Here is a 72,089-nt window from a genome sequence, read left to right on the forward strand (position 1 = left end):
GCTTCTCCGACACAGTTATGGGCGCGCATTTTGTGTCGAAAGTGTTAACATAACGGATATATGAAACGGCGGATATACGAAGGCCTTTTCCTCACACTAATGTTATACGTTTGCATCCGCGTTAGTTGTTCCACGCACAATGGATACGCGGCTTTTAAGTACCATCCACAAAAAAAATTAAAACTTTAGATAAATTTGACGTTTACTCAAGTCTATATATAACAATAGATACAAAGATCGGTCCAGTTTGTCCTAATTTTATATGTTGTACATTGTTTGTCCTAATGAAAATTTTAGATCTAAATGATGGCAATTTAGTTCTAACCAGATTTCCGGTCTATATTGTATGTGGCCTGGCCTTCTTACGCTGCGTACCTAAGATAAACCAAATATCATAATTAAAAAAAAGCTTAAATACAATATAGTATTTGCATACACACGTTACGCTTGAGACTAAGTGATGTATTAATTATAAAAAAGAAAAATTTGGCACAATATTTATTCGTATTAAATTTGCATGACGAAGTGGATAAGAAACACGATCACGCGGTCAAACTACTTTTCTTGTTGCTTAGTACATGATGATGGTACGATAATAAAAATTCAAATTTGTTATCCAAAAGGCTTGTACTTTGTCAACCGTGTTCATTCTTTACATTTAAATATTTGTATAGTAAAGTATTGTTTTAATGCAATTATATAAAAATAAAAACAAATTATTATTATTATTAACCGATATCCAAGACAAATTCCAGAAGCGAATATTCGTAACTCGAAAGTATGAGTTTTTGTCTGAGCTTACAACTCTGAACTTTGAACATTTGCTTAGACAACAGATAATAAATACAATCAACTTATCAAGAAATTGTTTCTTTTCTAATTTTAAATTGTTTACAAAAAAAAATATTCTTTAATATATCGTCGATTCAATGTCGAAATTGCTTGGATACAACTTTTATTATGAATATTTTTTAAATGTAACAACTTAGGATAATTACGCAAAATACCTATTATCATAAATTATAAAATGTTAATTATTGTAATACAACTGCTTCTATCCGTTATGCAAATATTTTTTTTTTGCAAAAATACGGTTTCAGTTAAATTTTTCGTTAAGTTCGCATGTTCTTTTGTTTTCACGAACTTCTTATGCCATATAAATTCTTGTGGTATGATCCATTTTGTTTTTTTAAGGTTGTTCGTGTTGTTCATGTGTGATGGAAATTTTTATTTAAAAGATAGAGATGAGCGGAATTTCAAGAGAACCATATCTATTATTTTTAATTGATTTTTATTATGATTGCGTTATGATTTTTAATAGTTGCCTTGGATGTAAACGTTATATAGAAATTTTCCATAAAATAATTTGTGATTGTTGAATCGTAAAAAGGTTTATAAAAGTATTAATAAACGAAAGGACGTTTACCCTTTGGGATTTCCGGCTGATTGAATTTTTCCCTGACGTCAGTACTTAGGACCAGTTTTACTTAAAGCATGAAATGAAGCATAAAGAGTGAGCTCCTAAATTACTAAATCGATTTGAAAAATTCTTTCACTGTTGGGAAGCTACATAATCTTTTTGTGATATAGGCATATTACTACATTTTTTTTATTCCGTGCGAACGAAGTCGAGCATAACTACTAGTTATGGAACATTCAGGGCGAGCGAAAAGTGCCCTATACTACAAACTATACAGTTTTGTTATATTTTACTTAGAAACTGTTTACTTTTGCAGATTCAAGCTTTGGTATAGCAATTTCAATTTATGCCTGGCTGTATTTTCTGTCATAAAATTTCTATTTTACACTTTAAAAATAGAAAATTTTATTTTATAAGATTTTGCTTCAAATGCCATTTGTTACAAAATTTTAAAACGAAAAACATGTATACTTTATGTTAATAATGTAAACATGAAATAATTCTATACTTCCTTGTTATATATATTATACATTTATGTTTAACTATTGTTAAATTTTACTTTTATTAAGTTTCGTACCTACGAGTATTTTTATATATAATAAATAAAAGGAACGAAAAAATATTTTGCATTTCACATTCAACTATTATACAAAAAGCTATAGAAATAGAAAATTTTAACATCGCACAGTGAATAACAAAGATAATTTTTCTTATAAATTTATCACAATGATTAAGGAGTTACTCAGACCAATAAAAGCGCGGACGAATCCGCACGGAACATCTAGTGAAATACATTAATATAAAACTCACGACCATCCAAAGTAACAAAAAAACAAAGAACAAAAGACGTTCCTAATGTTCAAAATATGTTAGATTACGTTTTTATTGACCATGAGTCATAATTAAGAACATAGGCTAACAGTAACTCTAGTAACAGGTGCGTAGGTTATTAAGTGACATATTAAGCAAATAACTCTACGATGAATGAAAGAATTAATTAAAATGTCTGCTTATTTAATGGACTCCATTAGTAAAGTCTTTGAATTTATTTTCTATTTCTTGGATTTATTTTCTAGAAACACTTTATCTAAGTTAATAAATTTGAACGTCTACCGTTAAGCCTTTTCACACTGGACCTTTTTTTTGGAGCAAACCAGCTAGCCGTCACCTGATTTCGCTATAATAGCGAAGCGATCGTTGTTCATAGATAACTCCGACGTCTTGTCGATACGTTGCCACCTTTAAATATTAATTACTTAAACATTAGTTGAACAGAAATAAAGTTGTTAACTTTTAAACACAAAAAGTATGTTTTTAATTGGACAATTGTTATTTTAAAACCTTTACAACGTCATAACAACTTTTCCGATTTGTTTTAAAAAGTTGTTTTACATTAATTACCTTCATATTTTATTATTGTCAATATTGTTGTAAATACGTATTCGATTGCTAATTTTACTATTTGTCTACTTATTATTACAATATTACTAGAGTTCGCCCGCGACTTCATCAGCACAGATTGACAGAATAATATGCCAGCATTCTTAAGGTACCAAAGTTTAAAGTCCCGTCAAAATCAGTCTAACCGTTCCGGAGATTACCCGGAACAAACGCGGCCTTATGAAAATACAGACAGACAGTCGGACAGTCAGCAATGTAAATAATTATTTTTTCATTAAGAAACGCAAATCATGTGCACGAAATGTCATTTCTTGGATATTGTCTTAAACAAAAGGTTAGTTGAACAACTTATGAATATCAAGTTTTATTGATGAAATCGTTCAAAATCAAATTACAAAACTAATGCTTGTATTAATTAAATATCGACATAGAAACATGTTAAGATTAGTAAATAAAATATATTTAAATCAATGAATCCGTAAACAGATACAAAGTTGAATAAAATCTATCTCATTTCTTGTTTCCCTTGAAATAGAATTTATGCGCGACCTTAAAAATGAGTATTATTTTATTTAAAGTAGTTAAATGGTCTGTAAACTCAACTTATTCACGCAATAGTTTTGTCAATTATAAAATATTAGCTTTTGCCCTGACTCCACACGCGCGGAATGAAAAAAAAACTAATAAGTAGTCTATGTGTTCTTCCAGACAATGTTCTTCGTATGCCAAATTTCATCGAGATCCGTTCAGCCGTTCTGGAGATACATCCATCCAACCATCTGGTTGGATGGATATCTACATTCGCATTTATAATATTAAAGTAAAAAAATACTCTAAAGTTCTCAAGAAGCGAGCCTCTGCCTTAAACTCCGATTACGTATCAGTGGTTCCTCTGGTGTTGCGGACGTCCATGGGCGTCTTTGATCCCTTTTTATTAAAAGTTCCACTGCTCGTTTGCCTCCTATTCATATAAAAAATTACAGCTTCTCTATAAAAATTAGTACAATATGGTTGTACTACGTCATCATGACACACTCGACAGAAGTTTGCGTCGCAAATAATAAGTGATCGCTGACCTTAGTTTTACGAGGTCATCGTACCCACAATAGGTAATTAATAATAATTTCCATTATTTATTGCAAAATCGAATTTGTGACAGACCTCAAGTTGATGACAATGATTGCTTAAACATCAGTTAAGATTCGTTTTTAAGCGTATGTTTTTTTATTATTTCCAATTAACTATGTGAGAGAGAAGATTAAACTTTACAAATCTAAATATTGCCAATAAGTTTCGGCAGAAAATATTCTCGAATTATGTATTTGACAGGGTTTTAACCAAAAACCTCATCATCAGCTCACTATACGTCCCCACCGAGGGGCCTACCCTAAATTAGGGGTGACGAGGCCATAGTCAACCACGGTGGCCAAGTGCGGGTTGGTTGACTTCACAAATATCTTGAATTTCTTCTCAGATATGTGCAGGTTGCATCACGATGTTTTCCTTCACCGTAAGAAAGTCGGATAAATGTACATATGTATATCGGAAATCGAATAACACATTGGTACATGGCGGGATTCGAACCCAGGAGCTGCAGATTACAAGTCAAGTGCTTGATCCTGAGCCACCGACGCTCTACCAAAAACCTACCATATATAAAAACTAGATCTCAAAAGTTCTGTGTGAAGAGCATAAGCATGTAACATTATCTTTAAAAATAGCGTAATTTTTAGATAGGAAAAAAATGTCTAAAATGAAAAAAAATAATCTTTAAACTAAAAAATAACATGATTGCACCGAATTCTAGCAAATTCTGAACAACAATTTAGTAACTTAATACTGAGTTATATAACAAATGATCTCTAGAGTTAGGTGATAAGTGCCGATAAGGATTTTATTAATTTCATACAAAAATAAGTTTTCAATTCGAACGTTTAATTTATAGATATTTTTTTCATTGTAACATAAAAATCACATTATTAGCTAATGGACAGTGAATAAATAAAAATGTACTATGACGTCTGAGAACGTAATAGGAACTTAAATTTCATACGGTATTCTTAAGGTACCAGAAAGGGTTGTGCCTTTAAGAATAGAATAAAAAAAAACAATAAATAAAACAATATTTTACTAACCCAGACTCTTGACCTGGTGTTATATTGTAACAGTATTTATATGCATTTGTATACAGGTAATTAGTGTAAAGATTTGGTTCATCCACATCATGAGATGAAAATAGTTGAAAAGTGTTTATCTATATAATATATAAAAGAAAGTCATGTTAGTTACACTATTTATAAGTCAAGAACGGCTTTACCAATATGGCTGAAAATTGGTGAGGAGGTAGCTTAGAGCCCAGGAGACGGTCATAGGATACTATTTATTATTTTTTTTAATTTTTAGTTTTTTTATATATCCACGCGGACGGAGTCGCGGGCGACAGCTAGTATTTTATAAATATCACTTATCTTACTAATATTATAAATGTGAAATTTTAAATGGATGCATGCATGGATATTTGTAAGATGTCTCCGGAAAGGATCAAAAAATCTTGATGTAATTTGGCATAGATGTAGAAAATTGTCTGGAAGAACACAAAAGCTACTAATTAAGATTTTTTTTATTCTTCGCGAACGTAGTCATAGTCAACAGTTATTTTATAGCAAAAAAAAGCGAAAGATAGAATCGTCGTAATTCTCTAAAGTCTTAATTATTAGCTTCAACAAAAAAGTCTTATAATGTCTATGTGGTTAAACAATTTTTGTCATTGTATATAACCGTACTGATGCGTCATCGGACATAGACGGATACAAGCTCTAGAATAATCTTGGTGACGTTAATATTTGAAGTTCGTTAGCGATTATCCGCAATAAGAAATGTTACTTCAAGTAGTTATGTACAACACAATAATGTTTAAGACCAATACACTTTGTAGACACACGAGTATATAATTACATTAACAATGTATATAAGACATATGTATATTATTAAACATTTGTAATTATTTCTCTATTGAATTGATGGTAATATATATCAAAGGTATGGAGTAGCTTTCGCCCGCGACATCATCTGTGCGGTATTAAAAAAACTTAATTAGTAGCCTATGTGTTCTTCCAGTCTATGTTCTACATCTATGCCAAGTTTCATCCAGATTCATACAGCCGTTCTGGAGATACCTTCAAACATCCATCATTCCATCCATCTAAACATTCGCATTTATAATATTAGTATGGTGTATATCTATGAGTATATAAGGTCGTTCCATTTCGTAATGTAAGGTATTAAAATTCTAATAATTTTTCTTGTTCAAGTAAAATGGAAAATTGACATTCATATATCGACGAACCTCGGCGTTTTCTTTATAAAAAATTTAAACACATCACGAAATGCAGTTACCACATGCCAAATTATTTATCTATGTTTTTTTATAAAATTAAATGGCAATGACATTTCATACAAATAATTCGGTAATATAAATTAATATAGTAAGAATTTTAATTATTTTAAAAATTCTTTTATTTCCCACGTGCAAGAAAAATAACGTTAAAATAATTTTAATTTTATTAAATTAATTCATCTAGCTGGCACAAAGTTCGGCTTTTAATTAATATTTAATGATTAACATTGTATAAATAAATGAATGGATATACATAAAGTGACAAAGCGAATGTTATTTTTCATTATGTTAATTAATACATAAGTTAAATTAATTAAACTTTAGCATTATTTGAAATATAATGCAAATTATAACACGCGGTCACATAGATCAGTGCAAAGTTAATCATACTATACTATATACTATATCGTATATACTTACACTACGTTGTATATAATACATGTTGTGATTACTATTTACAACGTGGTAGTAATAAAAAATACGAAACATTTTAATATTCATTATTAGGAGAGGAGAACGTCTGTTGGGTAAGCTAGTCTTATTTCTTACTAATATTGTAAATATTTGGACGTTTGTATGGATGTTTGTTAGAAGGTATCTCTAGAACGGCTACATCTCGCTGAAATTTGGCATAAATGTAGAACATAATCTGGAAGAACACATAAGTTGAGTTTTTTTTCGCGCGAATGGAGTCGCGAGCGATAGCTAGTTTTATTATAAATATTAACCCTTCCGCTCTTTTACAACTATAAAGAATTTTTCATAGAATTCTACGTAGTATGGAAAATAAATTAATGGAAAAAAACCTTCCCATACAACGACTTTGTACTTTAAAAGCAACGGATAAACGTTACATTATGTATAATTAATTTAACCGCAATATAATATAAACGATTGATTATCGCGTTTGTAAGACATAATCGTATTATTCCAATTTAAATATTTTGCCTTTAAAACACGTTACAATGACGATAACGATCATTTAATATATACGAATGCGGATAATCTGACTAATATTGTACATGAGAATGATTGGATGGATGTTTGTAAAAATATATCTCCAGAACAGCTGGATCTCTTTGAAATTTGACATCGATGTAGAATCTGAAAGAACTACTTATTAAAAATAGTCGCAGGCGACAGCTAGTATTGTACATTTATTTTCTTACATTCAGTTCTTTTTTTAGAAAACGTTATGTCGATTGAAAGATTAAAATGGTATTATTTTATTAATATAATTCCTTAATTTATGTGTTAAGATAAAATAAATACTTGTTATGACCAAGTCACGCTTGATTTTTTTCCATCACGATACAGTACTTAATTTTTTATTTAGAAAAATGCATAAATACAGAACTCACGTATTAAATTATATCAATTCTCGCACCACAGAGTTAAGTATCATGATCTTAATCAGGAGATTTACATATGAAATCTTAAAAAGCATATGAAAATTTGACAACAAAAAACTAGCAATCATACATAATTTTTAAATAATATATTTTTCGTAAAATTTTGTTTCAAACAAACTTTTCAGTTTTGTTTGTTTTCCATCCATTATTTCAATGACAAATGATTCAAATAACTGGTTAAGTAAGTCACCAAAAAACCTTCTATAACATCTCAACCCTTATTGCGTAAAAAGAAATGGAGAAAAATTCTATTTTACACTAACATCTATAAATGGACTGGCTATAAGATGTGGCATTTTGTGCCTATTTGATTTTCGCCATTTTAGCGTTGACAGTTGCGGTTCGCAGTGGTAGTGTGAAATCAACATATAATATTGATAGATTTTTTTGTAGATCGCTCTTTGACCTGTAATTATATATATATATATAAATATTGTATTGTATTGTATTTAATTAACTCTCAGGAAACATCGAAACGCGCGGTTAAATCGAAACGAAAGAAAAATTTCATTTCAAGCAATCGCCTATCAATCTATAGTGATCAGTGCTATTGTATTATAAATAGAAATTATTACTAACCTCATTGGTGTTGTGCAAGGTAAGATAGTCAATAATTGGTGTGTTTACCTTAATATACCCTTGATAAAATGGATGTCGATGTTTTATAGTCTACAAACTAAAGTACAGCTTGACACTTACAATGGTGTTCTCTGTCTTACCAAATCTGGTATCTTTAAAACAATTGCCAATTTAAGTCGAAATAAACATGTTTATGCACAAAAAATAATTCACATAGTCAATTTTATCTTTGTTCTTATTACGTTTTTCTTAGCAATTATTCTTTTCGTTTTGCTACTGGGGTTTCCCTGCAATTATAATTTTAATATTTTCTCGAAATTATCAAAGAGTTTTGCTTTTAGAAGCAGTGATTTTACAAAACGATATGCTTATCATACCGTATTTTTTAGCATTGTACTAATCTGCAAAAAAACTGTTTGCCACTACAGAAAAAAAAAGGAATATATTTGTTTTTTTGCCGCTTGTAAAGTTCTTAAGAAAAGGGCAATAGGTCATTGTTATTCAAATGCGGAAAAAACAAGTAGATGAAGGTACATTTTACAATAATTTTAAGCCTTTGAAACTACTATTAGAACTCAAATAGATGCTGCATACACATAATTAGCATGATTCAAACCAATAACGAATCTTCAAGGTTAATGAATAAAGCCAAGGTTCATTTCAAAAGAAAACTAGTATACTAAAATACGAATCTTTATACGGAAGAACAAAGACCTTTTATAGTAATCTAAGCTAACTAGCTGTCGCCCGCGACTCCGTCCGCGCGGGTTTAAAATATATAATAGCCGATTCTCAGAGCTATCGAATATATATATATATAAAATTTCATAAAAGTCAAGCCGTTTCGAAGGAGTATGGTAAATAACATTGTGACATGAGAATTTTGTAGATATTGAAAACCAATAGAAACGTATACTAAAGAGAAGGAGCGACTTTATACATCGTTCATTTATAAGACTCTAAAAATGCTGTATAAATTCCAATAAGGGTCCGTTCACACAGACCCAGGCGGAGAGCAGAGCAGTTTTTATCTCAGACAAAATTTATTCTTCGTGCGATTGATACAAGATTTAATTTTCTTTGCACATTTTTTATTACAAGCAATTGTATTTGTTTTCGATATAGAAAGGAATTTACAATATCCGAGACATAAATGTCAGATATATGGTTAAACCTATTCATTTCCTGCAAGGGATAAACGTAGTTATCAGTATTTTAAGACTAATTGTGGATTTTGAATCACAGTTTGTAATAAAGTGGGATCTTGCAGCAGTTAAATGCAGTTTTACGTTTAATTTGGTAACATAATTCAAGTGTTTCGTCGATAAAGACAAGGCGTTAAGCAGATACACGTTTCGTCGTTGAACACCTCGGTGTTCCCGCTGCTCGTTTGCCCTCTTCTGTTATAAAAAAAGACAATTTGTTTATACTAAGTTTGGCTTTAAATGTTTTAAATTTATACATTATTGATTTATTTTTTCAAGGTTGCAATCATTAATTAGCAATACCTAACAATCGAAATGACTCGGTAAAATAATCCTCATTGAAATTTAAATACGATGCCACGGAACGTTCAGTGAACTTAGTGCTTGTCAAATAATTCCCGTAAATATTTGTTTTGGACTTTTCGTTCACGGCAATCGATAATATTAGTAATGATAGGTATAAAAGAATTGAATATACTTAACAAAACTTTTTCTTTTGTTTCAGGTAATACAAAAGTTTTATTCTTTGGTTCACTTGTTTATTCACAAGACTTCTCTTCAAGCAGAGTATTGTTGCCAGTCTCTAACAAGTTTAAACAGAACCATAAACACTTGACATTGGCCCAATCCGATGAGGGAGAGCCATAAACAAGAAACAGAACAGAACAGTTTCTTTGCATGTTGATATTAATAATAAACTAGTAATTCTAAGCGTATATTTATTAAATATTATTTCTCTACTTAGAATCGAATCCGTAATCTAATATTATAAATGTGAATGTTTGGATGGATGTTTGTTAGAAGGTATCTCCAGAACGGCTGCAGGGATCTCGCTGAAATTGGCATAGAAGAATACATAGGCTACATTTTAAATTAATTTCTATTCCGCGCGGATGAAGTCGCGGGCGACAGCTAGTACAAGTTACCTTTTAATATTAAATGTTTATGATATTCTTTATTATTTGTTTACTATGTTCTTTATTTAATTCGATTTAGGTTTTGTTTACATAAAAGGTAGATGGCGCGCGATTTACTACTAGTCTTTATTGGTACTTTGAATATTAATTAAATTGTCCCCAAACAATCAGACAGGTGTGATAATTAATATGACAGCTGCAGGAAACATAGTGCATTTCTATAGTTCTTTCATATTATTTCTCATATTGTAAATATTTTCTTTATCTTTGCGAGCTTTAAGGATTATAGTACTAATTATTTTTAATATATGTTTATCTAAATCCGTTAATATATTCTATTTAAATTAGAATTAAAGCACTGTAATTAAATTGCAAAACAACTACTTCAAAGTACGAAAAAACCTTTTTTTTACCAATGTACAAAAGTTTATAAAAACATAATTTGTTTAACGAGCAGAACGAATTCGCAGGATTTAAGTGTACCCGCTAGTCGCTTAGTTTTAGTAATTCATATACATATAGTTATATGTTTCTATGCAAGAGTTGACAAATAAATAAATTTAGAGCAAAAGTGCTTACCTGATGACAGAGCATGGTGAAGGTGATTTATGATGATGAATAGGCATTATTGTATTTATGGCTGACACTAAAATGAAAGGTAAACACGCTGACATACACACACACGTATTCGAACACTAGCTGTCGCCCGAAACTGTAGGAGGGTTCTCCAAGACTATGTTCTACATGCCGAATTTTAGCGAAATACTAGCAGCCGTTTTGAAGATACCTTCAAACAAACATTCGCATATATAATATTAAGTAAGACATATGAAGGTACTTGAAAATAACTTAAACGATCACTCTATATCATAAACTTTTTATTAATTTTTTCTTGATCATTATTGGCTTATACATATATCCATATTTAATTACTTTAATACATCGCCAAACGCCTAATGTGATGTTTTCTCAATATTTCATTTCAATATCAATATTATATAACGTTTCATGTAAAAAAAACGTAAAAAAAAAGTCTAAAAAATTATACATTAACTAGCGGACCCGACAGACGTTGTCCTGTCTACACGTCTTTAATTTGAATAAATTAATATGAAGTTAATATTTGATGAAAATTGTGAATCTAAACCATTCCCAGATCCCCTTGAACACACACAAAAAATTTCATCAAAATCGGTTCAGTCGTTTGAGAGAAGTTCAGTGACATACACACTCACAGAAGAATTATATATATCAAGATAATCATCACTTATAAACAACTTAACCTAACTTAATCCTATTGACGACGTATACACTAGAGACAGTAGATACGGATAAAGCAAAACAATAAACAAATATTCTCTTAAAGCTGCGCTCCTACTGACAATTGACTTCTTCTGTGGCGCGGCAAACTTGCAGACAGTCATCGGGTAGAGGCAATGAACAGACACCTGTGCAGGCGCACGAGGAGTCAAGTTGAAGACGCGTGAAGCGATGTGATAAAAGAGCGCGATCTTGGCGCGCGCCGCCAGTACCGAGCCGACCGCACGCCGCGCAGGCGCATTCCGCGATCGAAACCCGCACGCCGCGACTTGCACTCGCAACCCCAGCGCCCCCACTAAGTTTACACGGACCGCTCGGGACACTAGATGTCCACTGTCGGGTAGTGACTGTGCTCAACAGCCGGTGCCCATCGCCGCGAGAGGAACGCACGACAACCAAAACATACAACCACAGGTGAGACAATGATGATTCCAACTATAATTATGAAATCACGGTGCGTTGTATGAATCATGTGATGAAGGGAACGACGGCTAGTAAAATTTTTCACGTTTCGTTACATTTAAATTATTTAGTAATAGTTGCATTTGTGCAATCGTGGTAATATTGAAGGTCTAAAATTATTTATTTGATTATAAATAAATGTGGAATCATATGAATGAAAATTGCAATTAATTTACTGAAATTACTTATTACATTATCTCAAACGTTTTAACTAGATTGTACCGATAACGTAAGCTACGTATTCCGTACCAGAAATACATGTTACGCAAACTCTTCTAGCAAATATATAAGAGAACACAAAATTAAGTTATGTACTAAAAAAAATATTAACCAAAAATTTTGTTAAAACTATACAAAGTATTATAACACGAACTCGTTCAAAAAACTATGAAAATGGAATATAAATAATTTACATATTCACAAGATAAATATCCTTTTGACTAATGACGATGATGAAATTACTTAAAAGGCCTTTTCATAGAGCATTGAATACATAGAACTCCGATCAAAGGTCAGTCGGCACGGCGCTCGCGCAAATCCAAACGTAGGAAACGTGAGTTTATACTTTACGATCGCAAATATACAGGTAATGTTGTTTTACCTGGTACGACAGTATTTATAAATTTGAAATGCTCGCGAACGTGCGCGGAACGTCGGTCACCAAACACCACGAGCGATTGTATCTCACCATTCAGCTGGTGCTTGCGACACTTCGCTTCACATGCAACTTCCTTCATAGGTGGAATGATAGTTACCGATGGGTAATAGTAGAAAACGTGCAATAAACGCAACCGTCTAAGAAAGGAGCTCGGTTTTGAAGCCAAGGATTCACCAAGGCGTTCCGAAGACGTTAGTATTCTGTGCGCGTGTGGCGGCGCAAAGCGGTGGACGTGTGACGTAAGGTCACCTCGAGTGGCCACTGACATGTCATGAGATTAACTCGCTTCTACTATCGCCGCGCCGTACTCACTATCGCAATACCTTTTTTCTGTATGATATTCAAATATCAACAAACTTATAGAAAAAGTAAAGTCTCGACAGAGAAATAATTATTTGAAAAATATAAAACTAAATATTTTTTTTTGTTAAATTAGATTGAAATTGTAACCTTGTTTAGTCGTTAGCATTGATACAAAGAGCATACATATAAGAACATTGTTAGCGTTTTCTGACAAGATGTACGCTTTAATTCTTTTTCTATCACAGTCTAAGCTAAAAGTCAAATACCGGTGATATGTTAATTTGAAATTCAATCTGAAACTTACTATGTATTTAGAAGGGTACGACAAATATTTGAGTATAATGTAAATATGCGCAATGTTTACATTTTATGTATATATAATATCTTTCGCTTATCGCAATGTAATAAATCAAAAGCATCTTTTCAACACAAATGGTTTTTTTTTATCATATAATCTTGCAACACAAGAAACATTGAAATTAATTAAATTTATTTGTGACCGTGATCTTTGTAATTTGAAGGTTTTTCTCCCTTTAACGTTTTATTCTAAAACAATCAATTTTGATGTGTAATCATATTATGTAATATGAAAACATATCAATAACCATGACCTTCTAAAAATACAGTAAACATCTTCGCAGTTTTTAATCAAAATATAATAAAAAATCCTATAAATGTAAATTGGAATGAACTTTATTAAGCTAATAGAGAGTAGCTAAAATCGGAAATCCTTGGAAATTAAAATCAAGTTAATATTACAATAATTAAGACGCCAAATCTGAGTTCGAATACAATTTCGTAAACGTCGTCCAACACGCGTCAGGAAATTATCTATATTCAGTAAGAAGTTGATATTGATTCGCCGGTTTTCGGTATAAACAACCGGTTATGTCAATGCCAGTAAAATTTGAATTATTATACCATATCGTATATCCGTTTGCTCATATCTGCCTGAGATAGAGTAAAATTACGTTAATTTTACAATTTAAAGGCCGATGGTCATTCGATAGCGCTCGGACCACAGCGTGTTTATACTGACGCTTAGTTCTATCTTTATTTAAAATCAGTACATGAAATATTTACAAATAATACATATTTCAATATATAACTAAAAACACAAAAAGTTGAAATAAATTCTTTCAACTATGTATATACTCGTATGTTATGTTACAACTATGTATATAAATTATTTGAACAAAAACTTATCTTAAGGCTAATTTACATGACATATAGACAAGAGTGGAAGATGTTAGAGAAGAACAAGAAGAATTGCATGTGACTAGGAGAATTATATGTATGATATAGGAATGGTACACCGGTAGGGGTGTGCCTAGGAAGAAAAAGTGATGATTGAGATGACGGAAGTTAGATCGATCTGAACAAGCAAAACCTAGTGCGCCTACCCTACATGGGATGGGCAGAGAGATTAGTGATGAGTGGAAGATTTATCTAATTCATCCGAATTTGAGCTATGATTTAGTTAAGTGAATTCTAAATATTTTTACCATGTATAATATGGCTATGTATATGTTATATGGATGGCATCTACATAAAGGTGCAATTGTCTTCACATCTATGTGAAAATAATAAAAACAAACATAATCAGACTCCGTGAATTTTCGATATTAGATGATTATCTCTAGGAAGTAATACGTATGTTCACAAAACATTTATTCTATTTAACACGCTACAAATTGTATTTGCATAGAAATTGAGAACATAAAAATATTGCTTATGAATAAAAATACTGTACATAGCTCAATAGAAGACGTAAACTTTCTATATATGTCAATGTCGTACAATAAAATCTAAATAATTTGCCGAAGTATTTGTTAACAGTGTGTTGAATACATAAAGAATCTCTGCGGCTATATGGCGACATCGCAATGGAGGCTATCAATAGCCATTTACTGCATACTAGACCTTCAATTTGATAAATGTGAGGTGACAAATTAGGAGACCCGAGACGAGGATAGTCATTTGATGGTGGACGATGTGAGGGAGCACGTCCGAGTTGACCTCGCGGGTTCGACCTACGCCTGTAAATGTTTACATTTGTGCCGGGCACAGCGCGCGTCGTCCACTGCGGCGCAACGACCAGCCATCAGTTGCAAAATGATCGCGCCCGAATCGAGTTCAGGGTCGTGCGCGTCGCCTCCGGGTGTTGCGCAAACGCCGCGGGTCTGCAGCCGCGCCGACAAGAACGTTCCTCCGCCGCCTACGCCCCTGCAGTCCCGCCACTAACCCCTGAGCACAGTCCAGCTGTCTTACATCAAATCTGAAGTAATGGAACACACCCCACACACCTGATACGTCAATGAAACGAGAAATGCATAGAATTTTAATGAACCTTACGAACGACTTATGGTTCATAACGACCTGTTTATTAAATTTTCAACCTTTATAACGATACAAATCTACTTAATTGACGACGATTAAATATGTGTATAGTAGACGAAAGCTTTCATCAAGATTTAAAGTTTCATTTTTTGTAAATTGGAAAAAAGTAAAAAAAAATTGTAAAAAAGTAAAGCATTTAATGTAAATATTTTTAGTGAGTATCTACATGATCTGTTAATTAAAAAAGACAGCAAATTATACAAATAGACTATGCTAAATAAAACATGTAACAAGTACTTAACTTATTTTATGGCTTGTCCTAAAAATAATGTCGATAACAAGAAAAAGTAAATTCTATTATATTATCGACTTTAATGCGATGAATAAGTAATGCGAAAAAAACCGCTTGTCAGTAATTTTCCAGTTCCGTCAAAAAATTAGCTAAGTTATCGATAAACTCATAAAGAGTTACCTTGTTTTAGCAAATATTGCGAGCCTCGCCTTATTTGTTTATATTCAACTCTGATTTCAATAAAATATATTAAAACAATATCGTAACATTAACGTAATATTATTACGAAAATAGGTAACTGGGTATGTTTAACAATGTTACATTTTAGCAATATTACGAATCGAATAAATTCCATATGAATATAAATTTGCACGTTTAAAGTTTTGTCATATCTTTCTCATATAATAAATTAGTAAGAAGGATGGATTATTGAATGAATGTTTATTAGAAGGTATCTACGGAACGGCTGTACGTATCTGGATGAAGTTAAACACAGATTTAGAACACAGGCTGGAAGAAGACAGACTACGAATTAAGGTTTTTAATCGCGCAGTGAGAGAGACGTGCCCATAGCTAGTTATTCCATAAATTTTATTAGCGTACTTTTTAAAAAAATAGCAGAACGCAACATGCAAATAAAATATCCATTATATTACATACCAATAAATATTAATAAAAATGTATATTTATATAAAAATGATACTTATATCGGTGTATACTCGGTAATATTTACTAAAACATTATTTTATTCATTACTGTATCCAAAATATTATATGCCTGTAACGTAAATTTTGTTTCGCTTAAACAAACATACTAAACGCGCTGTATAATCTAAGAGCAAACATGAACTAAATATTAATCATAGCATGATACGTTGAATGATATGAACTCGGTTGCAATAAACGTTTCACGCCCACAAAGATATCACACTATTTAAAGTGATTAATAGCGTCTCACTGAATTACGGAATCGAGACTACCGTACCCATTGTCTTTGAATACGAGCCTATTCTAAGAGGAATACATTATTCTTTTATTCTGAAAATACATACCTGTCATTGTTTCCATAAACCTTTCAGCGCCCGTTGATGGAGTTTCTTTTATAATGAAAGAATGGGATACTAAGAGACGATCCACCTCATTAATTACTACATCAACGACTCAGTTGCACCTTTCTTAAACTTATAAATGCTTAGATGGATGGATGGATGTTTGTTTGAAGGTATCTCCAGAACGGCTGAACGGATCTCGAGGAAATTTGGCATACATATAGAATATAGTCTGAAAGAACACATAGGCTACGGACGGCGGATTCGGGGGCGACCGCTAGTATCTTACTATTTTGAAGGGATGTTTGTTAGAATATATCAACGGAACGGCTACATGGATCTCTGAAATTGTGCCTAGATGTAAAACATATTCTGGAAGAAAACATAAAATACTAATTTAGTTTCTATTTTATATTCGCGCCGAACACGTCGCGGGCGACAGCTGATTTTGTTATTTTTCTTGTCTAGTCTCTCTTTTGTTTATTTCTTTATTTCTTGACTAAACAGTAGCTAACTACACGTCAGTACACTGTAATTGTGCTTAGTCCTTATCTGAGATTAACACATAATGGCTTTACTATCATTAGTTAAAGAATAACTGCAACATTACAAATTAGGTCGTACATTTTGGACATAACGATTGATCTCGCTCATTCGATAAGTAGAGTACACAGCTGATAACGCACGATTAATGTCGTAGTCGAAATATATAATCCGTCACTGCCAGCTAATGTTCTGATCTATACCGATAAAATTAACCTCAAATTACTTGTACGCTATAACTGGAAATGTTCTATACAATTATATAGTGTAGAGTATACAAACAAATTTATCTCAGCTAGATAAGTAATATTAAAGGATAAATGAAAGAAAATTAAAACAGATCAAAGCCCACCTTGATTGCGTCGCGCATATAAGATCCTAGTCGGACAGTAGCTTTCTTGTCATGTCTGTTATTTTATACGAGTATGCATAAGTAGGTTTGACATAATATTTTATCACAGAATATACTAATAGCCTTTGTCATCGTGTTACAATTTTGTCCAACTATTAATAGTGAGTTTCTGAAATCCCTGTATAAAACACATCGTCAACCTTCTGATTATCTTTGACAACACAGAGTTAAAATTATGTTTTATACAGGGATTTAAGTCTCAGAAATCAACTATAAGTTGTTTGAAACAAAACCGGTGAATGTGGACTCGTCGGCCGTGATGTATTTGGACGTTGGTATTGCGTTGCCAGTGCTCTGACCATTTCCGCGATACTCACGGATCCGCAAGCTATTAATTTACACGGCTTGTGTAATGTTTGCGAACGAATCACAGCTACTTGACAACACAAAGCAAAACATAATCTTGTCAACTACAATATAACGTAACGTAAAGTGGATTTTAAAATCAGATTCATTAGCTTTAAAACAATAATCAGATTGACCTTAAATGCTCTATCTAAGGTAAAAGTCCGAAATGTTGACTGGTAATCGACATCCAGGACATAAACTGCTGATGTCATGTAGGTAAATGACAGAATAATTATGCAAAAAAGCTTAATTTATTTAAATGTGGTACAATTGTGTGGATTTTAACAATTGCTAATTAGAAATGTGATGACCCTGAAAATATTAATGTCTTTTTTTTAGTAACAACTTGTATTATAACATTCATTTTCTACCTTGTTACGCCGAGCATGAAGGGCTGTTTTATTTAAATAGCAGTTAGGGTAAGTAATAACTAAAAAGTGGACTATGGTGGTGGTTATTTTATACGTGTACTCCACTCCATTTAAATACACCGCGACCGTGTACTCGGTTTATTTAATTACAGTGCAAAATGAATGTAAAAACTTATGCATGTGAACTGTAACCACAACAAACGACATTGTTATGTAATGATTTTATAAATCGCGATCAAAATCCAAGGACTCAATTTTAGGTTTTTTTTCGATCAGGTTAATTTAAATCGTTACATAAGTACAATTATTACAATATTTATCTTTATACTTGTGTAACATATAACATGTGACTACAGTCAAAGAATTTTATTCGCTTCCCACTTAACTGTAACAACAACGTTTGTACTTAATTCCATCGAAATGGGTAGGAAATAAATGTCCTCCACTGTGAAGTACTTTCTCGACGTCGCTCGCCCCGCTATGTCTTATCCATTGAAAGTTATTTTCAATTACAAAACGGAATTTTTCGTCGTTGAATAGCGTGCAAGCATGCGTTCTTTCATTGCCAATGCCGGTGCGTGAATAACACACATCGTCGGACACGTTAGCTAATACTATGTGAGCTCGAATTTTATCTGACCTTGTAACATTGAAAAAATGAGATCACGTCCTTCAACCTTCCTGGGGTGGACATAGAAAGCTATCTTCCGATTAATTAACTAATCAAAACGAAAATATTACAGTTGAACGTTCAAAACATCCTGTATATCTACTTTAATATTGAAATAATAATCATTAGGAACGATTCGTGCTATAAAAATACTTACATATCTCACGTCCAATGATTCTTTCAACTCTTGATAACGGTCACCAACACGTTTTATTTGTAATCACTTATTATTATTCAATTCACGTATTATCTGTACATACTAAGGACGTATAGGAAGGTCTATTTTAAAACAACTCTATTTTTTTGGGCTATCTTACGATTGTCTGTTTATCAATAAATGAGAAAGTAAAAATCACTCTCAACAGTTATTTTTACCAGAGTCCACTTTCGTATTTATCTTGCCTTTTTTTCTAATTATTAATTCCGAAACATTTTAACAAAAATATATTAGTAGATCCATTAACTTTTAAAAAAAAAACAAATAATCCACTAGACCCGGAAGTAATTTTGAATATTATTCTTATTTGTAACATTTTGTTTGTTGTTGAGAAACTTCCGCATGTTTATTTTTTATTTCCAATATACATGTATTTGTATACATATGTATATTATTTACATTTATAGTTACAACCTTGTTATTACCGGTAGATGTTAAGGTATTCTTATACAGGAAAGAAGTAATAAACATATTCCACTTAAAGTGATATTAAAAGCTTCAATTTAACCACTTTAATTTAGAAAGGTTTTTTGCACTAAGAGAAATAAGAAGCTATAAGGTTGAGTGTAGGCTACATTTAATAGTGGTCGCCGATTGGTTGAAATTCGACCATAATTAGTTATAATTTTTTTTTTAATTAAAAATTGCTTTTGTATTCTTTTTTTACACTGTGCCCAAGTTATTAAAATATTATATTTACTTGTGGCCAGTCTTAACTACGCACGAAATTTATAACAATATTAAATATGTTATTTCTTAATTAATGTTGCATTGTTCAAGTAATTATACTAAAATCTGTTTTAGTTCCAAAGTATAACTATACAGACACTACAAAAAATATCGGTTTCTTCCTTATTATATTAGTATAATCCATATTAGTACATGAAAATATTTCAATAACGTTGTGATAATTAGCTAATTAAAACATTGAAACCCGTATAATTCCAAGTCTTAATTATCACCTATAAGGAAAAACTTGTTTTGAGTTGAGCATAGTTGAAGTTTCTCACTAAGCTACGAGTTTGATCTTGATATTTTATTTATAAACTCCGGGCGAGTTGGAGTTAGGCCTCAGGGACGTCACTAGAATGTCAATGGCAGTCGGGCTTCCCCTACAACTATCTATAAACATTCAAAAGGTATTACTCACTACAACTGGCATAAATTATGATATATCGCCATAAAATACATGATAAACAGCCAGAAACAAAGCTATTACCATAAAAATATTAACTTGAGGGATATATTACTACTATTTTATTATTATGTTTACATAAAAAACTCAAGTATGCGGATAAAAAGTTTGCAATTTTTCAAAAAAGGATTTAATGGGTTGTCAATAAATTAAATAGTTAATGTAATTTTTTTCTATGTAAGAAATTGCATTCACTAAAAACGTACGAATGACTAGTTATTAAAAATGTTTTGACGTCTGGAAATGTTGCCAGTTTTTTATTTGTTTTTTTTTTTATAAAATTTTCCAATCACGCATTTATAATGCTACGGGTTTCTCCGCCACTTGTTCGTGGCGTAATGGAAAAATTTATTGTAAACTAATTATTTTTTTTATGTATCATGTGTTTCCAATTACCAGACACTAGTCCTTTCAAATATTAAATGTCAAGCCAATTTTAATATACACAAGTTAATATATTTTTTACAATATTGTGAACGTGTAATCTGTACATCGTAACTCTTCTTCACAATTACTATTAGAAATATTTACAAAGATGCTTGTATAGAGAAATTCTAATTGACTAAGTTTCTCTCATTCGCAGCAACTGACCTTGAAAAAAAGGCATTGAATATGCATTGTCCATTGTCAATCAGTGAATTCCAATTGCTATTTCTACTAAAAGTACTTATGATTTTTTTCTTGTCATAACTATGAGTTTCCACTAAGGAAACACCGGTACAAAAAACTTATTTATCTATGATTTCCATAGAGATTGACACCCTGACAAGTTCATCTCAAGCACATAATGTCACATATAAGAGGATTATTAACAGCACAGTTGTCTTTATGCGGAAATACACCTTATTCAAAATCAACGTCGTAAAATAGCTTTAGTGTAAGTAAGCTTCATTGAAATCATTAAAAGTTGTCGAAATTTCAAGATCATAAACATTAATATGATATCTGCTTATTGCTTAGTATTCAGGGAAAGATTATTTAAAAATAAAACGTGACAAACTAGTCTCAAACGAATGTATCTCAAGTAGTCGCGAATTTTAATTGAGGAAACAATATTAGCATAACATGTATATTCTTTCAGACTATGTTCTATATTGTGGTGGACGAAAGCGCAAGCGTGCCATGATGCGTAGGAGGAACAGAGGGGTTTAGTGGGTATGCTTCCCATCCGGAAGAGAATCCCACATAACTACCGCGTCCCCACCCGGGGCGCGGAGCATGCATAAAGCATACCCCTCTGAAAAAAAGGACTATGTACTATATAATGCCAAATTTTATCGAGATCCATGCAGTCGTTCTGGAGATAACTTTTTACAAACACCCATCCATCCATCTAAACATTTGTATTTATAATATAAGTATGACTAACTGTCGCCCGCGACTCCGTCCGCGCGGTATTAATAAGAAACTTATAATTAGTAGCCTATGTGTTCTTCCAGACTATGTTCTACACCATTATAATATTAGTATGATATAAGATGTGGGCAGATAATTTTAGTACCGCTACATAATTAAAACCGTTAATTTAAAAACAATGGGATGCTTGAATCGCTTAAGCGCAACCACATCGCAATCGGTCAAATATGTGTCGTGTCATTACTTCAGACTTCGAATTCCTCTACTCTATCATATTTAAAAAAAAACATATTATAGAAATGTTATCATATGCAAGAAGACAATGGATATATTAACGAATGGTCGTTATTACACTTTGCTAGACAAAGACAATGGTTAAAAGTATGTTCAAATATAAATGTTTTAAAAACATTACCGGTTAAAGATTTTTCCACTACGACCTCATAAAGTTATGATTTCCTGACGTATACAATCAATACATATTCATCAATACATTTTGCAAGGCTCTTAGAATGAAAATATGAATGAATAATTATCTCACCAATAGTTAATTAAGCAACACAAAACATTGTATCATGTAACAAAGTTGTGCGTAATATTTTAAATTAAAATTAAATTATTATGATTGACTACCAAATGCTACAAATACAAAAAACCTTTTATTAACTCGATCTTTGAGTATATTTATCAATACTCGTATTACTATTTATCTAATTTCAAAATTTCCAACACGATTTCATACTTGCGAAAACATTACTTTTTTTTCAATACCGTAATGAATTTTGTCTATTATAATTGCATAGTTTCACGTAGACGCAAGGTCAATGACCTTGATTGGCTTACAGTGATATTCGTTAGTTATCTATCAGCCAGTACGTGCGGAATACGAAATCTAATATTAAGCGACAGCTGCATAAAATTATCATAGCTCTAGGCGTTGGCCCAATTTCCGTAATAATCATGCAAGCTATTTAAAATCGCAAATCAGTTGAAACTCTCAAACGTATCATTAAACTTTTGTTTAAATACAACTTGACTAGAGTTTAGTAGTCAGCCAGCATCTATTTTTTTTATAAATACTAGGAACTCTTCCACAACAAGCCAGGGTCTTGTATCATTTCCATATATCCACTTCCACTTCTTTTTCCCTTCCTTTGTTTCCAAATTCAATCTTGCTTGATAATGATGTTAAAATATTCTCGCGAAAGTTTTTAGATGAAGTATTAAATAAGAGCGAAAAGCTACGTTCAACTCACGGACGTTGCGTTAAATCTATTTTACTGTGGCATATTTACACAGAGTAATTATAACCACATGTCCCGGCCTTTGTATGCGACTAACAAGGCGTCCAGGTGTCGTTGTCTGTTTACATAATCCGATGACAACATAAACATTTTAAACTACTAAGAGCCCATTAAATTTTCGCAAAATTCTCAAATCAAAAACAATCTAATTTTATAAATATCTCGGTCGGTAAACACTTAACAATTTGCGTGGGTAAAAGAGATTAACTTTCAAAAAGGGTCCACACTTTCACTTTACAGCGATATTTGTATCAGTGCATTTAGTGTTACTAAAGGATAAAGTTTTCGTAAATAAAAACATTAGTTCTTAGTATGCTTTCATAACAACAGTTCTAGGACTATGAGCTCAATAACAAACAGTACCTAGATTTTGTAAATGTCGCATGACGAAGTACCTCTTTAGGTAAAAGCTTAAGGAATAAGGAAATAACTTTTAATGATGTGAGCTGATAGCATAACTTAATACAAATTAATCACCTTTACACTTGCATTCTTCATACTTTTTATTACCTCGATTTCGACGGTCATACCGCAATAAAAGATAAGAGAGTTTCACGAGTAGTTATATTCATAGTGCGAGGACAGCGACAATGACTCGGTTGAATTTCAAAATGTTTACATGATGTTCTAAATTCCGTAACTGGTTTAATATAGAATTTGCAATAGTCGCGAAAATGTCCCCGCCTGTGGTAACGTGAGGCTGCATCGAAAGAGTCGCGCCATCGAAGTCGCGCTCGTCACCCGCCGCACCGCCCGTCGGTGCGCCACACCATTACATAACTCGACGTGCAGCCAATGACCCACTTAGTGAATTGCTGCATCTAAAGACAACAGAAGTGTAATAACGTAGCACTTATATTACACTCTCTCACATGCACAAGTCGTATGAACCCTTCATCGTCATCTAAAGGTATTCCTACTGCGTAAACCATCTCAATCAATGGTGGTATAGTTTTCTCGTGCTAACCTGTGTTTTGCAATACGTACGCATTCTGATTACGTCACGACCTACTTACGGTACGCGTACAACGAATGATATCACCTTATCAGTGAAAAAAAACACGTGATATTATTGAACGGCCGTTAAATTGAAATGAACACCTTTCTTCTCATCTCATGATAGAGCCGGTAAGGCTTCCTTACCTTACCTGTTTAATGTCAGCACAAATAACCTTTCGTAATTATTTATTTTCCCCGTCTTTTCCTGTTTTTATTAGCATAACGGAAATGTTGTAATTATAACTGTGAGATCATCTTAATAAAATGTACTGTAATTATTAGTTCTTGACTGAATGGAAAAAATGCATCCAATAGACGCTAATAACGCTCAACTATTTTACAATAGCAATAAATTCATTTCGTCATTGTCTTTCTAGTCAATAGATATAAAAAGAATATTGTATTTATACATATTTTATACGTTGATCTTACTTCTACCTATCTTCCTAATATTATAAATGAGCATGTTTAGATGGATGGATGTTTGAAGTTATCTCCGGAACGGCTCAACGGATCTTGCTGAAATTTCTCATACATGGAGAACATAGTCTGGAAGAGCATATAGGCTACTTATTATTTTTCTTTTTAAATTGCGGCGGATTTGTAGGCCACGGCTAGTTTAGATATAAAACGCATATTAGCTCTAAGTTTTATTAATGTCTATGCCATAGGAAAACGGAATTACAATATTAGTGATATAAGTTATTATCTGTGGTATTAAAGCATACTTTAGATTTTACCGACATATAATCTCAAATTGAATCTATTCGATCAGATATCAATGGGTGTGATGTGACTAATCTCTAATGATTCATAAACAAAACCGATAAGATACGATAACGATTAATGTTTTTTTCTTGCTGACAAGCGAGACGTGTGAAATTTTATTCTTATAAACGCATTCAATAAAATGTTAAAAAGCACGTAGTGTTATAGAGATTGAACAAGATAATATGGAATATCTTATTAATATTATAAACGCAAATGTTCACATAGATTGATGTTTGTTAGAAAATATCACCAGAACAACAGCATGGATCTTTGAAATTTGACATATTTGGAGAACATAGCCTGGAAGAACACATAGACTACTTACTTAATATTTTTTTTAATTTCGCATAGAAGAGTCGACAGCTTGAAAGGAAATAAAGTTTATAGTTTACTTCGTGTTAATAATTTTTAACATAAACTATCAAGAAAATAAAGATACCCACTGATAAGAATATCGAAGATAGTATCGTGCTTATATCTAGAGATAACGATTCAAATACAGTGTAAACATATAACAACTCTCGATGTTACGTTGAACTCCTCAAAACGTCAAAACTGCATGACTTTTGTCGGTTTACCTTGTTTTCCATACATTAATACACTCCATTTAACGTCTCGCACTCTATTTAACGTCGTAAATACGGCATCATAAACCAGCAGTACTTTTCCAATTTTTAAGTTTATGTTAAAATCTTGGAAATGCGTCATTATACGTTCTTATGTTTGTCGTTTTATTATCCAACACGTGTTTACGATAGTGAAAACCATATTTCGAATTTTATCAAAGTTTAGCTCTTTGACTATAACAGAGGTCACAAACTTTCATTTAAGATTTAACGGTGTGGATAGTGGAAGGTATTATTCTACTTACAGTAATTGTATTCATTACATTGCCGACAACTGAAACCTGTTAAAACTATAGTTTCTTTTTATCTATTCACCTTATCTTAAATCATCTATTTATCGCAGCAATAATGGTTTATTGCAACTTATTTAGATTACACTTATCACCATATTCGATTATTGAAAATAGGTCAATCCAATTGCCATTTTTACCTTCCAATCAGGTTATTTAAATAGAACGGCAAAATATTGTAAAACATAACTGAACTAGCTGTCGCGAGCGAATCCATCTGCGCGTAATTGAAAAAAAAAACTTTATTAGTAGCTTATGTGTCCTTCCAGACTATGCTCTACCTCTATGCAAATATTATCGAGATCCATGTAGCTGTTTTGGGAATAACTTCAAAGAAACGTCTATACATCCATCCATCTAAACATTCGCATTTACAACATTAGTAAGATTATTAAAGTGTGGGACTAATAGCATGTTCTTCTATTATGAAAATTATAACGCTGGCATATGTTTACAACCATCCAAAAAAATTCTACTAATTATATTTAAATTATAAATTAAAATATTTTGCGATACAATTCAAGTAATCACTATTAAACGATTATTTAAAAATATAAGTTCTTATAAAACATTTTAATTCCTTGGCAATTCCGCTAATCGCCGTGGGATCCTTGGAAACTTGGTTAACAATCAGTAATTAAGTAAATGACCAATGAGAAATGCTACGAACTTGCAAACAATTCTTTAGAATCTACACTTTACATTTTACAATTACTTCAAGCATCACATTATCCTTTTTCTCATGCATATACATCCAAAAGTAATAATATATACGACAAATGGGTGCCATTACGCTTCGAAATTTGTTTTAGAAAATACCACGCTTTATCCCAGAAAACCTACAGAACTTATTTCAACTAACGACAAAACAATTTTATAAAAAAAAGTTCGTTACCACGGCATCGACATTGTTGATTGATGTCGAATTTAAGAATACCTGATAATTTGTTGTGTTAATATGGTTAAAAATCTTATTGCCGCGGAGCAAAAACGAAGAAGTCAATTATCGTAGGATAAGTTTAAAGTACTGGATTTAATTTTAAAGGACATTAGTTCGTTAATGTAGTATTGACATAGATATAAAGTGTTGCAATATCAATTGATATTGTAGCGCCCTCATGACAGGATGGTTAATTTTTTGATACGCTACACTTTTTGTATTTTATATCTCTTAAAATACTATCTAATATAAATATACGTAACTATTCTACATTCATTCTTAATTCGGTTCGACCATTTATTAAGGCCTGCATATTATGTTACCACAACTAGGTCAAAGTCGATTTTTAGCTCATCGCCTGACATTGCGCTACTACAATATTGCGCCATCTACCGTAGTATCAGACACCGACCCTATGATATGTAGTCTGTGGTTAAAATAATAAGTTTTTTTTGTTGTAAGATGACATTTAGGATGATGACATATATTCACTAGTCACCCGATATTTTTCATTTTATGACCAATATTTCATGAATAAAATTAGATGACATTAGTTATTTTTGTCAGTAATAGAAAAGTAATGATAATTAACGAAACATGTATTAAAATATTTTTAGAACCCATACATTATTCCTGTACCATTCAGTAAAGACGGTGCCGTATCTCTGTTATCTCATCCCGCCTTGAACGGATATATTCAGAAGGATTTTCATATTGAAGAATATACTTTCTTTTTCAGATATCGTCATAATGGCGCTAATACTACAATATATAAATGATATGCAAGGCTTTATGGATAAATATGGAGGTGAGTTTAAATAAAATAACAACCTATTATTAATTGATTATTAAAGCAAAATCAATAAGTGCGACTGAAACAGTGTCAATTTTACCAAACCATACTACTATCTATTAGTTACATTAGGTTTGTTATGGTCATCACTTAACATAAAGTTTAAATTTTAAAAATTGCTACCTCTTTTAGCTATAACCTTTGATTAAATTTTTTAAATAAGTTATAAACCTAAAATACCTTTTATATTTAATATGAAATTAAATTTTATAAAAACTTTCTTCACAGACCCTCGGACAAATCCATGGTTCCTGATGAGCTCTCCATTCCCCACATTATTAATATGTCTAAGTTATGTTTATCTAGTCAAGGTAAAAATTTTTTTGTTTTTTTCTTACTTAAATATATATTGGCTGTCATATTCTCTTTATATTCATATAAATGTTATTTTGTGGTATCTTTACATATTAAAACAAATAAATATAATTGTTGTCTATTAAATTTCAGGTTTTAGGGCCCCGATTTATGGAAAATAGAAAACCATTTGAATTAAAAAATGTTTTAATAGCATACAACTTTCTACAAGTACTCTTCAGTGCATGGTTATTCTATGAGGTAAGTCAGTTTACTTATACCACTAATACATTAGTTAATAATTAAAATAATAATTATTTTTTAGAATACACCAAAAATTTACCAAGTTGGTAAATATAGTTATAAATATTAATATAATTTTTAGTTATCTTAGATTTCAGTTAGTTAGTAGAATATTCTCTAATTAATTAAATAAACAATAGTACCAACATTATGGAATTTTGTATCTTTTTCTGAATTCACTTTATATTTTTTCAATTTAATAATTTTTTTATTTCACAAAATACAATCTTAGTTAACTAAATTTAAATTATTAACTAAAAAAACTACTGTAAATCTATTGTTTTGTAATGACTTACAATACTTTGAATTTCTAATTGGAAAAATAATGATATACGTAAATATTTAACATTTTTAATTTTTAATACAGTACATCCATTGTTGTTTGTGCATATTTTATAACTTATTACGATTAATTTGTACTTTGTCTATATTATGGAAATTTTGCAAAACCATTGAAAAATTTTCATGCTTAATAAACATAGCTCGTCCTTGATATTTTTATGTAAAAGCTAATATAGTTATGTAAAAAAAATGTTTACCGTATTTTTTTGAATTTACGGGTTTTAGTACAAATGTGAAATTATTTAGGTTTTTTATTGAAACAAAATATACATCAATATTTCATAAAGGTTTGTATGTGGATTGTTTTTATAAAGGAGTATACATACATCATTTTATATAAATATTAATGGATTGACTTTGAAGTAACCAACATAACAATTAAGAAAAAAAAAGAAATTAAGAGTTATAAATAATAAATATTTTTATGCAAAAAATATCTTAAATCTTACTTTTTACTATGTTGCGAAAATTTGGATGGATATGAATATCTTCACTGGTGCATAAATCTGGAAATTATGTATAGATGTAGAACACTGTCTGAAAGAACACATAGGCTACTTAATTTCTATTTTATTTAATCACGGAAAAATCCTACACTAGTAATAAAATAAAAGTTATAAAGTTAAGTATATTAACATAAAATATACGCATATAATGTTTTATATAATTACATTGTAATATGTAAATATAATTGACTATAAAATCAATATTTACATTTGCTAATATTCATAAATGTTACCAGTAACAAAATAATTAATCCTTATTAGTGTCAGCTATAAAACCCAGGGTTTTATAGAGCAAATTATAATATAAATTAGTCATAAATTAATGAAATTGTTTTAATAAAAAACTCAGAGCTTGATGGGGGGCTGGCTGAAGCATTACAGTTTGCGATGCCAACCAGTTGACTACTCAGACAATCCTGTAGCAACTAGAGTAAGTGAAGGACGCAGGCGCTACCTGCCGAGCTACAATACAAAAACAGACTAACAGAATGCATTGTATATAGACATCGATCATAATATTATTATTATTTTCAGGACACCTGTACATATTTTGAACTGGCAACTATGTGATTGTAGATTTTAAATGGCGTAATTTTTTATGGCTTATGTATACTCTCATGATCCCAACTGTATTTTCATATTAGGAAACAATCAGAATATTAAACTACTTAAGATTATTATTGAATTATTAATTATGGTAACCGGGAGCATTTTGGCGTAACGTATCAAAAAATCTACAATATTTTAGTTGCCAGCCGTAAGTTAGGTACAGGGCAAAGAAGGAGTTATCAGAAAAATAATAGTATTAATAATCTGTATTTCTACAATTTATTATATTATATGAAAACTACTAACACTTATTAGGGTTGACACATACGGAAATGTAAAAAATACGAGGCCGACTAGAACGTTTGCGTCAACCCTGAGCTTGTATTATAGAATGAATGTACTAGCCGTAGTTAATTAGATGCCGGTATGTGGTGATTAACATGTCGCATACTAGGATGACGAGCATGCGGCAAAGAGCGCGCTATGCAGTATACAAATAACACAGGGCCTGGTGTCGGCGTATTGTTTCAGATCGGGGCCGCTGGCTGGTTCACAGGCAGGTATAACTTTCACTGTCAGCCGGTCGACCACTCCAAACATCCACAAACAATGAGGGTGAATTACAACTTCTTCCGTTATTATGCTCTCAAACCCTTGGAAATTTCAATTTCTCGTTTGATTTGCTTTAGTGTTTCCTCACCTTCATAGGGTTGCCATCTATCATTTTATCATATTTGAATTATTTTATATCTTACATTGAAAATGGCCTATTCTAATCTAGTAGATTAGATTAGTCCATATTTCTGTACTTTGAATATTAACAAAAAAGACTTGTTAATTAAAAATAGTTTTGGTGGCAAACCTATTTTATTAAGTTCACGTATCCTCCAATGCGCACATAACCACTGCTAAGGATACAATCAGGACCCTTGATGTTTTTTTTTTCGGTTTTTTTATTTGTTTTGTTATTTTGGCACTCTAATACATTTTTTCCAAACACTTGTCTGCATTGACCTAGCCTCCTCGATCTATCGGTATTTGCATTAAATCCATCATTGATCATGTTCTTCATTGGTATAGAATCATTTAATTGAATTAAAAGCTTATAAAATTGAACATTTTTAATATTCTTACGTGTGGCATAAAGCTTCAAAAATTGCGTTTTTATAATTGTGTCAGTTTAGTAGTTTTAGACATTATTAGTTAGAATCCTTTAGCGCGAATGACGTGCTTTCATGACAAAGTCCAGTGTCAGAATTAATAGTGAGTGAACACAAACGTCAAATTTAGTAAGACTAGTGTTGGGTCAATACACTGCCGCATTTTCGGATTTTCACCTTAAAGTAGTAACCGTCACTTGACTTAATGACTCTTGGTTAATCATGAAAAAACGAATTTCAAATAGAGCCTAAAGTAATCAAAGGCTAAAACATATTGAGATTCTATATGATGTAGCCTAAACACATTCTGTTTGACAATAAGCTTTTATTTCATCACATTTAGCGAATATTTATAATAGCTTTAACAAACATGGAAAATGTATAAAATTACGCCCGCTTATTCCATTTCACGACCATTTTTATTACATCGATAAATAACATTGCACGTCCAACTATTTAAGCCAATGCAAGCATCTAAATTGTTACATAGATACGGAATCAATACTGGAAACGTCACTCGTTATTGCTTTAATACTGTATCGTTTACATGGACAGAAGTGTAAACACTCAAGTCACGAATTCCAGTATGGATTTATAGCTATGTACTATGCTTAACACTTTTGCATGTTTATTATAATGGCACAGAATTCTTCAATTTGGATCTGTTTTTTTAATATCCTATAGTTTTAATCTCCAATAAAAAAAACTCGCTAACTATAATAAATAAAACGTAATAATTGATAAGTTCTGTGTTATTTAGTCTTATTTTATTTTATATTTTATTAATTGGAGGCCATCGAACAAGTAAGGAAAATCTATTTGTTGAGTTTTTCATTTAAAAATTAAATTAAAAAGACACTTTACGTGATAATAATATTAATTTTATGTTTTCAGATGGTACATGCATGTTGGTGGTATTATTTCTCAAAGTTTACGGAATTTTTTGATACGGTAAGATCCTTTTTTAATATTTTAATTTATTGTAGTTCCAAAAATGCAGTTATATCTATAAATATTAACTCTCGTTAAATGTTCTAAGTCTAGAACTAGGTCTTTGACATCAGAGGAACAGAATACTTTTATTTTTAGCCTGTATTATGATACGATTTTTCAATTGAAAGAATAAGTTATGTAAACAGGCACGTCAAACTCCAACATGGCGGCCCTTTCTATGTTTGCAGTGTGATATTGTAAAATTAGAAAAATTAATTATAGTTATATGAGAGTGTTATATCAGAAATATTTTGAAATTTGCTAGTTTTTGCTTAAAATGTAGTTTGTCTATGGTTAACGGTTTGAATTTGAATCCGGCATACATATTTAAAATTGTTTATTTCAGATCTTCTTTGTATTAAGAAAGAAATTTGATCATGTGTCTACCCTCCATGTGATCCACCACGGTGTGATGCCGATGTCTGTATGGTTCGGTGTTAAATTCACTCCTGGCGGCCACTCCACGTTCTTCGGCTTGTTGAATACCTTTGTACATATCATTATGTATACATACTACATGTTGGCCGCTATGGGACCTCAGATGAGGAGGTACCTGTGGTGGAAGAGATATCTTACTACCCTACAAATGGTAAGTCAATAGTCTTACTAATATTATAAATACGAATGTTTATGTGAATGGATGTTTGTTTGAAGGTATCTCAGGAACGGATCTAGATGAAATTTGGCACAGATCTAGAACATAGTCTGGAAGAAAACATAGGCTATTTTTTTCCGCGCGGACAGAGTCGCGGGCAACATCTAGTGTAGAAATATAATTTAGAGTTGAAGAAAATTGTCTCAAATCACGCATTCAAAGTTCTTCCTTCTACTTCTTTTTGAATAAACCGTACTACTATTTTTTTCCTGTTGATTTGACAATGTAAACACACGATAAGATTACACTTTACTTCTCTCTAAAATATGTCGTAATGTATATACATTAGGAAGTAATAATATTATCCATATTACAAGTTTCTTATTGACCTTACATCGGTGTAACTTGTTGAATAATATTCGTAACACGAAACTGGCCTTTGTCTCTGAACAATATTGTGTGCTCTGTGTATGGGGTGAGCGAGACAAAACACACGAGCGAGACAACAATACCAAAGAAATAATTCGTGTGTTCGTGTAATGATTTTTTATATTTACGTAAATGTTGTTTGTCACCGTTTTGGTGACTCCTATGAATGTGTCTTCAAAGCGTCTGGTAATTTTAATTGTTGCTATTATCTTGCTTCGTATTTATATTAAAAATCTCGCTGAAATTTGGCATAGATAGAGAACATAGGCTACTTATTAAGTTTTAATTCCGCGCGAATGGAGTTGTGGTCGACAGCTAGTTAAAGATAAAAGTGAATATCCTTAAAAAGCACTCCACGCGGTGTTCACTATTTAAACAGATCCATTTCGAAAACCCAGGAAGCGCTAAATAGTTAAAAATAACTTAGCATTCTTATATTGTTATCGTTTTCTTGTAATATTTTAGTTTGTCATTTTATTGTACGTTCATAATTTGCAATAAAAGTAATAACATGTCTTATTTTGTAACGACTAAAATAATAACTCGACTCGTTGACAACTTTTGCGTATATTATACTAGACGTCCTTCTATCAGAGCTAGTGCGTTAACATTTTTCCACATTCTTCAAGTCTTGTTATTACGCCTTAGGTAGTTTATTAAATATTGACATTACTTGGTAAACGATTAGCTAATGTTTAGTCGATGTCCATCAGCTCGTGAGCACTTTACATAATTTATTGCGTACTAAAAATATAATATAGATATACTCGAGGAATGCAAATGATCACTAAAATGTTTTAACGGACACATAAATTTAAAATTAAACATTTATAGAACTGTAAAACGGATGCGAACTTACCTGACTTTTAACCGTTAACATTTGTACGCGTCTTTTTTACTTGTATAAATGCAAAGAAATATTGTCTTCATTTTTTTTGCATTTAGTAGAGTCACTAGATTTCTATAGTCCAGTACTTCATACTAGTATTATAAATGCGAATGTTTAGATGGATATTTGTTTGAAGGTATCTCCAGAACGCCTGATCTGATCTCAATTAAATTTGGCATACATATAGAACATAGTCTGGAAGAACGCATAGGCACATATGTTTTTTTTTTATTTCTGCGCGGTCGTAGTCGGGGGCGACAGCTAGCAATACATAGTCATCCCTCTCATTCTCGTGTTACAGAAGTAAAATTCCAATAAATTCACGGATGTTAACATTCTGTGTATACAAGCGAGCGTCAGTGACGTCATGTTCATTAGCGCGTTGTTATTTGCAGGTGCAATTCATCGGCATCATGGTGCATGCGTTCCAGCTGCTCTTCATTGACTGCGACTACCCGCGAGCCTTCGTTTGGTGGATCGGCATGCACGCTGTCATGTTCTTCTTCCTATTCAAAGACTTCTACAACCAGTCATACTCCAAACCCAAGGTAACACGTCAACATCAGATTCCTCTATGTCAAGTTACGCTATTTATTGCGAACTGCTACATTTTTTCTTTAACATCGTAAATTGTCTCATATAGCAAAACTTATTTATCTTTTTAACTTTATTTAATGATATTTAGGCACTAATTGTGTGTATTCAATTAATGCAAGTGGAAAGGTATTGGCTCCTGACAAAGGGCAGCCTTTTTCGGGTTCGGGAGTCAAAGCTTCAAAATGTATATAATTGTCACACTAAAACTTATTTGTTTATAGCATCTTGGAATATCTTAAACTGAAGCCTTACAGTACATTTGTACTGCTTGTTTTCCTATATTAAAATTATCTAAATAATATTTAAGCTTAATATTTTGTAGTTTTTGAGTAAAGTTTAATAAAAATATGACTTTTTTCTAGGTCCGTGCGAAGTCACCGCAACCAGTAACAACGGAAATAAAGGAAGTGTACAAGAATGGTACACTAAAGAACGGCTACACGAATGGTCATACGAACGGCACGGGAACATTTGTGCGGGCGCGTACCGTGCTGCCGGCGGGCAACTGACCTCGCAGTGACCGGGGCCCGATTCAGACCCTGATGCAAAGCTACATATGTGACATGTGACAGTGGAACTCATAGTGTTACCTCTCGTGTAGTGCAGTGACGTGGACCAAAGTTCATATTATTGATTGTAAGAGGACGTCCAGCGTTAACCGAACGTTGTCCCCAATGTTACCGGCCGGCTTCATACATGCAGCTTCTCTCTTTATGGATTTGTATGTATTATAGTTTTAATTAATTGTTAGGACCAGAATGTTCATTACGTTGACATTAAAATCATGGTGATGTTAATTTTTAATTCTATTTGAAATAAAATAGTTATGTTCAAGACTTTCAAGAAAGCACAAATACAATATAGTTTATTGTTGTAAAGATTTAACGGTCAATTATAAGCCCAAGTTATTTCAGGGTTAATATTCTTTAATATCAGGTTTCAAAGTATATTCAAACATTTTGGAGTAAACGAGCTTAATGTCATCATAGTCCACACAAGCCTGAGGTTTTTGCAATAAGCATTATCCCCGTTGCCTGGAACGGTCACAAGATATATTACTAAATAGTGATCGTATTCAGGCAAAGATGGCGGAATCTTTTCCTGTCTGTGGTCTGCGCATTAGTCTTTTGCCGTAACTTAATGACTCTACCATGTTCAAATTAGCATGAGATTTTGTGTTTACAAAATATAAGCAACCAGAGAGCTGTTTGTGGATGTATATATTTACGAAAAAAGATTAATAATTAATAAATAAATAATTAATTTGCTATAATAAATGTAATTTTGTAAATTTAAATGTACAGTCACTCTACTTTTTATATAAAAAAAGTTAAATTTGTATATTTTGATTTGGGTAAATTGTTGCAAAAATGAAATGTTTATATGTACTATGTTTGTTGACATAAAATTTCATGCTAAAATAAAAAAGACTAGAGTTGTTAGCATTAAATGTGATTTTACCTAGTTGTATATATTAGAAGGTATCAATGGTGTAAATGTTATTTTTATCGATACAAATTTAGCTAGATTTTGTGATCGCATAGCGTTTTGTACTTTTATTACATTTACATATGTTGCTTTTTAATTAAACTCTTAAAAGACAATACTTATTGATTCAGTTTGAGAAAGGTGCTTTTTTAATGTTCCCGTTGATGTTCTAAATTATATGTAAAATAAGCACCTTGCCACAATTGTTGAATAAAGATCATTGTAAAATATTATTATAACAAAATTACAGTTTAAAAATTAGCGTAATTGTAAAATAATTTCATAATTAATGCAATTTATCACATGTAACTTTCGTTTTCTAATGTTTATTATTGTTGATATTAAAAAATATTATCAAACAACATTTTAAAATTAATTTTAAGTAATTTTAATCTGCATACACATTACAAATAGGGCCTATGATCAAAATTAATAAATATTTATATAATTTTATATTAAAAAAAAGAATTGTCCCAGATTATTTTAACATTTGGATAACCAATGAAAATGAACAGTGTTTAACTGCAAGTTTCTGAGACCAGAACTCTGTATAAAACATAGTATCATCCTTTTCTTTCATCTTTGACAAAACAGAGATAACAAAATGTTTTAAATGGGAATTTTGGTCTCAGAAACTGACGGTCAGTTGACTGTACAATAGGCATTGGCCCATGTAATGTGTATGCAGTAAAACAGTATTTTAATTTTGCATCAAATGTTAATAGGAAGTACTGTTTCAATGCAATTTAGATTATTGTCAATACGACGGTTGTGTTGGTTATTTATTTTTTTTTTATTTATATTTTATTTATACCAAATGTCTTTATATGGTACAGAATCCTGTCCGAAAAATTTTAAACATTTTTATCTGCTAATCTAGGGATGATCAATGTTATATAAATTTATATAATTATAAAACTATAACATTAAACTAATATTTCTCTTGTTCAAAAGTTGTTGAGCGAAATTCATTGATGTTATTTTATTATTGTTATATTCATGTTATTTTTAAATATAGCTTATTGATCATCCCTACACAGAAATATTCAGTTACAGTTCGCCTGCAAAGCAGTTGACGCGGCGTTTTTTACTTACTACAGACTTCTTATTATAGAAAAATATACATTTTTGAATTAAATCAGTTTATTATTTATTTTTACCCTTGTCATTACGGCGAAACAGTTGAATTATGTTTTAAAAGTAACATAAAAAAATATATAACAAATTATTGAATACAGTATGCTGCGAACCCCGAAATGAGTGAGATTTATCAATTTTCGCATAGTCGTTAAATTATGGCATTGAAAATGTGAAGGGCATAAGTAAATATGTAAATAAAAACTAAGATGGAACATTGCCTAATCCAAGGCTGTTAATTTATAAAGATATGAGTTACTTATATCTAACATTAACCCTTGATCTCTAATGTCCCCTATGTAAAATTATAAACATTTCAACACACATAATACCAATACAGAAATCAAACTTTTTAACAACATAACTCGGTGGTATTTTTGTGGGATACAATTTAAATCTAGCTAGCTAAGCTAAGCTACATTATTTTAGATCATATCTGATTAATATGGAAAGAAAAACAATCTTGCCCATTAGAATAATATATTTTTATAAATTTGGAAGACTGACTCTCACATGAATACATTTACAAAAACACTTAACGAAGCTGCAAAGCCTTTATAGCTGCATAAAAAGGAAGTAACGCTTATAACTATCGCCTTGCGAGGTGTTGGTTAGGAATTTTAAGTACATTGAAAAAGAATTTAAATAATTAAGCAGACTTTGCACAACGGAAGCCTAAGTTTCCTGCAGAACTGTCATCTGTGTTGTGCGACCGTGCTGAACATCTGTAGCGGTAACAATAGGAACGGTGGCATAAGTATGAACCACCTTTCTTTACTTTTTCCTTAGGCTGAAATAACACAATGTTTCATAAGGTCAAAAGCATTTCAGCAACATCAACTGTGGGTTTCAGAGACCAAATTCGTTGTTTAAAAAATATTGTTATCTCTGTTTTGTCAAAGATAATAAAAGAGACAATATGTTTTATACGAAGTATATTGGAAACCACTTGTAATAGAAGCAACTAAGTGTACCATAATTCCATCCGATATTAAGTTGTAATGTGACTGAAAGTTGGAATGCGCTAGCTTAGTAAAAACATGTCCTAAACTATGTGCTATATAAATAGGCACTCTTGAATGCATCTATGTCATAATTGGATGGCATAACCAATGCTAGCTATGTACAGTCGAACTTGGATAAGCAAGAGGCCAAGAGATCAGAATAGTTTTGATATTTACTTATTGTGGTTTCACTGTGATCCGAGTTTCTTGCTTATCATGGTTTTCCATTGGATGTGGATATATATACTAGACAATAACTCTAATTCATCAGTTTCTCACTTAACCAGGTTCTACTGTATATAATGTGTATGTGAAAACCACATTGCATATTATTATACAAATAAATTTTCAGCATAAGTACATTAGTGACATTGCTTAGCTGTATTTTAGATGGCTGCTGTCCTTATAATACTTACGTTGTCACTGGACCATGAATCTTCAGTCCACTCCCATACATTTCCAGCCATGTTGTGGAGTCCAAAATTATTTTGTGGAAACAGGTGTACAGGATTGGTTCCTATATATCCATCCTTTTCAGAGTTATGATGGGGAAAAGTACCTTGCCATATGTTTGCCCTGTAAATACAATGTCCAATAATTTCTTAATTGTATTATGAAAAGTGTACATAGAAAAATTTTACTTTTCAGCTATTGCAAATGAAATATCAATAAAATTTTATAGATGAGAAGAATCACAAGAGCTTTTCTATTCTTAGGTTATCTTTGAACCATTCTGCATTGCTTTTTTACCAAATGAACACACAATATATTAAAATAATATAAATAGAGTATACAAACATATGTTTCTTTTCGGGAAATAGTTTATCACCCCAGGGGTACTTTGTAGCTCGTTGTCCCCCTCTGCAGGCTACCTCCCACTCTGCCTCGGTGGGCAGCCGAGCTCCCCTCCACTTGCAATATGCACGAGCATCATTCCATGACACATGTATAACTGGATGGTCCATTACATCTAAAAACATCAATAACAATCTTAGGTATTAACATATATAGACCAGAAATGCATACAACTATAACTGGATATGATAAAATAACATACCTAAGATATCAGAATCAGGTCCATAGGGATGTGTCCAATCCGTACCCATTATTTTATACCACCATGGAGCTTGTAAAACTCGAAAGTCTTTCATTTTATCTCTAAATGTATTATTTAGGAACAATGCAAATACAAAACTATCTCCAAAAGTTTCAGCTTCAGTCTTGTAATTTGTTAACTTTGTAAAATGACTAAAATCCCTGTTTGATACTTCATATTTGTCTACGTAAAATGAATCCAACTTGACGATTTTTTCCGGACCTTCAATATCATTTTTAATTATAATATCGTCTGTACCGATGTAATACTCTCTGCCAGATATTAAAACCATATCATTCGTTACTTCGTAGATTTCACTGTCTTCAACTTTGGTAACAGTTGAACATTCACCTTCTTCACTTTGTAGTAAGTTATAAAATAACTTTCTGTCATAGTTGTCTTTTTGCGCTCGGTCTATACTACAACCACAATTACTCTCTTTATTCTCTATTATTTTAAACTGTAAAATACATATTAATATAATGCTAGCTAACATTTTTCTACTCTAAACTATACCTAAAGTAATTAGAAAGTACAAACCGCAAAATGTCAAAACATCGATAAAATAACCTTAAAATAAAGTGATAAACAAACAAATATTGTGTTGTTTACACAAGGTCAGCTCAGTAATCCAGTCACGCGTGAAGTCAGCGCTGGCATAGTGTAGACACTAACGGAAGCCAGTAAGCCAGGCAGACCGATAACTGGAAAGGCGTTTTACTTTTCAGGCCAGTTCGGCCATTCCGTCACAACTGACGCCGCAAATGTAGACTGTCTGGGACTGGCCTGTCACGCCATATCTGACTGAATTGTATAGGAACCACACGTTGTTAATTTATCTGCACTGTTTCTGTTAAAGTTTGTTGTCATTTTTGCTTTATTAATAAAAAAAAGTTAAGGCTGTGGTGGTATTAAATATTAAAAATAGAGCTCTTAAGCTGTAATGCAATTACAGATGGAAAAAGCTATACCTATTGATAGAATAGTAACTAAAAACTGGTTCTTGATGTTTTAAAATGTAATTTTTTCATATAACGCATAAACGTTGCGTTATTTAACTATTAATTAAGTTCTTCGATAATTGCTTGTTTAACTTAAGCTTATGTAGCGTTTTCCATTGATTTCTAGACGACATTGTCCCTGTAGTCTTAATAATCCACAGTTCAGATTGAACAGGCATAACGTTAACAACGCCTTAAACAATCTATGATAGGCCAGCGCGGCTGGCATGCTGAGCTGGCCTAGTGTAAACCAGGCATAAGTACTGTTTTTCTAGTCAATAGACTTACCACTAGAATCTTTTAGGCTAAGTTTATCACAAAATTAATTAAATTGGTATATAAAAGAAGGTTCTACAATTTTATGTTAAAACACAATTTCAATTTAGTATTTATTATAGCTTACAAGAATGCTTAGTTTATGAAAAAAACAATCTATAAAAAAACGAAAAGATTAAAAAATAAATAGTAAATTTAATTCCTTTTCTTATTATGACGGAAATAAGTGACGGCTGCGGAATTCTGAAAGAAAAAGTTACTATTTCAATCAAAAAATATTATAACAAAATTACGCCTATTCGCTCAGTCACGACCTTGCCGCTGCGAGCGGGGAGCGACGAAAGTGAGCAATATGGATTATTAAAGGTATGAAGCACTGAACATAAGCGAATGAATAAAATATATCTTGTATTATCTTCATGTATCTTCTTTCACTGTATAAAAAGGTATTTTAATGTTTTCAGCTAGCAACGAAGCGCTGCTCATTGTAGAAAAGGGCGTGGTATTGACCGAGCGAATCGCTACAGCGGCGCGCGGTACGGGGTGCGGCGGGAACAAAGTAATCGAACTATCGAATGAGTTCGTAGCCGAGTGGCCGCCACACAAAGCGGCACGGACAGCGGTTTGTAAGGGACGGATTCAATAGCGCAGTAAATTAAAATATTTTATAGGATTTTATGGCGGAAATGAATACGGAAACGTTTATAACAGAAATTTTAAATCGACCGCCTATATGGATGTCGAAACATCCACAACATAAACATAAATACGTCGTTAATAGGTTGTGGGAAGAAATAAAACAATGTTTTCCAACATATGATGGTAAGTTTAATATTTTTAGAGATTATAAATTATTAGAGAAATTATTTGTATATAGACCGTTTTTTCTCCTAGACGTTCCGTTCCCCAAACTTCTCAATTTCATTAAGAATTCATCAGATTTCTTTTTTAAATTCTTTTGCGGTTGGACATATGAACTTAAAGCTACCCTCATTGTATTTAGTGTTTAAAAATGTATTTTCCAAGTTATACCTCGATCGTGGTACATAAATATAATTTGATACAATAATTTTAAAGATGGCTCTATGTGCGAGTTGTCGGAAACAAATGTTTCTTTTATCCGTTGCACTGTTAATCCACGAAGTATGTAACTTTTATTTTAGTTCCGACATTGAGGAAAAAATGGAAAAATCTTAAGGATTCCTATAGAAAAGAATTAAAAAAGAATCCGCCTTTACGCTTTGGTAACACAGACCTTAACGACGAAGACTGTACGCCACAGTGGAAATATTTTAACCTAATGACATTTTTAAGAGAAGAAATTTTACCAGTAGACGATGAGATCAATCTTACTGATAACGAAGATTTGGATACTTCTACTCTATTTGAATTACAATCTTCGCTAGCGGCGCCATTATCCCAACCTTCAAAATCTGAAAAGACCGATTCTCGTAAACGCAAAGTAAAAGATTATCGAGGTGAATTCTTAGAAATAGAAAGAAAGAAAATAAGAATGTTAGAAAAAGAATTGAAGAAAAGTCAAACACCAGATATAGAAAAAACAGAGGATTATTATTATCTTATGAGCATTTTGCCTGAAATGCAAAAACTCAGTTCTATACAGAAAATGAGAGTAAGAAATAAAATAAATCAAATTCTGATGGACGAAATGGTTTCGAATACATTAGGACATTCCTCAATTGATTACGAAAGTAAACCAACAAGAGATATGGAAATCAGCAATACAGCAATGCATCATTTTCATCAAATGAATCCGTAGATAGCGAAATTCTGTACTCTGATTTTTGAACTCCTTAAATAATTATAAGTTACTTATTAATAAAATAAGACTGATTATTTTAAATAAATAGATACCTACGTATCAAACTTAATATAAAACCTAGATAGTTTTAATGGGTTATTTAAAAAAGGAACAAACGTTAAATAAGTAATATTTACACTTACCTGAATTTGAGAGATAATTTTTTCTGGATTATTGAAAACCCTGTTGGATTTGATAACTGTCTTTTTAAATTAACTTCTATGTGTTCGCTGTATAATCACTTTATAAAAATGTATTGCTATGTAGTCGCTTATTTAATCTTGCGCATTCATACATTGACATGAATATTTGCTATGTTCTTATATAAAGCTCGAAATTCTTTAACTAAATACCGAAATGTATAATCAGTTATTATGACTTAAAAACATACTGATTTCCAATTTCAAGAAAAAATATATAATTCAAATAACGCTATGATTTTATGCGCGATTAAACTTAAATACGTCCACTTCAAACGCTAATCGTAACCGCCACCCGCAACCGCTACTGACATTTAAGTGGCGCGTACACAGCGACCCCGCCTCGTTTACCGCGCGCGCGCCGCTTTTTTTTTCAAAGGATAAGGGGACAAACGAGCAGTGGATCGTCTGTACTAAAGTCCCGTCCAAGCAGAAGAGGATGCTAGTGTTGCAATATATATTTTTTATATTGGTTGAGTAGAAATGTAATATTAAAAAATAACTAATATCAATTACGCTATAAAAGTTATAAATTTTGAATGTAATTCAGTTGTTTACATAATACGTTATACTATCTATAAACACATTTTGTATACGCAACAATGTGTTTATAGCAATTAACATGTATTAAACTGAAAAAGATTCTAACTTGAAGTAACTTTTCATATACTGCTAAGACATAACAGGCTTCTTCTGGACGGGAATAAAATATTTTTCAGTCTGCTGAAGTCGCCTGCAAATGTCGAAAAATTAAAGAATAGTTCTTCAATTTTTTTCCCCAAATAATCTTTAAAATTGTGAAGTTGTCTTTGATACCAACTACATTACTTAAAAAAATATACATAAAATTTACTAGATTACCACCTACTACTTAACCTTACTTGTTATCGTTCTTACAATAATAATGGCACAATGTCTTCTTGTCTCATTTTTCCGTAGTATCTACTGATGCCATTAACGTGACCGATGCCAACGACGGCCAACACTCGAGGATTTTGAACTATAAAATGTCAGTTCTTAATTTAAAAATGTTATATTTTAAATTCAATATATGGAGGTATGAATGTTTGGTAGAAGGTTTCTCCAGAATGGTTCAACGGATCGCAATAAAATTTTGCATAGATGTAGAACATAGTCTGGACGAACACATAGTAATTTTTTTTTTAATTGTGCACATCTAATTTTGCTCTACTATACTAGTCGCAACAATACGACCTACGATCTACTAATTTCATTTAACAGAAAAAGAGAAGTAGAAGCAAAGTACCTATTTGTATATTTATCATGCGTAAACAGGAACGTGAAAATGGCTTACCAGTACGGACACACTCTTGTAAGGAGTAGGCAAGACAACGGTCACGCTCATCGACAAACACATGAAAAATCTTTTTAAACGCCGGAACTTCTCTTGTTATTTCATCAAATTGTGACTGGACAAACTCTTTACTCTTATATTTTTCTATTTGAAATTTACTGCAAAAATAGTACATTTCAATTTAACCGAAATACATTTGCTTACAACAGATGACTTAAGTACAAATAGGATTAAGATAAGCTACAAAGCTGTTTTACTTTTGAAAACATCTATATGAAAACTGTAGATAAATGAATAACTGAAGGAGTATGATTTAGAACTTACTCGAGCGGTTTCTGATTCGTTTTTGACAAGTGGTAAAGTACTTGTCCAATTTCAATCATATTCAGAGATTGAAAAGCTCTTGATATTGTTATTTGTATCGGACGATCGCCAAGGAATAATTTACATCCTGGAATTTTTTTCATCTGGAAAAAATATTTTTATAAGAAACGTTACAGACTTGGTATATTAATTAATATGATAATTTTTCTAACTTCTTGATATGCTCTTCGAAATTCACCACCAGGAGCTACTCCCAATTCCTTGGCGAGGTCAGCATACGTCTTCAAGAGCATTGCGTGTAACATGCCAGAAACAACTCCTTTATGCTCTTTCATGGTTTGCCTATTACAAAAAAAAGAATTAGTAATAAAAATAATGTAAAGTAAGCTGAAAGGCCTCTGGTAAAATAAGCCATAAAGGACAGCGATTCCAGCTGATTTCACAAGTTTATTAAACGAACATTAGGTAAACTTACGAAAATTTTTTACTGTCAAATTTTTTTGCATCCTCTAAAAATTTCTTATCATCCAGTTCTAGCAATGACACTCTTTGTCTGCATAACTCCACCAGTATTGCATTCGGTTTTAGAGAGTGTACAATCTAAGAAAACAAAATACTTATTATAGATTATTTGGTTACTTAAAATGTCCTTACGAAATTGCATTTCAGCGCAATTAGAATAAAATCAGTACTACCGTTACTGTGGTTTTGGACTCTCCTATGTGTGACAAGAAAATATTTATTCTATTTATATCTGACCTGAGAAACTTCTTCGACAGACTTCTTGCTAAAATGTACAGTCCCTAAGACAACTACTTTTGCTGCCGCGTCATTTTGAAGTACTGTTGCGGTGTTCGGCAGAGTCAAACCGGAGTCGTAACTGCAAACTCGTGATGGCAATGTAACAGCTAAAAATTACAAAAAAAATCACATACAACTATACTAAACATGGTATCCTTTTTTTATATTAACAGGCTACTTATAGTCATTTAAGTTGTACTTAGTCTACGCTACAGTCATTATCTTTTCGAGGTTATTTTTACTGCAATGTAATTTGGTTATTTTATCCTAAATAATTATAAAGTTAGCAAGATTATTACACTTGTTCAGCGGTGCCCTTGAACTTAAAACAGAGACATTTCGTTTAAGTAACGTGAAAATTTTAGAGGAATAAATTCTCATGTTTTTAAACTTTTTTAAATATATAAAAACGTATCATTTTATACTAAAATTTTAATTTTTCATATTTTTTTCAAATTATGGAAATTGTGACTGGTTTATTTTGACATTGTTGATGTCACCAATTTGTCAGTGTATTTTTTAATTTCGTTCTGTGCTTTTAGGCCAAGAAGAATTTACTCGATAAGTGTAAAAATAAGAAAATTATGAAACTTTTTGTCACGTAGCCTTTCGACACGTGATTGAAAAATAACCCGTTATTAGGTCTTAAATATTTTAGGAATTTTCAACACTTTACTGTTTTCAACTGATTATTGAATGGTATTATTGACAAATTAAACAAACGATGAATTTTTTAATATTTATTTCAGTAAATTTACAATTGTTAGCACACCAACGCAGGCGTTAGGACGCCAAATAATCAATTCGTTAAAATATTAAAAACAATCAAACTGATAAAAATCACAAACCAAACCACCACGTAAAAATTAAGCGATAATAATAATTATGGTTTCCTAATATGTATTTGAAATAAAGCCTTATTTTGTGAAACTGTGCAATTATTATCATTAAAATAATCTTAATTCAGTTATTTAGCTATAAAAAAAACTAAACATTTTAATTATAAGGAGCCGTCAATATTTTTGGGACAAGAATACGATAAGAAATCAACTATCACAGTCCTCTATCATATCACCTTATGCTTTATTTTTCAGAACCTTTATCAAAGGAATCAACCTACTATTTGACTTCTGTCATATCCTGGTTCATCAAACGCGTCTTCATAGAGGAAACATCAGTACATATTGCTATCTCTGTTCTTCAAAAAATAATGTGGAGGAGAGAAAGGGAGAGGTAGTGTTTTTATCGTGGTTGTCGGCAAGAGGACGACTTGTAATGTCACGGAAGCTTATCCCATATTGTTTGTAAACATCGAGAAGAAAATGCAATTAAAATTACTCTTAACCTTAATTAACAGCATTTTCACATAATAATTTATAACCAAATGTATATTTTGTAACAGACAAAACTCCATCTTTTAGTGTATGCTGACAATTGTTTCATTCGTTGCTAAATTTTCAACTATGTCCTAAATTTTACTTACCCCTACAATAACATTGACTCAAAATCTACCTACCTTATCGTAATTTACATTCTTGTTAATTCAATTTCCTCGTTTTAAATGCACCATACTTTAGAAGAATTAATTTTATGAAACAGTCACAAAAGGTTACAATAAATATCTTATATCTTTCTAACGTATGATAAAAGTAATCACAAAATCACTCAATTTTCTTTAATTTTCTTTTGAAATTACAGTTACTAAATAAATGCCATAATATAAAGTAAGAAATATAACCACGATACACAACTCACGCGCAATAAGACTTGCGTCCGATGACGTCACAGCGAATACGTACAGATGACATATTTTTACGTCTCGACTGTCAAACTTATTAGTGCATAGTCCTTTGTTTCGGGCCACTAAGACCAAACTTAAAAATCACCTCTAAACAGAAAATACCTTTGTAAAAACTAGACACAGTCCACAATAATAGGCATCTTTCGTTTTTAAATCCTTTTTCATCTATACTATAATGAATTAGTAGAATCCAACACTATTTTACTAAACGATTTCAAAAATTCGGTTTCCATACACTAATTCTAATTAAAATACGATATATATATTTATATATTTGGCAAATTTTTAAATGATCTTTTAACAATAATTGTATAAATATATTTGAATGTATACGATAGTATTTTTTTTATAGGAGAAGGGGGCAAACGAGCAACGAATCGCCTAATATTATTTGATCCGACGCCCATTGACATCCGTAACGCCAGAGGAACCGCAGATGCGTTACCGGCCATTAAGGAAGGTGTACGCTCTTTTTATAATATACATATATAATCTTGATTAATTAACAGTGCAATAAGAATTATTCATGTGCCAAATAAATATCTATATATAATTAATATTAATAATAATTTTAAACTCTATAATAATGTCTCTAGGCCTAAATTTTATTTATTAAAAGTTTAAAGAGAGCGTTTTGTGATTATATATTAAAAGAATCAATATATATTAGAAATTTATTGAATGAAAACAACATTAATATAGTTTAACCAGGAAAATGAAATCCCTATCATGGGGGAGCCTCAATCGCCTTCATTACGTCAATTGAAGAAATTCTATATTTTTCCGTAACAAAGTTCGATTACTGCCACGCACAAAGGTTAAACAGTCATAAAGTTGACACTTAAATAAGATTTAATACGAGAAATTAACACTTAAGTGACAATTAGTTTTTTTTTTTTCAAAATTCAGATATAAATATTCCTTCATAATTAGGCAATTTAATTCAATAATTGTCGTATTGTAAATAAAATACAGATATTAAATTGAATAACATAAATATACGATTATACATTCAAACCCCGATAAGAGATTTCTATGGACCGTAGTATTTCTCTCTTAAAGAGTCCTGTGGCAGGGATACACATAAAATACATAGACAGACAGATAATACAGTTATTTAAAATATGTGTTACTTAAGAAACATATATACTTATTTAAAATCATAAAAACTTATTAAGACCAATGTACTTTTTTAATCGGAAGCTAAATATACACATTTTTGACTTATTACAAATATTTAAAAAATATTTTTTTATAATGTTAGCCTTCAGACTTTAAATCAAATAGAAACCAAAGAGATAATTCCATAAACGAGAATAGTTTCCATATCTCCTTTAGTAGAAAATAACAGTACAACAAACAAATTTTTATTATTTAACAATTCACACGAACATACATATATCAAGTCGAGACTTTTACAATTTTAAACATATTCAGACAATTCATATAATTGGGAACACTAAAATTACATATATTTGCATATTTTTTTTATTATTTTCTTTAATTGTGGCTCAAAAAACATCTCGAAATACGACTTAATAATACAATGTATGAAAACAAATGTTAATTTTCATTTTTACAATATTCTATAACAATAATAGATTAAGATGATTTCGAATATTATTAAAAGGTCGTTAACTATTTCGTAGATGTCGCCAACAGAGCCGTTAGTGAGCCTGCGAGACAAAAATATTATATAAATATTAGGTTTTTAAATGTAAATATTCAAATACGCCATTAACTAAAATTTATCACTTAATCAACTAATATTCGGACATCGCTTTAAAATCAACTGTACAATAAGGGTCGTTCGCAGTGTTCCACTTACAGAAAAAATCCCTTTTTCCTTGCAACTAGACAGACCGCTCTTACAAAAATTACCAAATAGCATTTAGGTAGGTAGGTACAGATCGAGTTTTTCTCGTACACGCTATTTAAAAACTTTTATTGGTCATTGTTACCGCGTCGCGTCTCAATGCTTAAAAAACATTCAAACGACTTTCGCTGAAGGTAGAATACCACTTGAGTCCCCGTTAGTACCTATTTGCTCAGTAACTGTCTTTAAAAACGTCGTAAACTTGCGGCCTAAAACTAAGCCTAACCTAACACGAGTGATAGCAATATTTGAATAGTAAAAGCATTTAAATAAAGGCTGCCAAATACAGAACCATTAAATGACAAAAAAAACTGTATAAATGTAGTTGATAGACTACAAATACTATACCAGTGTGTGTTGTGGGAGGGTAGTGACGCGGTGAGTCATCAGGGCAGCAGACGCCGCGGGAAGAACTTGTACACGGCGTAGATGATGGCGCCCGCGCAGGCCGCGCGCACGCTCACGCGTAAAATGCGTGTCGACAACGACGGCGGTGGAACGCTACAAACAATTATATACAGGGTTTTATCAGTTTTAATAATAAATTAACAATAATTATTTTATTAATAAGAACCCAGCTTAAACATTCTGAAAAAAAAAATACCCTGATAGTACTTTTTTGGGATATAAAAAATCATCAAATATCTTTTTTCGACTGTTTTGCATCGTCGTAACTAAAGTTACTCGAACATTAAATAAAATGATTATCAATTTATTTAATTACTAACACAAGTAGCGGCGTGATGTCCTGCGCAGTGATCTTGCCCCAGTGTTCCACGATGCCGGCCACATGACCGATGCCCACCACACCCACGATGCGGCACGGCTCGTTACCTATTTTTATTATTTTACTAATCAATACTAATTTTATATTAAGAATATTATAAATGCAAATGTTTTCGATGTATGAGTGGATTGATGTTTGTCGATGAAATGTGGCACAGATGTTTTACCTAACATAGGCTGAATAAATACATAGGCTACCAATACTAACTAATATTTTTTTAAATTCCGTGAGGACAAAGTCGCAGGCTACAGCCAGTATTGCATACAATATTATTATATTAATCAAACTTCACAGTTACTCGTAATTTCTTACGACACGGAATACAATTTTTAAATTTTGTCGAGTAGTTTTTAGCAAATGCATAAGTGTTAAATTTAATTATAAACAATACACTAATATGTTTTGTCTTGTACATCAAATCAAACTCGGGTGCTAAATAGAACACGGATACGGAGATAAGTATTGCTTATGTTGTGTTTATTCGATTAATTAGAACGTCATATTCAAAATCATTTCTAAATATTGACTGAGAAAAGATGCAAGCGTAATAATAAAAATTAAACAGTTTGGATGGATGTTTGAAACACGTATCTCCAAAACGGTTTAACTGATCACGTTAATATTTGGCACAGATATAGATCATAGTCTTGAAGAACACATAGGCTACTTACTAAGTTTTTTTTTGTAAAAATATACGTACGCGGCTGCATTGCAGCGATCTGCAGCGAATGGCAGAGGTACATGTCACGCTCCACCACGAACACTCGCTTGAGCGCCGGGAACTCCTCCGCCATCTCCTCCAGCATGTCGTCCAGCATCTTCTTCATCTTGCATTTCTCAACTTCCTCGACACTGCAGATACACGTAACAGTGAAACTTCATCGGCAAAATACTTGTACAACTATTAATAGAGTTGGATAGATAGTAGAGATTACAGATTTAGCTCAGTCCTAACACAACGCACTAGCTCCTAAACAATTTTATTCTTAAATACGTATAAATAATTACTATTATCGTTTTACTACCTGTCGGCCGTGACTCCGCTCTTGCGGAATTAAAATATTTAATTAGTAGCCTATGAATTCTTCTAGGATATTTTCTACATATATACCAAATATTACCAAGATCCGTTAAACCGCTCTGGAGATAACTTCTAACAAATATTCATCTATCCATACAACTAAACTTTCGCATTTATAATATTAGTAAGAAGTAACATTTATTTGTGAAGTGAAAGCATTGATCCCCTTTTTGAACACAGTTGAAATTAATGTGCAGATGTGCAGAAAGATATTTTTAATCATACTAATATTATAAATGCAATAGATTAGACGGTTGGATGAATTAACGAGTGGATGGATGGATGGATGGATGTATGGATAGAGATACATTTCAATCTCCAGAACGGCTTAAGGGATTTTAGTGAAATTTGGCATAAATATAGAACATAATTAGGAAGAATACATAAGCTACTAATAATGTTTTTTTTTAATTCGGCCCGAACAGAGTCGCGGGCAAAAGTTAGTTCAAATCAAACACATTTTGATGCCTATAATGTGATAACATTATTATATCTAAACACAAACCACAGCATAAAAATAAAACAAATACTAAACCACAAGAGAAAAATAAATTTTAAACCGAGAAATAAATAAAAAACGTTCTAATTACCTGATACTTTGATTGGAAGTAAGCAGATGCCAAATGAAGCGTATTGTCTGTCCCCATGTTAATGAGGCTATGGCTCTATGCAATGTTATATCAATAGCTCTGTCGCCCAGTTGAAGTACGCAATTAGGTATCTTTTTTGCCTGAAATTATAATTTTCAATTAATATATACCATCTTATTGTAATAATACATGTTATAAATGCGAATGTTTGTTTTATAGCTTTAGCTTGTTTCTTAAAACAACCATACAACCAAACATTAGCTACAATTATTTTTTTTTGAATTATTCGCGGACGGTGTCGCAGGCGACCGCTAGTATTTATTAGAAATGAGACCGCTTAAATTACAAATGAGAATGTTTGGATGGATCTTTTTAGAAGGTAGGTTCAGACTCATACATGTAGAACATCATCTGGAAGAACACATAAGCTATTACTAATTAAGTTTTTTTTAATTACGAGCGACTGGAGTCACAGGCTACAGCTAGCTACTATTTAAAATAAAATTTATCAATGTAAGTTTACCTCCGCCATAGCACGACGAAACTCTCCCCCGGGGGCCATACCAAGTTCACGGGTAATATGTGCTGACATATTCAAAAGTAGGATATACATTAAGCCATTGAAAACTCCATTCTGTGCCATTGTTGCTCTGTAAAAAAATAATTCATTCAAAATCGTATATCTATATATATAAAAGAAAGTCATGTTAGTTACACTATTTATAACTCAAGAACGGCTTTACCGATATGGCTGAAAATTGGTGAGGAGGTAGCTTAGAGCCAGGATACGGACATAGGATACTATTTAATATTTTTTATTTTTCGAATTTATGCCTTGAAGAGCTGCTTCTTATTAACTTACTAATATTATAAATGCGAATGTTTAGATGGATGGGTGGGTTACACTAATTAAGATTTTTTTATATATCCACGCGGACGGAGTCGCAGGCGACAGCTAGTTTATATATATTTTAGAGATATTGCTTTTTTATTAATTACCTTATCTTTTTTATGTTTATATTTTTAGCCTCCCTTAAAATAATCTCTTCATCAAGGAGAAGAATATTTGTTCTCTGCTCACATAGTTCAACCATTACTATATGTGGACTTACTTCTTGAATGACCTTAAAAATAGATAAAATTTTCATTAAAAATTTATTTATTTATTACTAGTGACATGCCCGGAAAATAAAAAAAAATATTTCTGATGATATTAATATAAATGTTTAAATGGATGGATGGACATTTGTAAAAAAAGTATCTCCGGAACAGCAAAACAAATCTTGATGAAATTTTCCCCCAATGTAGAAAATAGTCTGGAAGAACACATGAACTATTTATTATGTTTTTTTTTAACTCCTTGCTGACAGAAAGTTGCCAGTGACAGCTACTATATGATAAAATAAATAACTTACCCTAGACACATCCTCTTGAGATTTAATGCTGAAATGTGCCGTTCCTACTAAATAAACCTTTCCACCATCTGGTGTGTCCAATACTGTAACAGTGCTGGGCATCTCTTCTGAAAAAATATAATTAAGACTAAATTTTATAACTTACATAAATAATTAACACAAAAAAATAAATATTCAGCATTTGAGAGGCTATTATATATGTAGAAAAATATTCAGTTGAGCTGCGGTAAACTTAACCCTGTCTAATCCTGCCGTGGATTAACTAAATAGGTACCACGGCTTGGTTGGGGAAAGAAGAACAACCCGAGCTAGTGGGTAATCCAGCCTAAACACAAAGCCGGATGTCCCACAAAAAGCCCCTGCTGCTCTTCAGTACGGACGGCAAAGTCCGTAAATGCATTCTCGATGTCAACAAAAACCTTATCTAATGTGACACCTTATATTCCATGGCCATTTTCATGCTTCATATATTGACTGATTTTTATATTTTTGATTGTTTTATTACATTAGTTTGTGCACAATTATTTCTAAATGTAAAGTTACCATATTTTGTATGTATTTGTGTAAGAATTAATGATATTAATTATAGTAAACTAAGATTTGTACTTTTGAGTATAACATAGTCTTCTCATTAAATCTGTGGTATATCAAATTATAAGAAACTTTTATGTAAAAGTAATCCAGACTATACCCGATATTAGGCTGTACTCTATAATCTGACAGTTTGATTAGATTTAATTGATACTACCATGCGAAATGTGTCTTATTACTGCGAGTCTACTGTGTCATCTTTTATTTCCACATTTTAAAGATAATGAAAAAGATTGCAATATGTTTACATGAGTGTTTTACCAGTGGAAACCCATGGTTAGCTAGAATAGGCCACCCAATTTATAATTTGTTGTGTATAATTTAAAAATTCATAGAAAAAGGTTTAAATAAATACCATTCGCTTCTGAATCACTCTCATTTTTGTTCTCCTCCATTGCCTTCTCAGATGTTTCTTCTTGTTTTTTACTTGTTGTAGGCCTTACAATATCATTCTCACCTAAAACATTTTAATCATTACTACCAATAATAAAAATAAGATGAAGTAAACAAAACCCTAGCCTTAGAAACTTCAATGAGAGTGAAGCCTTACATATGTCTAAAGACCATGAGATCTTTATTGTATAGATGAGACTATCTAGGTTAGGTTTAAATATAATAAAGGTATGAAAAGGAGTTCAAGGTTTCAATTGAGATAAACAGTTAATCTATAAGTGTAATGGTAAATTTACCATCAATCTTTGTAGAAATACTGTCGGTCATTTTTAAATGAGCATCACCGCCACCATCTTCAGCTTTCAAAAACATTTGACATTCGTTAACTATGTCACATTTTACACCTGGAGGTTTTTGGTTCATCAATAACTGCTCCTTTTCCAAATTAGTACCCAAACTCGATTTATCATTCTTTATAGTATCCATTACTAGAGTTAACTGATCTCACTGACTGACCTGAAAATAAAGTTTATGTAAGATTATATTTGCATTGTTAAACAAATTCCTAGAATTTTGTAATCAGAACCAACACTTATAATTTTTACGTATTTAAATATAAAATATAGGATAAATAAGAGACGTTAATTATGCCACGAAATCAAACTACGACCTGTCAAAAACATTATCGTATAAATTTTTTTTACATCTTATAAGAAACTCTAATAAGCAGCATATATGAAATAAAATCGTGTTTTACAACATTTATCCTGAATAAACTTCCATATTCTATGATTCAAATGTACAACAAAAGAAATTATCAAGAAAGTAAACAATAACGAAATGTGAAAGCTAACGTGTGAATTTATTTTTCTTCCAGATTATTAGGTAAAATTACAAGACACATACCAGAAATACCAAAATAACTAGTGCCACTAGATATACTTATGTTCTTTAAACTAATGAATAATACTTCTAAATCATTTAAGTTTTTAGATGAAATTAAAATTGCAAATTGCAACTTCTATAAGCAACCGAAGACCCATGTCATAAATGTCATGTGTCATGTAATGTCAAAAAATTAGCGTTATTGAGCGTCTTAAATGACCCCATAAAAATGTTCTCGGGTAATTTGTTAACAATTCTGTAGAAAACACAGTTTTCTAAATTTATTAAAAAATTAAAAGTTTTTTGACATTGAAATATTCTGTAGCCAAATCCTAAATGCCTCCCTCGACGGGTTCACAAAAAAAAAAATTACCCAAAACTGCGGAGCGTTTTTATATTGGCAATATTATTCACCGTCATTGCGGCCAAAAGGTACAGGTAAAAAAATTAAGAAAATATACAATAATTCCTTTCGACCGAAGTTCATGTTGAAACGGTTCGATAGATATTTGAAATCGCTTCAATTTACTATTTTTAGGTTTTTAAACAGCTTTTACTAGCAACAGTAACTATCAATGACACCAAATTGGCTTTGGTCATCTTTACTATAATCTGTCTGAAACACACTGTTACATCACTGCATTCTGAATTTAATTTTTCGATTATCGAGCACCTCCACTGCTTCTACTGTACCTTATTAAAATTAATAATTTATCAATATGAGTGCCTGGAGACAAGCTGGTCTTAGGTATGCATTGGTAACAAATTTATCATAAATACAATTATTTAAGAAAACTTGTAATCTCCCTAACTATTTTCAGCTACATTAACTATTCCAACATCGCGGCTAAAGTCTTGCGTAGGTCTTTGAAGCCAGAGTTTAGAGCAGACGCACTAAAAAGAGACGAATCCCACGTCCGAATTACGCCATGGGCTAATGGAAGACCTGCCCGTAAGTATATTTCAGGTTTCTTATTAACTTAACGTACTGGTTATTATTTCACTGTTGTTAACGAAAACAAAAGAGTTATGTTGAAAAGTTCATTTCTTTTTTGTAAGTGATGACAGATCTATGTAGAATCGCTCTTTATTGAAAGAACTCAACAAACGAAGAACACTTGTAGGTAAAATTGTGATTTGTATACAAGTCTAACGAATGAGGTGTCTTTAGGTTCCCTTTCTTTTTGGCTGACTTCTTAACATATTAGTATCACCTTCAATTATATGACTGATTAAAGAAATCAAATAAGTTTCTGGTAATGGTCGCTCACAAGATTCTTTTATTTGCTTGAACAAAAAATAATCTGCATACCCCTTATATCATACAATATTTACATAAACATCATCATTAATTCATGTTACATCATCAATATTCATAATTATGTTATGTAAAGTAAATGAGAGATTGAAATTGTCATAAGTATGACTTAAAAATCTTAATGATTATAATTTATATTTAATTTCAGACGAAAAGGAATAATGAGCTGAAGTGTAAGTTAGGTTGTTGTGAGAAATTAATAAAATTAACCAATGATTTAGTAGTTTTAACAACACAGATGTTTTCGTTTTGATTGTGAATATATAATATCTAGAAAGAAAAAATAATATTAATAATGCATTTTTATCCGAATGTGTACTTGACTAACTGTGTAATGTTTTTGTAAGCCAACAACTAACTTAGTGCCTGTAGTAGCCTTTTTGCCCTGTGTTTAAAAGCCAGCATAGTCTCCTTTTCTTAATAAATGTTTTTTTTCAGATCTTCAAAAGGCAGCCGCTAAGTAGAAGCATGCAATTATGGAAGTTTGGTTTAAACATACTTTAGTTTTATTTAAATAAATTGTTGTTTCAAATATGATTTTTATTGTGATATAAAATATCAATTCTTATCGCTAAATTTAATTAACATCACTGAATCTGGGGCTTTTTACTGATATATTTGCTTCTTTCACCTGATCTATTATATTAACACCCAAAGGAGCAGTCGGATCTACATCGCTTTGTGATATAAATTGACAAGTTTTTATGCCTTTTCTTGTTTTTTCAATACCATTCCATGCAATCATAATCCCATTGTCCGTGCATACTTTATGAGGTGGTCTATATAAATTGTAGCCCAAATGGTTAACAACACTTTTTAAATTAGTGAAAATATAATCATTGCTAGCAACACCACCTGATACTACTATATTTTTAGCATTTTTATTTAACAGGTTTTTTACTTCACAAAATTTTATAGCTCTCTCAAGTCTGTGTGCTAAATGTTTAGTAATACTGGTCTGGAAAGATGCACACAAGTCATATACTTCAGGAATAATTTCATCACCCATCAAGCCATGTTCAGATTCCTTTTTAATTACTTTTCGCACCAGTGAATCTTTTAATCCACTAAAACTAAAATCACAGTCTCTATTTCTCTGCAATGGAATAGGAAATTCAAATAAGGATGGATTTTTAGCATTCTTAGCAGCCAACTCTATTACTTTACCTCCAGATGTTAATGAATACTCCGGCATATTCTTTAACTTCATTCTCCGAGCAGCCTTATCCATCACTTCACCAGGGGCATTATCTAAAGTCTGGCCGATCAGTAGAAAATCATTAACATCATTTACAACAGTCAAAAAGCAATGTCCCCCTGATATAAGCAAAGCCAAATAAGGAAATGGTATATTATAGTATATTCTTACAACTAATGCATGGGCTTCCATATGATGCACTGGTATTATTGGCTTTTGATATTTTTTGGCAAGAAAATTTGTATATTTTACACCTATCATTAAGCTTAACAAAAGTCCAGGTTTTGTGGTAACTGCTATTGCATCAATATCATTTATACCAATTCTAGCATCATCTAAAGCTGTATTTACAGCTAATTCTATGTTATCACGATGAAGTTCCCAGGCGTTTATTGGATTCACACCACCGTACTTAACGTGGATTTCATTTTGAGAATGTAAGAATTCTCCCAATATAGTAGCCTCACTGTTCACTACAGCACAACCGGTATCATCACAAGATGTTTCAATTCCCAATACAGTAGTTTTATTCGATGAGCTAAGTGTTCTTTTAGTTAAACCGTTCAAAGGACTTAGTTTATTGTATAATTTAATACACTTTGTCACCCACATTGTGCTATTTTTAAAAATATCTGTTTACCAGAGAAAATAATCGTGCATCATAACTTTTCAAGCTTGAACTACCAATAACAAAGCAATATTAGATTTCCCTAATAAAACAAAGTATATAGTTATATTTATATAAATAAATATGTCTAAAGATATACTGATTTTGGCTTTTCTAGCATTTCAGTTTTATTTTTATTTTTGACCTTATTGTGACATTTCCTTTAAACTATTTGTCATTGTCAAGTAAGTAAAGAGTTTATAATGATTTGACATTTTCTTATTATTGCCCTTTCCCTGGTTCTAATTTTGGTTATTAACAAAAAAATCGGAATTGATACATACTTACGTCTTCTTGAGTTTTACTTCCACATGCCATATACTTATACCGTTATTTCGTTATTTTCACGAGTAAAATTGGTGTAATTATGATTGAGTAGTACTTAATTTTTTTTGTATTTTTTGTTTTTGCAACTTTGAAAATCAATATAGGCATCATATTTTATATACTCTTTGATAGGCATGCAAAATAGAAGAAAGTTTTGGTAGAATTAGAGATAGGTGTTAAAATCGATACTCTTGTGTATTTGTTTAATTATCGATGTACTTTTTCCTATAATACCCAAAGAGTATATAAAATATGAAGAATATATAAAATATAAAATATGATAATACCTTTTATAAATTAATAAAGTCCACGTTCGACGAACATAGAATGATATCATAGCTATTCTAAGTTCATCAAGTTTTAAATAATTTTGATTGCAATTTATTAGATTGCAGCAATAGTTTGCATATTACTATCTTTTTATCCAAATTCCTTACGACTAAGACGTAATCCAATTTTTCTATTTTCCGTGATAATATATCTCGAAGACGAAAATAGGTTGCCCATTTTAATAAGCCTATTTATGTTTTTTAATATTTAAGCAAAGTAGGACTTATACATTTCTTAGATTAAAAATCTTTTTTTTTGTTGTAACACACAAAGCTTTTTAAGTTATGCTTTTATTTAAATGAGATCATTTTACAATGACATTTTAATATTTTCTACCATTATTTATCTTAATTTTATAAATTTCATTCCTACGAGAACATCCCTAAAGTGTCAGTAGTAATTGGTAGGAGTAGGTAGTAATACTACACTGAAAATGATATGTAACCTGTAACCAATCGAGTTTTCGTACATATATTTTGATGTAGGGTTGCATCCGGAATACAACTTATTGTTTAGTTAAATGTAAAATTTTTTGAAAAGTTTAAATTCTAGTACATGGAAACGTTATTCCATTAAAAGTAGAATACTTTTCATGTTAAAATTTTAGAAGAATTTTCAGTAAGTATACTTGTTAACCTAATCAAGTGAAATATTTTATTACTATTATTATTTTAAGTTTATTTGAATCACACTTTTAAATTCTCGTCAATTTATATTGTAAATAAATTCAAGGTAATAAGTGGTAATAAGAGACGGAAGGGATTTTTACATATTTTTAGTGAAGCAAATTGCAAAAATAGCCGGCATTTCCTACGGTTCTACGCTTCGGATTTATTTTTACTTATTTCTTGTGTTTAAAAATATATTTTTATGATTTAATGATATATCTTGGAAATTTACTCTCACGATTTCATTCCAATGTTAGTTGTTTTTATCATTGAAATTTCCCTGTTCAATGTAAGATATATTATTAATTTCCTTGTTACAGGTTTATAACGATAGATGTTAATAAAAGCAAAATGATGAGCTATTTGAATATGTTGAAGCAATCTACAGTTGTGCATATGTGTTTTGCTATATCATACTTTACATCTGGCTTGATATTGAATTTTATTCAGGCCATATTTTATTTCGGCTTACGGCCATTTAATAAAGCATTGTACAGGAAAATAAATTACTATCTTTCATATTCATTTTACAGTCGTAAGTATCTATTTGTCATATTCTTTATAGCTATGGTGTTTGTGATTATGCTGTTGTATACTAGATTAAAACATTGACATAAAGATACTATGCTATAATATACAAAATCCTGATACTTATTTCTACAAGTTCTTTTTTTTCTGAATAGGAAGCAAATGAGCAAGTGTCCATAGACATTGGCTTTCTTTTAAACATGTATTTTGTTTCAGAATTAGTTTTCATGTCTGAATGGTGGTCAGGAACAAAAGTATCATTTTATGTAAAAAAAGATGAATACAACAAATATTATGGTAAAGAACATGGATATCTCATTATGAACCACAGCTATGAGATAGACTGGCTGATGGGTTGGCAGTTTTGTGATGGATTAGGAGTTTTAGGGGTGAGTGTTTTCAATAATGTAACAAATCGAAACGGAATAAACTAACAACCTTACTAATATTACTTTAGATAGACAAATGATTGACGGTATTTCTGTATCATAGAACATATGTCACAAAAAATTTAATTCTGCCTAAATGAAATAATGGGCAAAAGCTTATATTCTATACAAATTATATATATCTATACTGAAGACAAGCACACTTTGAGAAGCTAGATGATTTTTATTCTCAAAAGGTTTAGAAAGATAATATAATAATATATGTTTAAAATGGTCTATTCTTACATTGTATTATGATTAATTTTTACATACACATGATGTTGCAGTTTAACAGTGTACAATGAATAAATGCAATATTTCGCTATAATTGATTACATTCTAATTAACATTGAAATGTCCTACAATTAGTAAGCTCTTGTAGGTAAAATTATATCTTTATAATAATTTATCCCTTTAATAACAGCTATGATAGCCATTGATAAAGAATTTGATATCCTTATCTGTCTGTGTAAATTATACAGCTCACAATTATATAATTTTTTAATGTTGACTAATTTATGTACATATGTGGATTTGTCTGATTTGTGATCTCAAAGGTTTTGAATAACTTTTTTTTCCATTAAATTTAATTCCATGAACTTTCCATTAAAATTAAAGTACCTGGAGTACCTGATTTTAGCGATAGAAAAAGTTAAGTTTATGTTTAAGTTGATTATCGATAAAACACGAATAAAATGACATTTTCTAAAAATGATCCCTAGCTAGATCGAATTATCGCCCCCGAAACCAGCTATATACTAAATTATATGAAAATCGTTGGAGCCGATTCCGAGATTCCAAGTATATATATACAAGAATTGCTCATTTAAAGATATAAGATTATGTTATACTGTACATATTTTTCATTCGTCTTATTCTGTTTTAAAAGAGGAAGACAATATATTTATGTACAGGAGGTTCAGTAGTTAAAGGCCACGAAGCTTGTGCCTTCAATTGATACGAACATTAAGTATGAAACTTTAATGTTCCAGAGGCAACACAAATTATGTGTTTCTACCTTAAAGCTAATAACAAACTAACGTTACGTGGACTCCATCCCGATTAGACCGTTATAGCACGCGTCGCCGGACGCGCTAGTCGGGGCATGAAGTATGAATAGGGCTGTCAACTCTTAGTAAACGTAGACCCGAGCACTAATGGCAAAATAAACGATGTCGACTGTCGAGTCACTCCACAACCTTGACCATGACTCCTTGGCGGGCGACATCCAGCTACATAAATTGACTTTTTTCATACCACCCGACGACATTTACGTCAAACCCGTCCTAAGATGCGTTTTGCAAACGTGAAAACGTGGCAACCCTAACTATGACTCGGTGATTAGTCTACATTTTCCTATCGCCCGTCTTAGGTGCAGTTATCTACAATTAATTTTTTGTTCATTATCTCTCTTGGTGACACAATACATATTGTAATATTCGATGTTACGATTACAATATGTTGTATGTTATATCTGATATTGAGTAATATAAGATATATTATGTTGCATATTCTCGTAATTTTACTGACCTACATATTTGGTCGCTGCTTTTGGATGGTTCGCAACACGTTCGTTATTTACGCTGAAATCATTAAATAAATTAAAGATTTGTTTTAGTTTGATTGAGATAATTGCCGAAATTACTGTACTGTTGTTAATATCGAAGATACCAGTAATATATTGTAAGGTATCCATCATTTTTTCGTAATTTATGATCAAGGTTATTTACGATATATAATAATTCATAGTCCAAATAAGAGTCACTGACCGTTGCGACTACACAAATATTTAAACTTAGCCAATGATTTTTTTTGGTCAATTATAGTGTAGTTTGTTTTTTAATTAAGGCAAATATTTGAACATAAAAAATGACGTAAGAAACGTGTATTTAAGTTACAATAGTTCCTGGTTACGTATATCGATTGGTAATTTTCCGTCAAATGCCTTAGTTCATTTTCGACTACCAAGAAGTTGCAAAGTAGCAGTTACCCATGACTTTGTCTGCATGTTTTTTAGTTTCACAAACTAAAAAATAAGCCTCTACTCTATGCAAACATCAGCAACGTTCCATGAAATGTCCCGTCAAAATAAGTTCGGTCGTTTCAGAGATTACAAGGATCAAACGCAGAATAAAATTGGTATTGTCTTTTAAATAACGCAAATACATTATATGCTTGAATTGTAAATATTACGTCTTTCGACCATAACGTGAAGTACAGTATGGTCAAAAGTCAAACATCGGTAAATTGTATTATACCGTTATGTATACATCTATACATATTAAAAGGAATTGAAATATCTGTACGTAATGTGATGTGCTTGCGTGAATGATAATGGGAAACTAATTTTTAAAATTTTAGTCTGTATGTCCGTAAGGCCGCGTTTGTTCCGGGTAATCTCCGGAACTTCTGGACCGATGTTGACCGGACTTTTACGGGAAGGTAGCTGATGCACGCAGGCATATTGACTACTTTTTTTTTTAATTTAAGCTGATGAAGTATCGGGCGTCCGCTAGTTCTATAGTATTTACTTGTTACAATGTATAACTCATAAACAATACACAATAACATAACTTATTATAATGCCAGCGTACCTACGCGGATTGTACGTTGAATACTAATTACAAAATAATACAGGAAGCACAATTGTAGGTCATTGATACGTGTAAGTCAATTAAAATTATAATCTTAAAGTTTGTTATCTGACCAATTAAAGGAGGTATTATATGACGTAAAGTCATAACACGTTAGTTTTTTGAGAGTTGATATGCGAATATCACGAGTTACTTCTTATTAAAAATTTTGCTTAATTTAATATCGAAGATATTATATGAACATTTAAGGGGATGGTTTCAGTTTATCTCAGGCGTATAGGGATACAATAGCTAGTTGATTTTGTTTAATCACTAACCGTTGTTTTCTGAGACCAAAATCTCTGTTTAACACATATTGTCATCTCTGTCATTATCTTTGACAAAACAGAGATAACAATATGTTTAAAACAGTCTTAGAAACCCACGGTAAGACTAATGCGATAAATTAAAAACAACTGAATATTGTTTAGTGTGAAACATTGAATCATAACAAGGATTTTTCTATGCAATTTGATTGATTAATGAAGATCTTCGAAGACTAATATTCCGACAAGGCAGAAGATGTTGACTCATGCGAAGCTTGGTCACCTTACTAGGACATGAGACAACTCCATGTATTATAATTGTAAACATTAAAGAAGTGTGGTTGACCTTGATGTCTACATGTGGACCTTGGGATCCCGCGTAATGAATAAGAAAAGAATACATAGCTAAGTATTTAAAAGGTACACTTAGGCAAGTTGGTGTCATGCTGTCTCATTAAACATAATAATATTGAATTTGTAATCAGTCTCATAATAAATATGTTATTAATTCGGAGAATCCTTAAAAATATTAAAGATTTCTTATAAAGAGTTTTTAAGATATATCGTATACTAGCTGTTGTGCCACCACTCCGTCTGCGCGGCTTAAAAAAAAATAATTAAGTAGCCTATGTGTTATTCCAGACTACGATTAACATCCATGCTAAATTACAGCAAGATCCATGCAGCCGTTCTGGAGATAAATTCTCTCAAACATCCATCTATTCAAACTTTCTTATTTATAATATTAGTAAGATATAAGATAGATTAGCCGTACAATTGCTCAATACAGAGTATCTAAGAATTCTCGAAGCGCAAACACTTCATAGCCGTCGCTTTAAATAGATTTATTTATAGTGAAGCAAGTCTATTACTGCACAGAAACGGATCAATGTACCACTGAGATGTTTCAACACTTTACGCAACATATACCATGTAAAAGTTATATACTATTATATTGCATATATCTATGGGCAACGGTCACTTCGCTATTTCAGCGATTTCAGGTGGGCGCTCGCTCGTTTGCCACCTTATGATAATAAAAAAAAAATTAGACATTATTAGTTAGAATCGTTTACAGCGAATGGCGCGCTTTCTTTACCAAGTCAAGTGTCAGATTGATTAGTGATGGGACATAAACGTTGACATTTTAATAAGGATAGTGTTGCGCCGATACACCGGCACGTGTCGGATTTTCTTCCTAACAAAATATAATATAGCGTCCACAGCAGTAACAGCTACTGAACTAACATATTAAACGAATTAGTTTTACTTGTTTCCTTTTACGTTATTCATTATTATTTACGACGCAGATCAAAGTTTACATTTGAATATTGTTACTAAAATATGTTTTTAATTATTTTCTCAAAGATTTTACTGCAACGTAAAAACATATTCCTGTTATTCATAGAGAACGATGGATGTGTTTTTATACTGGTTACAATTGACGTCAAAGTACGAATAGCAAATTATGATTATTTAAAGTTTTTGATATAAAAAATGTGTAAATTCGTATATACAATAGTTTAAAATGTTTTTATTATTCATATTATCAGAATAGTTGAATACTGAATATACCATTTCTGGTTCAAAGTTTAGTCTTTGTTGATTATTGTATACACTCGTACACTATACTCGTAATTAAGAAGTAAACATTTTTATAGAATAGGGAAAGTCGAGAACCTTTCAGTTTTGTATTCTTAGCATAAGTCCTATTAGTTTGACTTGAAGTTCAACAACATGAAGCACATTTTTTAAAATTCAATATGATAGATGAAAGGCGTTCAGATATTTTACAAAATATCGTAGTTTGTATACAGAAATATTTTTTACACTTGCGACTCGAAGATCGTGTTTCAGCTTGTTCTTTTATCGGCAGCCTAACTTGAGTTCTCTCATAATAATCGTATGCATTTCTTTTCTTCGCGGTATTCGTTATTTTTTTTAAAGTAATACAAAATATACAGGAAGTACTGCCCCCTGTTAGAAACAAAGTCGTAAAACTAAAGTTAAAAACATACTTTCATTAACTCTTCGTTGAACAATATTGAAACCGTTATTTTTACAGTTCTTAAATCTGTTTTAAATGTTTTTATGTTAAACAAAAAAATAATATAGTCATCACTTTAAAATTGTTACACTTTACATCAATTGTGTTTTATGTTGCTTTTGAAAGCGACAATAATGGATCGAGTCTTTCATTGAGTTTCCATTCAGCCAGTTGCCATCCATCGACCTAGATCGTTGACCGTAACTGATCAAGAAGGTTCTTATCTTTTTTTGTTGAGTGGGAATTTTTATTATAATATTTTATGTTATATAGATTTATATCAAGATTTTATTATTTAAAATGATGTATTTATTGCAATTGCTTGAACGTTTGGCTCATTTGTATTGAAATTGCTATGAGGTAAGGCATATAACGCATATAATTGTGTTGTAAAAGTCCCAATTTAACTATAAATAACAGTAACAATAGCATAAAATTCATAATTTACATTCCGCCGTTCAAGAAAATTCTCAAAAAATTTTCTTTTTGAAATGTCAATTACACACGTACTTTTTGACCTTAATTGTTACCTTTTTTAACAATAATAATAAAACACATAACTGAAATAGTGACTGTAAATCAGCGGCCCTTACACGGAGATTTAACATGAAAAAAAAATACTTTTAAATTTAGAAACAAAAATTTTCAACAGCTTAATTGCGCTGCATCTATTTTAAAGGTACGATGCTATATGTTTCTGGTACTTACTATGGAGGACGTCATATTTACTAAAATAATTTCAATGAAATAGTTAAGGGTTCTGTACAAACTCCTAATATACGTACATGATAATGAAAAGGAGTAACCTTTGTTCAACTAGGAAACAACACGCTCTTAATCATAGCAATTACCTAATTTGGCATAATTGATAATATAATTTATTAACCACGTTATCGGTGCGTGCTACTATAGGTTTAGGTCATCGTCCCAACAACCTTAATGATAAAGTTAATGTTTTTAGTCTGGACTCTTGAAGGCAGACAAACAATGAGATATGTCAATATTTATACAGCTGTCTTTATAATTTAAGGTTGTAACTATAAATACATTTTGAGTTATATGTTTGTCTCTCTCAGTCTTTCTCATTTTGACAACCCTTTCTGGGTTTTAAAAGGAAATACTTTTGTTTACATCTTCCACTAGGGACAGTCAGGATAATTAAAATAAATATTTCTGTCCAGCCAGTTACATTATAATTAAGTTTGTTTCAGAACTGTAAGGCATATGCGAAAAAAGCAATACAATATATGCCGCCTATCGGTTGGATGTGGAAATTCTCAGAGTTCGTCTTCTTGGAGAGATCATTTGAAAAAGATAAGGAAATTATAAAGACACAAATATCAGAACTTTGTGATTATCCAGATCCAGTATGGGTGAGTGGAATTACTAACGCGAATCAATATCAAATTACGATAAGATTTTATTAAAAATGACAAAAGATAAATATTAATCCTGTTAGTATAAATAGGAATAAATATCAATTTAATTGATATCATTGCATTTTTGGTATAAAAAAAAATATTTTTTTTAGCTACTAATGACTCCAGAAGGTACTCGGTATACGCCAACAAAGCACGAGGCCTCACTGAAATTTGCTAAGGAAAAGAATCTGCCATTACTCAAACATCATCTCACTCCACGTACGAGAGGTTTTACTACTAGTTTGCAGTATTTCAGAGGCAAAATACCCGCCATTTATAATATACAGCTGGCATTCGAGCGGGACTGTAAGGTATGCACACTAACCGTTTCTTTCTGACACCAATATCTCTGTATAAAACTGAAAAATATTGCTAAAGGAAACCACGATTGTCCCCCATCCCTGTCTTTCATCTATGAACAAACAGAGATAGTATGTTTTAAACGGGGATTTTGGTCAGTATTTTATTGATCGCTAAGCCAGTCTCTACTTATAGATTTAATATGGAAATTTACACTAATAGACTTAACAAACTGTTAAACTTTTGATTTATTCATAGTTTAAATTAATATTCATATGTTTTTTGTGTAATACAAAAAAATACAGCCATGAACTTTATAAACACGTTGAGCGCCACGCGTATTTCTAAGACAATGCCGTTCAGGCCACGAGCGCCGCTTATACGCACTGGTATTAAAGGGCCGGTGTTTCCGATCGCCATACAAAATAGTTTACATTTTAACGTTATATCTAAAGGCTTTGTTTCAAAACGTTACGCGCCAAGTCTGTCTGGCGCGACATAAACAGAAAATCTACTGTCAGCCACCGATGGCTGACGTGGCGCTCAACGTGTTAAAAAAACTTATATTTGATTTTTTTTATATACAAGAAACGCCACGTACTCTTCGTACTCTTTTTTGCACATATTCCTTATGCTAAATGACAATAGTTATTTTTGCAATTTGAATAATTTTGTTAGGACGTGTGATTTTTTTTATTTAGTTGAATCAATAGTTACATAATTGAAATAGTTGATCGAAGTCCAACAGACGTTTAAGTGAGTTTTTTCCATGATGTTTGTTGTATTCCTCTTAACGGTTAATTGCTATCAGTTTATTTTAGTTCAAGGTCTAGTTATCTTGACTGCTTTGTATGGATGTATGATCGTTACGAAACCTGTTCAATAATCAAATGCATTGTAGCGGTGATGTAGTACATTAGTGGGCGATAACGTTGTTAATATGTTTCTATGTCATTTGTATACTCGTATATTGCGTTAAAATCTTTATATCTATAAAATTAGACTGTCTGTATGTAATACCGGAAAATTTATATTTTGCGAACATTATACTTGACAAAAATTAAATTTTTTGTCTGTGTGTCTCTGGAACGGCTGGACCGTTTGTTTTTTAATTCTGTGCTGAAAAGTCGCAGGTGATTGCTAGTTTCAAAATAAAATTCGTCGTTTTTACTATATCAAGCAAACATTTTGCTGGGATATTGGGGCCTGTTTCTTAAACGTATTGACCAATTATGAAGGTCAGTCGGGATTATTCATCTTTCCAATCGAGTGTTCAGTGCTATATCGTCTTGCGACTTCATTTAGAGTCAAAATCTTAGTGGAATTGAACGAGTTAAATACTAGCTTCATAGGCTCAATAACTGACACACATCGTAAATAATCACTGAGGCAGACAATTTTGTAGATTTCTGCCACTACTTCACTAATTGTAGTCTCAAATAGGCCATTAAACTTCTAGTGATATTAAGATTACTAAAATTCAATAATAATTTCCAGCCACCTCCGACGTTGCTAAGTCTGTTATATGGCAAGCCGGTGCACGCGCATTTGTACATTCAACGAATACCAGTTGAAGATGTTCCCGAAGACGAAGCCGAGGCATCAAAGTGGCTGCACGATTTGTTCGTAGTTAAGGTAACTTACATTCGTTATACATAGAAACATATTGTAAGCTACTGATTGTATATTAAAATGACGCGTAAAAACAATGAGTCACTGTAGGATATGGCTTTGTTGTGTCTTGTTTTTGTGTTATTTTTATTATTCAAATTAGAATCCCTGTGCCACGGTCATGTATGGGTTATTATTTGGTTATGAAACAAAAAGATGCTTTCCTCTTTCTCTTCTTCTTATCTATTGGTTAGGTGGTTAATGGATTACTTCTTATGGTGAAGTTAAATTATTTTATATAATATGAATAATTTGAACTTTTCAATAGCATTTTAAATAAGCACTGACGACGTTAGAAATCCACTTGCATAATACATGTGAAAATACATTTATCAGTCATCATTCAAACCACATCGTGCAAAATTTGTGAATATATAATGTCGAAAATAAAATAAATCAAAATACGTTAATGCATACTGCATGCATATAATAGTATTATAGAAATATGTTTAATTATTTTATTTATAATATTATAATAAAAACTAAGAAATATAATTAACATTTAATCATTTTAATAAGATTCCTTTATAATTTGCGACTTAATTAATTCTTTTTATATTATTATATTTTATTTTTAATTTAGATAAAAATCATTCTATTATACAATAATCTTATCTTAATTCTTATTTTTTATTAATATTATAACTGTTTGGATGGATGGATGGATGTTTGTTAGAATGTTTGTATGTCCAGAATGACTACACGGATCTGGATGAAATCTGATATAGAAGTAAAACACAGTCTGCAAGAATGCACAAGCTTAGTAAGTTATTTTTTATTCCACGGGAAAGCACAGGCAAAAGCTTTTTTATATATAAAGTACATATAATTACAATTACATCTGTGATCAAACGCGATTTTAACTTACCTTTCTCACTTATTTTACATCCTTTAGATTACATTTCATATGATAGTAGAATAACCAGAATAGTTATAGACCGACAAATTTATCTGACCCGGTGGGCAAGTGACACTGAATTACTTTAGCGTATTGGGGTCCCCCTGTTGATGTTAAGAAACTGACATTTTCCGTGCCTAAGTAAGCTTGGATGAGAACCAGCTGTTGGCAGAGACAAGTGAAGAAACATAGAGGAGGCCTATACCCAGCAGAGGACATGACAGTTCTTTCTTTATAAAACTAGCTTATTATTATTATTAAGTAATTTTTATTTATTTTTAATGTAGAACAAACCTCAATAACAGTGTCTCACTGGGCCAGATAAGTTCGTAGCACTATAATAGATATTTGATATGCATCGTATTACTAACCGGACGTTATGTCACATGACTTGTAACGACGCGTTTTAATGAGCGCGTGTAAAGTGAGACAGCAAACAAATAACTTATAACGAGGAAATAGTATAAAGGAACGCAGTTTGTCTTTGGTGTTCCCATAATAGCCTTTTTATTTTTACCTTATGTTATTTTTTTAGGACCGCAGTATCATTATGTAGTAATTTTCTTCTCCTAATATAATTAAGTTAAGGTATATTTTTTCTTTATATAGAAATAATAAAAAATATATATATGGAGAGAAGATTTGATTGTTTGTCTACATTGAATAGGCTCCGAATCTAGTGAACCGATTTTTAAAATTCTTTCACTGTTGGGAAGCTACACTATCTCAGAATTACATAGGCTATTATTTTTCACTTCCACGCGGACAAAGCCACGGGCAACTGCTAGTTGGCTAATAAATATTTATTAATGTTTTTGAAATATTGATTTTCAATTTTGACATTGACTTATTGCGAGGCAGTAAACTCAAGTACTACAATAATTTCACCATCGTAATTAACACTAATAGGACCAGTTTGTACGTTGCTATGGTAACGTAAGTCAGCTGTCAATACACGTTTTGTCTCACCTGTCTTTACTCAAGGACGGTTTAACAAAAACATAAGTACGCTGTTGCATACCAAGACTAAAAATTTATAAATTGTCTTCCATTTTACGTAATATTATCGAATTATATTTATCCTCATTGCCTTGTCACATTTGCTGATCAAACCACTGCATTTTATATTACCAATAAGTTAAAATAAAATTTCTCAAACATTAAACTATACTAATATATAATAACTATAATAACTCTTGAATTTGAAATTTAAATCTCATTTGAATAAGGTTACAGAGTCGTTTCGTTAGCTAAATAAAAATGACAATATTTATTATAGTTATTTTTAAGCAATGTTTTTTTTTAATTCCAGGATAAGATGCAAGATTCGTTTTTAAACACGGGCGACTTTTTCACGGAATCCGGGGTGGAAAGAGTAGAGAGCTTCCAGTTGCCACCTCGTGTGTATTCACTTATTAATACGTTAGGATGGGCGATTCTAACTCTGACCCCTATGCTTTACTATTTGATTGGATTACTGTTCAGTGGGAAACTACTCTATCTGACCATTGGAGGCGCCATACTTGCTGCATGTAAGTATATTTTTGTGGATTTTTTAACATACATTTTTAAGGAAAATCAAAGGGGCTTAAGCCTTGAGGAACTTACCGTGGGTTTCCGAGACCATATCACAGTTTGAAATATATTGTTATATCTGTTTTGTCAAGGTCAAGACAGGGATGACGTTATGTTTGTGTAGACATTTTGATTTTAGAAACCAACGGATAATCAATAGAATTCTGTAAAGTGCTGACACTTTAGAGAAACACACGTACAATTTTTAGGACTCCGTACCTCATAGGAAGAAACGGAACCCTTATAGGATCACTTTGTTGTCCGTCCGTCCGTCTGACAAGACCCTTTTTTTTCTTTCAATGTCTTCGAAAAATATGACATGTTTTCCTTTCGGCAACGGCAAAGTTTACGATAACTTGTTTATGACTAAAATTATTATAACAATTTATTTTTTCGCTTATGAGAGGATATGTGTAATGGAATGCATTCAGATATGACGAACATCCATAGGGAAGTCTGTAGTTTTTTATTGTTAATTTATTTACTTAAATTTCTAAGAATATCTTACTAATATTGTAATGCGTATGTTTGGATGGATGGATGTTTGTTTCAAGGTAGCTTCAGACTGGTTGCAAGGATTTCTTTGAAATTTGGCATAGATGTAGAACATAGCCTAGAACATATATTCTTCATGTTTTTTTTTAATTTCGCGCGGATGGAGTTACAAGCGACAGCTAATTGATTTAATTATTATTTTTTTAGTCTATATCCTGCTTCAAAAATCCATCGGCATCACTCAAATCAGCCAAGGCTCTTCTTATGGAACTGAAAAGAAGTAACTAACAATATTTACTTGTAGTTTTTTTAATTATACCATTAATACATCTTATAAATAATTAAATCATTGGTTTAAATAAAAGTTAGGTGTATATTAATGGTATAATTAGATTTAATTACATATTTGTTTCTGTTTTTTTTTGTTATTTTTGATTCATGTTAAAAACAGTAAAATAATACAAATGTCATAAGAGTTATGATATATTTTATATCTATGTAAAAACTTTAAATTGTTGCTTGGAGCTTGTTTTTTTTTTGATAAAATTATACTTAATTATATTTCTAGTAATACAGTAAGATTTTTTCATGCACAAAATTTATTTTATATTCTGTTACATTGAATGTATTGAAGTGTATACAATATTATTTATCTATTGCACAACTTGGATATGTTAAATAAAAAAATACTTATATGCTTATTATTTAAAAAAAAATCCTGCATACATTACATTTACATACTTAAATTTAAAGATATTATTTTTTTTAAAATTCATTTATCAGGTTTTATTTTGCTTCTTCAGTATTCGTAAATGCAGAATCGCTAAAAAAAATCTGTCATAATATTGCCCTTTTACTAACGAAATACAAGAAAAGATATTGCTATCTCTTTTTTATCTAAAAGTGTAAGAGAGATGACGATATTTTTCTATACAGTTGCTTCGCCGGTTAAAACTTAGTATAACTTTGCATTTAATTATTACCGTGGTATTTATTAAAAATCTTTATTATTTCAATAAATGTAATAATACTAATTATTGTAACCTTTCCTCATCTCCAGTAAAATACGTTGAATTCTGTATTTTATACTTTAATGTTTTTTTTTTAAATATGCTATTGTTTATGGAATA

At 31.4% G+C, this 72,089-nt stretch overlaps 7 protein-coding genes across 13 annotated transcripts; 3 read left to right on the top strand and 4 right to left on the bottom strand.

Moving 5' to 3' along the window:
* The first annotated feature begins 11,751 nt into the window (after positions 1 to 11,751).
* On the top strand, positions 11,752 to 36,935 carry LOC106125318 (elongation of very long chain fatty acids protein AAEL008004). 3 transcript variants are annotated; one of them, XM_013322470.1, is made up of 9 exons: positions 11,752 to 12,065; positions 27,536 to 27,604; positions 27,878 to 27,960; positions 28,097 to 28,204; positions 29,444 to 29,524; positions 31,698 to 31,754; positions 32,143 to 32,385; positions 34,105 to 34,257; positions 34,669 to 36,935. In XM_013322470.1, the coding sequence occupies exons 2-9, from the start codon at positions 27,547 to 27,549 to the stop codon at positions 34,813 to 34,815; spliced, it is 930 nt and encodes a 309-aa protein (XP_013177924.1). In that variant the 5' UTR covers positions 11,752 to 12,065; positions 27,536 to 27,546; the 3' UTR covers positions 34,816 to 36,935. The 3 variants fall into 3 exon arrangements, with proteins under 3 accessions (XP_013177924.1, XP_013177922.1, XP_013177923.1); XM_013322468.1 differs by lacking the exon at positions 29,444 to 29,524 and adding an exon at positions 30,175 to 30,258 and having other exon boundaries at positions 11,753 to 12,065; XM_013322469.1 differs by lacking the exons at positions 11,752 to 12,065; positions 29,444 to 29,524 and adding exons at positions 27,278 to 27,450; positions 30,175 to 30,258.
* A 208-nt stretch (positions 36,936 to 37,143) lies between these two features.
* Positions 37,144 to 40,020, bottom strand: LOC106125317 (sulfatase-modifying factor 1). The gene is made up of 4 exons (XM_013322467.1): positions 38,993 to 40,020; positions 38,734 to 38,905; positions 38,352 to 38,511; positions 37,144 to 37,721 (listed from the first exon to the last, which is right to left on the bottom strand). Exons 1-4 carry the CDS (start codon positions 39,525 to 39,527, stop codon positions 37,581 to 37,583), a joined length of 1,008 nt encoding a protein of 335 aa, XP_013177921.1. The 5' UTR covers positions 39,528 to 40,020; the 3' UTR covers positions 37,144 to 37,580.
* A 420-nt stretch (positions 40,021 to 40,440) lies between these two features.
* Positions 40,441 to 45,276, bottom strand: LOC106125573 (traB domain-containing protein). Of its 4 annotated transcripts, XM_013322833.1 has the most exons (9): positions 45,070 to 45,275; positions 44,729 to 44,877; positions 44,445 to 44,569; positions 44,182 to 44,311; positions 43,970 to 44,112; positions 43,646 to 43,803; positions 43,228 to 43,330; positions 42,980 to 43,063; positions 40,470 to 40,551 (listed from the first exon to the last, which is right to left on the bottom strand). In XM_013322833.1, exons 1-8 carry the CDS (start codon positions 45,149 to 45,151, stop codon positions 43,003 to 43,005), a joined length of 951 nt encoding a protein of 316 aa, XP_013178287.1. In that variant the 5' UTR covers positions 45,152 to 45,275; the 3' UTR covers positions 40,470 to 40,551; positions 42,980 to 43,002. The 4 variants fall into 4 exon arrangements, with proteins under 4 accessions (XP_013178286.1, XP_013178288.1, XP_013178287.1 ...); XM_013322832.1 differs by lacking the exon at positions 42,980 to 43,063 and having other exon boundaries at positions 40,441 to 40,551; positions 45,070 to 45,276; XM_013322834.1 differs by lacking the exon at positions 42,980 to 43,063 and having other exon boundaries at positions 40,462 to 40,551; positions 43,212 to 43,330.
* Positions 40,558 to 42,170, top strand: LOC106125574 (uncharacterized). 2 transcript variants are annotated; one of them, XM_013322837.1, is made up of 3 exons: positions 40,558 to 40,674; positions 40,755 to 41,130; positions 41,472 to 42,170. In XM_013322837.1, exons 2-3 carry the CDS (start codon positions 40,986 to 40,988, stop codon positions 42,086 to 42,088), a joined length of 762 nt encoding a protein of 253 aa, XP_013178291.1. In that variant the 5' UTR covers positions 40,558 to 40,674; positions 40,755 to 40,985; the 3' UTR covers positions 42,089 to 42,170. The 2 variants fall into 2 exon arrangements, with proteins under 2 accessions (XP_013178291.1, XP_013178290.1); XM_013322836.1 differs by having other exon boundaries at positions 40,773 to 41,130.
* A 2,298-nt stretch (positions 45,277 to 47,574) lies between the features above and the next one.
* Positions 47,575 to 54,350, bottom strand: LOC106125545 (traB domain-containing protein). The gene is made up of 11 exons (XM_013322791.1): positions 54,211 to 54,350; positions 53,601 to 53,820; positions 53,267 to 53,368; positions 52,321 to 52,427; positions 51,905 to 52,029; positions 51,429 to 51,555; positions 50,906 to 51,045; positions 49,935 to 50,086; positions 49,176 to 49,281; positions 48,796 to 48,948; positions 47,575 to 48,247 (listed from the first exon to the last, which is right to left on the bottom strand). Exons 2-10 carry the CDS (start codon positions 53,788 to 53,790, stop codon positions 48,834 to 48,836), a joined length of 1,164 nt encoding a protein of 387 aa, XP_013178245.1. The 5' UTR covers positions 53,791 to 53,820; positions 54,211 to 54,350; the 3' UTR covers positions 47,575 to 48,247; positions 48,796 to 48,833.
* A 1,619-nt stretch (positions 54,351 to 55,969) lies between these two features.
* LOC106125516 (probable tRNA N6-adenosine threonylcarbamoyltransferase, mitochondrial) lies at positions 55,970 to 57,713 on the bottom strand. Its single transcript, XM_013322751.1, has one exon. It carries the CDS (start codon positions 57,315 to 57,317, stop codon positions 56,085 to 56,087), a length of 1,233 nt encoding a protein of 410 aa, XP_013178205.1. The 5' UTR covers positions 57,318 to 57,713; the 3' UTR covers positions 55,970 to 56,084.
* Positions 57,714 to 58,459: 746 nt separating this feature from the next.
* On the top strand, positions 58,460 to 71,309 carry LOC106125519 (1-acyl-sn-glycerol-3-phosphate acyltransferase gamma). The gene is made up of 8 exons (XM_013322755.1): positions 58,460 to 58,647; positions 59,018 to 59,232; positions 59,442 to 59,614; positions 65,811 to 65,972; positions 66,131 to 66,331; positions 67,818 to 67,955; positions 70,202 to 70,421; positions 71,167 to 71,309. The coding sequence occupies exons 2-8, from the start codon at positions 59,049 to 59,051 to the stop codon at positions 71,241 to 71,243; spliced, it is 1,155 nt and encodes a 384-aa protein (XP_013178209.1). The 5' UTR covers positions 58,460 to 58,647; positions 59,018 to 59,048; the 3' UTR covers positions 71,244 to 71,309.
* The last annotated feature ends 780 nt before the right edge of the window (positions 71,310 to 72,089 follow it).

This window comes from Papilio xuthus, unplaced genomic scaffold (assembly GCF_000836235.2).
Source record: "Papilio xuthus unplaced genomic scaffold, Pxut_1.1 DF825928.1, whole genome shotgun sequence".
Taxonomy (NCBI): Eukaryota; Metazoa; Arthropoda; class Insecta; order Lepidoptera; family Papilionidae; genus Papilio; species Papilio xuthus.

Bases quoted from the DNA above. Each gene is read 5' to 3' on its own strand.
- LOC106125516 (XM_013322751.1), bottom strand. From the start codon at position 57,317: ATGTGGGTGACAAAGTGTATTAAATTATACAATAAACTAAGTCCTTTG.
- LOC106125519 (XM_013322755.1), top strand. From the start codon at position 59,049: ATGATGAGCTATTTGAATATGTTGAAGCAATCTACAGTTGTGCATATG. The intron at 59,233-59,441 runs GTAAGTATCTAT...ATTTTGTTTCAG, and splicing joins TTCATATTCATTTTACAGTC to AATTAGTTTTCATGTCTGAA. The intron at 66,332-67,817 runs GTATGCACACTA...AATAATTTCCAG, and splicing joins CATTCGAGCGGGACTGTAAG to CCACCTCCGACGTTGCTAAG.
- LOC106125317 (XM_013322467.1), bottom strand. From the start codon at position 39,527: ATGTTAGCTAGCATTATATTAATATGTATTTTACAGTTTAAAATAATA. The intron at 38,512-38,733 runs GTTTGTATACTC...TTGTATTTACAG, and splicing joins TTTCCCGAAAAGAAACATAT to GGCAAACATATGGCAAGGTA. The intron at 37,722-38,351 runs GTAAGTATTATA...GTGTTATTTCAG, and splicing joins ATTCATGGTCCAGTGACAAC to CCTAAGGAAAAAGTAAAGAA.
- LOC106125573 (XM_013322832.1), bottom strand. From the start codon at position 45,151: ATGAGAATTTATTCCTCTAAAATTTTCACGTTACTTAAACGAAATGTC. The intron at 44,878-45,069 runs GTAATAATCTTG...TGTAATTTTTAG, and splicing joins AAGGGCACCGCTGAACAAGT to CTGTTACATTGCCATCACGA. The intron at 44,312-44,444 runs GTAAGTTTACCT...TTTTTGTAATAG, and splicing joins TTTGACAGTAAAAAATTTTC to GCAAACCATGAAAGAGCATA.
- LOC106125574 (XM_013322837.1), top strand. From the start codon at position 40,986: ATGGCGGAAATGAATACGGAAACGTTTATAACAGAAATTTTAAATCGA. The intron at 41,131-41,471 runs GTAAGTTTAATA...CTTTTATTTTAG, and splicing joins ATGTTTTCCAACATATGATG to TTCCGACATTGAGGAAAAAA.
- LOC106125318 (XM_013322468.1), top strand. From the start codon at position 27,547: ATGGCGCTAATACTACAATATATAAATGATATGCAAGGCTTTATGGAT. The intron at 27,605-27,877 runs GTGAGTTTAAAT...CTTTCTTCACAG, and splicing joins CTTTATGGATAAATATGGAG to ACCCTCGGACAAATCCATGG. The intron at 34,258-34,668 runs GTAACACGTCAA...ACTTTTTTCTAG, and splicing joins AGTCATACTCCAAACCCAAG to GTCCGTGCGAAGTCACCGCA.
- LOC106125545 (XM_013322791.1), bottom strand. From the start codon at position 53,790: ATGGATACTATAAAGAATGATAAATCGAGTTTGGGTACTAATTTGGAA. The intron at 51,556-51,904 runs GTAATTAATAAA...ATTTTTTTACAG, and splicing joins ATAAACATAAAAAAGATAAG to AGCAACAATGGCACAGAATG. The intron at 49,282-49,934 runs GTACGTATATTT...TAATAAAAATAG, and splicing joins GATCGCTGCAATGCAGCCGC to GTAACGAGCCGTGCCGCATC.